At 40.0% G+C, this 72,089-nt stretch overlaps 3 protein-coding genes across 4 annotated transcripts in view; 2 read left to right on the forward strand and 1 right to left on the reverse strand.

The window, feature by feature from the left end:
* Positions 1–7,265: 7,265 nt before the first annotated feature.
* On the forward strand, positions 7,266–27,276 carry slc17a7b (solute carrier family 17 member 7b). The gene is made up of 13 exons (XM_014976094.2): positions 7,266–7,618; positions 16,587–16,839; positions 17,755–17,873; positions 17,948–18,062; positions 19,382–19,469; positions 19,955–20,041; positions 20,349–20,485; positions 21,000–21,149; positions 21,670–21,802; positions 22,553–22,663; positions 23,208–23,335; positions 23,983–24,052; positions 24,497–27,276. The coding sequence occupies exons 1-13, from the start codon at positions 7,557–7,559 to the stop codon at positions 24,757–24,759; spliced, it is 1,716 nt and encodes a 571-aa protein (XP_014831580.1). The 5' UTR covers positions 7,266–7,556; the 3' UTR covers positions 24,760–27,276.
* A 2,336-nt stretch (positions 27,277–29,612) lies between these two features.
* LOC106909671 (uncharacterized) lies at positions 29,613–38,411 on the reverse strand. Of its 2 annotated transcripts, none has more exons than XM_014976095.2 (9): positions 38,248–38,411; positions 38,029–38,151; positions 35,600–35,641; positions 35,282–35,503; positions 34,905–35,183; positions 33,505–33,780; positions 32,719–32,922; positions 31,699–31,812; positions 29,613–31,429 (listed from the first exon to the last, which is right to left on the reverse strand). In XM_014976095.2, exons 2-9 carry the CDS (start codon positions 38,060–38,062, stop codon positions 30,897–30,899), a joined length of 1,704 nt encoding a protein of 567 aa, XP_014831581.2. In that variant the 5' UTR covers positions 38,063–38,151; positions 38,248–38,411; the 3' UTR covers positions 29,613–30,896. The 2 variants fall into 2 exon arrangements, with proteins under 2 accessions (XP_014831581.2, XP_087872733.1); XM_088016607.1 differs by having other exon boundaries at positions 38,265–38,410.
* Positions 38,412–66,167: 27,756 nt separating this feature from the next.
* The window catches only part of LOC106904835 (SH3 and multiple ankyrin repeat domains protein 1-like), a 35,044-nt gene continuing 29,122 nt past the window's right edge, over positions 66,168–72,089 (forward strand). The window contains exons 1-2 of the mRNA XM_088001035.1: positions 66,168–66,694; positions 71,029–71,232. Of these exons, the coding sequence (XP_087857161.1) occupies positions 66,239–66,694; positions 71,029–71,232 (660 nt within the window). The 5' untranslated portion in view covers positions 66,168–66,238. The remainder of the gene's footprint in view (positions 66,695–71,028; positions 71,233–72,089) is intronic.

Below are 72,089 nucleotides of genomic sequence, written 5' to 3' on the forward strand. Positions count from 1 at the left end.
TTGACCTAATCGAGGTGAAACTGTGTCCACAGACAGAAAACATGTTGGTGTGTTGAGGATTCCAAGCCAAGCTCATTTGAATCCAGCAGGTGGGCGTGGCGGCGTGGCGAAGTGACCCTAAACGCCGTGTCCTTACGTTTGGCTGTGGATTCCACAATTTTGAGGCCAGCTGCACCAAACTTGACATGAGTGATCCTGGTAGGGTCCCCTACGATCCTATGTTGTCATAGTCTGACGTCATCTAAGCCCCGCCCCCTCAGAACAGGAAGTGCTTTTTTTTCCATGGAAAGCTGCCTTTCTGGCTCACTGCACCTAATCAACATGATTCTGTGTTGGATGACAGATAACATGTTAGTCTCACTTGCTTTAAAGCGCCAAGAGTCTTCTGTAGAGGGCGTGGCCGTGGGACCGCGGCGAAGCAGAGGTAACGCCGCCGCCATACGTTTGGCTCTAGATTCCACATCGTTCAGCCCAGCTGCACCAAACTCACTAGGATGCATCCTTATCCATCCCCGAACAGGAATCCATAACAGTCGTTGATGGGCGTGGCCTAATTTCTCTACAGCGCCCCCTAGAAATTTTTAAATGATCAGCCCCAAGCCATGCTTTAACCTAGAATTATGAAACTTGGTACACATGTGTATCATGTCAGGACCTACAAAAAAGTCTCTTGGAGCCATGGTGCAAACCCAACAGGAAGTCGGCCATTTTGGATCAAAATCAGCCATTTCCTCTTTTTCATAGACATCGCATCTGATCTATCTCCTCCTGCAGCTTTTGAGATAGAGACTTCAAACTCAGTCAGCAGAGACTTGAGACATTAAAGATGAAAAGTTATCGTAGGAATTTTTCTATGTCAAAGCATGTGGGCGTGGCTAAGTCCCAAACTTTGACTATTCGCCATGAAACATCAAGATGCAATAACTTCCACATAGAAGGTCACAGCTGCATCAGACTTCCTATATCTGACTACAGACCACCCCTCATCACATTGAGATGGTCAGTTGATGACATCACCTTAACCCCGCCCACTTCCGACAGGAAGTCACCTGTTTTTTCTATTGTATGTCTTACTTTTACTCTCTAAGTCATATGGGTTTCATCCGGTGTAGGCTGACATGACATGAAATGATGATGAACTCTGCCGTGATGAACTCTACTGACCCGTGGGGGCGTGGCTAAGTCCCAAACTTTGAATATACATCATGAAACATGAATGTGAAATTACTTCCTAATGCCAGGTCACAGATGCATCAGACTTTCTATGTCTCATTATAGACCAGCCCTCATCACAGTTAGGTGGTCGATTGATGACATCACCTTAGCCCCGCCCACTTCCGACAGGAAGTCACCTGTTTTTTATACTGTATGTCTTACTTTTACACTCTAAAACATGTTGGTGTGTCATGGATTCCAACCCTGTGCACACTGACATAACATGAGATGATGATGAACTCTGTCAATGCCTACAGACCCGTGGGGGAGTGGCAAAATGGCTGTCCCTCGCCATATGCATACGATCGTCTCTTATTCACAAACGCATCATCCTATTTGCACCAGACTTTTTATCAGTGAAACTTCTGAACCTCTGAGGAGCCCAATACAGTTTAATTGCAATTTGACTCCACTGCGCCCCCTAGGTTAATCAAACAGCTGTATCTCCTTGCCACATGGCCCAATCTGCTCCAGATTTTGGGTGCATGGCCAGTGAACGCTGCCGAAGACATCGAAGCGGATCGCATGGAGGACGGCGCGCGAGCGTCGGCGGTGGCCGGCGGGAGGCGGTGCTGGAACATCCGCGGTGGCTATAGGCTTGAGCGGCGCTTGGCTGCGAGGGCCGCTTGAGGCTCCGCGGAGCTTTAATTATTATTATAGTTCTTGTGCCAAATGAATTGGCTTTTTGGGGGCTTTATCATATTCAAAAACTCACCAAACTTGGCGGGGGCATAGAGCCCGGTGCGAAATTTTGTATTTTATGGTCGTTGCAAAAATCGCAAAAGAAACGGCTCAAGGGCGCCACCTAGCAACTTTCAAAGGACCCTTTCCTATTCACTTACTTTATCGTAGAGACTTGAAACTTGGTACACTTGTACAGCTCCCCAAAACACTCTGAATTTACAATTAATGTCATAGTGCAAGTATCACAGATTGTCGGCCATTTTGGATTAAAGTTCCGATTTTGACCCGATTTTGGGCGTTTGCAGGGTTCGCATTTGATCGAACTTGTCCTAGGGATTTCGATCGATCGGCTTCAAACTCGGTCAGATCGTTCATAAGGCATGGCCGATCCAAAGTTATCGTAGGTTTGCGTTTTCGGGCTTGCTGAAGGGGTCTTTCCGGGGGTCAAAGGTCACCGATTCGCCATGAAACATCAAACTGTTATAACTCTTTGAAAAAAACTGATAGAGGCACCAAACTTTCAGTGATTGATCATCATGGGATGCTCTACAATACCCAACGGTCAAATGATGACGTCACTTAGGCCACGCCCCCTGAGAACAGGAAGTGTCATTTTTTACGCTGAACGGTCGCTATCTGACCCCTTTGACCTAATCAAGGTGAAACTGGGTCCACAGACAGAAAACATGTTGGTGTGTTGAGGATTCCAAGCCCAGCTCATTTGAATCCAGCAGGTGGGCGTGGCGGCGTGGCGAAGTGACCCTAAACGCCGTGTCCTTACGTTTGGCTGTGGATTCCACAATTTTGAGGCCAGCTGCACCAAACTTGACATGAGTGATCCTGGTAGGGTCCCCTACGATCCTATGTCGTCATAGTCTGACGTCATCTAAGCCCCGCCCTCTCAGAACAGGAAGTGCTTTTTTTTCCATGGAAAGCTGCCTTTCTGGCTCACTGCACCTAATCAACATGATTCTGTGTTGGATGACAGATAACATGTTAGTCTCACTTGCTTTAAAGCGCCAAGAGTCTTCTGTAGAGGGCGTGGCCGTGGGACCGCGGCGAAGCAGAGGTAACGCCGCCGCCATACGTTTGGCTCTAGATTCCACATCGTTCAGCCCAGCTGCACCAAACTCACTAGGATGCATCCTTATCCATCCCCGAACAGGAATCCATAACAGTCGTTGATGGGCGTGGCCTAATTTCTCTACAGCGCCCCCTAGAAATTTTTAAATGATCAGCCCCAAGCCATGCTTTAACCTAGAATTATGAAACTTGGTACACATGTGTATCATGTCAGGACCTACAAAAAAGTCTCTTGGAGCCATGGTGCAAACCCAACAGGAAGTCGGCCATTTTGGATCAAAATCAGCCATTTCCTCTTTTTCATAGACATCGCATCTGATCTATCTCCTCCTGCAGCTTTTGAGATAGAGACTTCAAACTCAGTCAGCAGAGACTTGAGACATTAAAGATGAAAAGTTATCGTAGGAATTTTTCTATGTCAAAGCATGTGGGCGTGGCTAAGTCCCAAACTTTGACTATTCGCCATGAAACATCAAGATGCAATAACTTCCACATAGAAGGTCACAGCTGCATCAGACTTCCTATATCTGACTACAGACCACCCCTCATCACATTGAGATGGTCAGTTGATGACATCACCTTAACCCCGCCCACTTCCGACAGGAAGTCACCTGTTTTTTCTATTGTATGTCTTACTTTTACTCTCTAAGTCATATGGGTTTCATCTGGTGTAGGCTGACATGACATGATATGATGATGAACTCTCCCATGATGAACTCGACTGACCCGTGGGGGCGTGGCTAAGTCCCAAACTTTGACTATACAGCATGAAACATGAATGTGAAATAACTTCCAAATGCCAGGTCAGAGCTGCATCAGACTTTCTATGTCTCATTATAGATAAGCCCTCATCACAGTTATGTGGTCGATTGATGACATCACCCTTGCCCCGCCCACTTCCGACAGGAAGTGACCTGTTTTTTCTACTGTATGTCTTACTTTTTCTCTCTAATTCTTATGGGTTTCATCCTGTGCAGACTGACATGAAATGAAATGATGATGAACTCTGCCGTGATGAACTCTACTGACCCGTGGGGGCGTGGCTAAGTCCCAAACTTTGAATATACATCATGAAACATGAATGTGAAATTACTTCCTAATGCCAGGTCACAGATGCATCAGACTTTCTATGTCTCATTATAGACCAGCCCTCATCACAGTTAGGTGGTCGATTGATGACATCACCTTAGCCCCGCCCACTTCCGACAGGAAGTCACCTGTTTTTTATACTGTATGTCTTACTTTTACACTCTAAAACATGTTGGTGTGTCATGGATTCCAACCCTGTGCAGACTGACATAACATGACATGATGATGAACTCTGTCAATGCCTACTGACCCGTGGGGGAGTGGCAAAATGGCTGTCCCTCGCCATATGCATACGATCGTCTCTTATTCACAAACGCATCATACTATTTGCACCAGACTTTTTATGAGTGAAACTTGTGAACCTCTGAGGAGCCCAATACAGTTTAATTGCAATTTGACTCCACTGCGCCCCCTAGGTTAATCAAACAGCTGTATCTCCTTGCCACATGGCCCAATCTGCTCCAGATTTTGGGTGCATGGCCAGTGAACGCTGCCGAAGACATCGAAGCGGATCGCATGGAGGACGGCGCGCGAGCGTCGGCGGTGGCCGGCGGGAGGCGGTGCTGGAACATCCGCGGTGGCTATAGGCTTGAGCGGCGCTTGGCTGCGAGGGCCGCTTGAGGCTCCGCGGAGCTTTAATTATGTTTGTGTCACAATAATAATTTATTATTTTTAGTCTCAATTTTTGTTTTAGTTTCAAGTTTTTTGGGTTGTAATTTTTTTTACTTTTGAACAAACTTTATGGCTCTGTTTTAGCTCCATACGGCTGTGCTTTCTATTTCATTCTCTGTCCATCCCTAGCTGTATGAACCACGACCCCAGTGACCTCTGACCCCTCTCCACCAGCTCCAATGTGAGAAGTTTTGTCAGTTTATGTAAAATCAGCAGTTTCCTGCTCAGTAGGAAATAAAAGCCTCAAACGAACCGTTGCTGTGGTTTATCGTTTTCCGTCAGTCGGGAATTCAGTCTCTCATGACTTCGTTCCAGGAAATAAAATGGATAAATCAGAAATATGAAAGCCCCAGGTAAGCTGAGCCTGAAGTTTAATGTTGTTTTTGTTGAAGACGGTTTTCATTCTGGAGCCATTAAAGGTAATTTTCTCTCAGATTAAACCACCTGTGGCCACGAAGCTGCAGGTTCAGACCAACGGTGCCTTAAAGGGAAACTGATTTCTATAATCCTGGATTTTTTAGCTGTTTGAACAAATATTTTAAATAAATCTCTTTTTTATCTGATTGCTAAAAGTCAGAAATTATTTTGATACTTTCGTTTAAATAGTTGATGAGTCAACTTGATCCAAACTGGGAAGAAACCAGTTAACCAAACCGTTTTTGGACTGGAGGAGCTGGAACTATTTACAGTTTATTTTTAAAGTGGCAGAATCATCAAAAATCTACTTTTTTTAATCTTCCCATAATGTTTTCATGTTTTTCCCTCATCAGAAACAATCCTGCAGTATTGCTTTGATTCCTTCATGTTTGACAAATCCTTTCATCTCCATGGCAACCATTCAGCTGTCCAAAGAGCCTATTTGAACCTAGCCCCGCCTCCAAGGCGCAGCTCCTCCCCCATTCAGCTCCTTCAAACTAGCCAGCAGAAATTAGCAAACAGCTCATTGTAGGAGCTGCTGCTCAGAGCAACGATGGAAAAAACGTTAAAGGGTTAATAGAGGAGCCATATTGGGACGACTTCCTGGAGGCGGAGCATCAGGAAGAGCAGAAGTTCTTAAAGAGACAGACGCCCAATTAATAAATCAGGTCATATTTGATATTTTCAGCATTTTTATAACAACTGAAGGTAACATATTTACTGGCTGTGCTACAAAATGACACCATGTGTCTGGAAAACGCATGACACTGGCCCTTTAAGAAGATAATCATTGAAAGATAACATTTAACACTCCTATGTTTGAGATGAACAATTTTTTACTTTTCAAACTAAGAAAAGGTTTTGTCTAGAAAATTCTGAGGTTTTTCTAGCAATTATTTGACTTCAAATTCGGATATTTCCGTTTTGTTCTACAATTTTTTCTATTAAATTAAACTGAAATTTATGAGGTTTTTTTGCAGTTTTTTCCCTTTTGGAGCTCAGAAATTTTTTTCTGAAAAATTTCTGAGACTAATCCTAAAATGTTTGAGATTTTTGCTGGAAAGAATAAAGAATAAAAAAAGCATTTGGTACAAAGTTTACTGATCAAATAATGAATCATTTAATGTTGACAAATTACATCATCAGACGGACCAAAATATAAAGTTATAAAGTGGAGATTTTAATATTTTAAGGACCAAAATTAGAATAATTTATAAAAATAGCAAAATAACAAAATCAACGAAAAGAAAATGTTTCCAAATCAGTTTCAATAAAAAACTGATGAAACTTTAACAGAATCTGCAGCTGCGTGTCACGATCCGTGTTTCTGTGTTTATTTTGGAGATTTCCTGTGTCCAGTCCTGTTTTCCTGTGAGTCTCTGTCCTGTCCTCCCCGTTGATTGTTTCCCAGGTGTGTCTCATCCCCTTGATTACCCCGTGTGTATTTAAACCCACCTGTTGTCCTCGGCGGATCTTTGTCAGATGTTCTTCGTGCTGTTCCCTGTTGCTCTGTTTACCTGGATTATCACCATTAAACTCTTCATCTTCACCTTCAACCTGGGTCTGCCTGCGTCCCTATCCTCACCACAACAAACCACATCATGACAGAGTGTCTGTCTGGTGAGTTTTGGTTAAAACATGTTTGATTTTCATTCAGTGTAATTAAATCCAGATTTACTCAAGTAAGAGAAGAAATACTTCAGAATAAAATTACTCACGTAAAAGTGAAAAGTACAACGTAAAATACTCCTAAAAGTAATTTTTTTTCAAAAAGGTTAATCAAGTAAATATAGTTACTACCCAACTCTGCCAATTTGTGATTTATATAAATAATAAAGTTGTAGTAAACACTTCACGTCATGCGTTTTAATGCAGTTTAAAGTTGATTCTTGGACGAATAAAAACCGCAAACCTTCCGGAGAGCATCCCGCAGTTCCCGCCCGGTGAGTCCTGCGTGCCCCGGTCCGGGTCCACTCCCTCCATTCACGGCCGCTGCGCGCCCAGAATAGCCCGGCTCGGCTGAAAAAAGCCGGAGCGCCGGGAGGAAGTGACATGCTCTCCTCCACTACTCACTGCTGGAGATTAGCGCGCAGGCAGGCAGCTGTAATCTGCTTCAGCACCGCGGCCACAGACGCCGCCTGGCCATGAATCCTCCCCAAAGTTCCCTGGAAGGGAACCGCCGCGGACCCAAACCTCATTAAAACAAGTTCGTGTGGATACGGAAGCAAAAGTTCGGCTGGAAATGTATTTATGATTATTAGAAACCAGAAAATCCCGGGACAGCTGCCTCAGATTTGGGAACTTGAAGGAATCTGATGATCAGGTGAATAGAAGCGGATTTTTTTAAGGAAGCGGAGGAGAAGGCTGTGCGCTCGGAACCGGACCGGACCGTGAGGATGGAGATCCGGCCGGACAGGTTCAAAGCTGTGGCAGCGAAGACTCTGGGGAAGATTTACGGGTAGGTCGATCCTCTGAATGCCTAAAACTGATACATAAGGCGAAAACCGAAGTTATCGCGATCAGCCGCAGGGCCGGTCCGATGTGGCGGCGGCCCTGGGCGGAGTATTACCTGGGGGCGCCCAGTTCTCCTCTACAGGATTTTACATTTCTGTTAAACAAGTAGCTGGGTTAAAGAGGTAATTTAGAGCATTTTATTATTTTCATAAAGGTAACTATGAATATTAATCAACATTAATTCATCGTGTAAATATGACGAATTTAGCCAGAGTGACTAACTTTCTACTTTATGTTGATTTTTAAAATATTTTTTATATTTAATTTCCATATTTGTTCTGAAAACTTTCATTCAGAGATTTATTTATCCTTTCCTGTTCTGGTATTGATACATTTTAGCTGCTTTTTGATGCATTTGTGTTTTGTAACCTTTAAAACAAAAAAAGGCAGGAGATCCAACTTGATTTGTTGCAAATAATCAAATTAAGGTTATCCTAGTAAATATCTTACGTTTATTAAGTTGTCATGTTAAAGAAACGTAAATTAAGTTTGACATGTAAATTATTATTTTTTTTTTTTTAGTTGGAGCGCCATTCTTTTTTTTTTCAGTGTAATGTTTCATGATTTTCCCAACTCAGATTTGTAATTATTACCTTTAATTTGTCACCTTTGGTCAAACTTGTGCTCGTCTGACTGAATCCAATCTCTCAAACTGTGCTTTGCCTCTGGTCTGACCGATAAGAGCAGTGAAGGAGATCAGGATGTCCTCAGGCCTGGATTATCTGACACATCTGCATTTATGCTGCGACTCCAGAACTTTCTGGTCCATTCTGAGCGTTGAAACCCAAACTGAAGCTCCAATCTGCAGGTTGGAGTAAAATTAGCCGCCGCCTCTTCCTGGGATCCAGGAACAGAATCTGGTTTCATCGCAGGCAGAAATGTCCTTTCGGGGAAAGATGAAACGTCGGATCGATTTTTTTGGATCAATTTCTGCTGCTTTATGCCGTAGCGGCATAAAGCAATGACTGCAGGTTTATCACACAAATTAATCATATTTCAGTTAAAACTCAGAATGTTTAGGTCTGGATTAATACATAAACTTCAGGGATTGTGCTGCAGATTAGCAGATTTAATGACAGATTATGACTAAAGGCAGCAGAAATCTGACACGGAGTCATAAAAGGCTAAAGGGACTCCTCTGTAAAAACCTCAACACTTGCACTGTAAAAAATCTTGCTTCCTGTGAAAATTAGACGTTTCAACGGCACTAAAAATATGTAAGATAAGTTTCAGTGATTGAAGTCGCAGCTGAATTACATCATCTGTTAAATCTACAGAAATAAGTTTTAATTTTGTGTAAAAGCTACAGCACAAAGTGACATGAATGTTTAGTATTTTAAAAAGTTTTTCTGGTATTTGAATGAAACATTAACAGAATTGTTTTGTTATGACTATTACAATATTTTCCTGTTTTATTTTTACCACCATTTGTAGCTTTCAGAAATAAATTGGATTATATTCAAATTGTTGCTGTGAAAACAAACATCTTGTTTAAAATATTTATCTATTTTGGGGGCACAAGTGTTTATTTTTTTAATTGTAAATTTATACACCAACTAGTGCATACAAAACAAACATTACAGACTAACAGAGGTATCTTATTTTTTTAAAAATTCCAGTTACTGACTGATTTTCATTTCTGTTTTGTTTTTCTGTAATCTTTGTTTTGATTGATCTAGGGCCACTGATATTTGTGTATTGGGAAAGAAGGAGAAATAAAGATTAAAAAAAATATATACCAGACTTCAGAATAACTAAAGAACGTTTTATAATTTTATTAATGGCTTTTCTCATTTCCTCCCAAAAACATTCACATTATGATAGTTTTCTGCTGTGATTCTACATCGTTTTAATGTAAACTCCGCGGTCATTTTTTACAGTGTAGGGGTAAAGGGGAGAAGTCCGGAGCATTTTCAGGAATCTGAGAGCATGGAGGTTATCGATGGACTCGCCTTTCTCCCTCCTGGGATTTGATGCAGCGTCTCAACTCTTAAATCCTCTCCAGAAATAGCCTCTCCTCTCCAAGCTGTCGGCCTGCGTAAATCCCCGCAGGATGTACACCTGGGCCGATCTCTCTCTCCCGACGGCCCCTCCCTCCGCGGGACGCCCAACTACCGGGATTAGTCCTCTCCATTAAACGGCAGCAGGCTGTAAACCGTCACTTCCGCCCGGCGCACGTGCGCCCAGGTGCGCCGCGTAACGCGCGTGGGAGGCTGCTGGTCAGGCGGTCCGGTTGGGACTTCCTGGTTTGGACCAAATCCCGCCAGGCGTCACTCTCTGTGTCAATGATTCAAAACTGATCATCCAACTCAGAGTACAGTAACTAGTCACATTTACTCAGTTACATTTATACATGAGTAACGTTTTGGGGAAAAAAAACTTTTAGGAGTAATTTTACTACGTTGTACTTTTTTACTTTTACTCAAGTAATTTTATTATGAAGTAATAAAATTCCAATAATGATTTAACAGTAAAGTAATAACTATACTATGAATAATCATTACTTTTACTCAAGTAAAATTTCTAGGTACCTACTGTGAAAAACTTCACTGAATGAATATTTGTCTTGTTTTAACCAAAGAATCACCAAGCGCGCGCGCACACACACACACACACACACACACACACACACCTGCAGCTTCTGTTAAAGTTTCATGAGTTTTATTTTGAAAGAAACTGATTTGTAAAAAAGTTTCTTTTGCCTGATTTTCTTATTTTGCCATTTGTATCGATTGTTTTCATTTTTGTCGTTAAAATACTCAACCTTCCACATAACTTTATATTTCGGTCTGTTTAATGACGCAATTTTAAAATATTAAATTAATTTTGATCAGTTAAGCCTACTAAGTGTTTGAGTTTTTACCAAATACTTTACTCTTGAGTAATTTATTGGACGGATAAGTTTTACATTTATTTGAGTAAAACATGTTGAAGAAGCGATGCTACTTTGGTACCTCCGGATGTTTGAACCAACCTGCACCGGAAGTGGTTCTTCTGTCTTTAGCGTCATCGCCTCTGACCCTGATTCTCGGTTCTGGTTCGGGTCTGAACGGCAGAACTGCGCAGCTCGGGCTCCGTTCTTCAGGTGTGACATCCAGCAGAAGGTCAGGTGGCTTTCAGGGATTACAGCGGATTTTCCTGAAAGGTCAGCGATGAACAGTCACCGCAGATTAGCTTCATGCTAACAAATATGGCGCCTAGGAGAAAATATCCAAACACATTGAAGGTCTGTTCTCTCAAACTGCGAATATTTTATTGGCGATTTATGTTGTGCTGTGTGATAATTGTGAAAGGGAAGGAAATGGTTTCAAAGTGATTTTATTAACAAAATTTTCTGTTTTATAATCTTTGGAAAATATGGATTTCTTTTTCGCGCCGAAGTGATCCGCCATTTTGTTTTCCAGCGTGTATTTATTTAATTTGGTTTATTTATTTTTCAATCAACATGAATACGTCACATAAACATGTCGGGTTTTGCCAGAGGCTAATTTTCATCTGTAGTTTCCTACCAGGTTGATGGAAGAGATGAAGAAAAAAAAAATGAACATGAATGACAACATAAGTCATCTATGATTAGACAGTTTTTATTGAATAGGTAAAATTTGTGTAATTTACAGTTAAACTTGATCATAAAAAATCCAAATAAAAACAAATCTAAATGATACAAAAATGCAAAAACTTCATTTAAAAATTATAAGTTAAAAATATGAATAGAATTGTGATTATCTAGTAACCACTGCTTAACCATTGTCCTAAAACAGTTAAAATGTTTTTTTAAAACAGTTTTTATTTTTAATGGTTTTTTTAAATTCAGGTAGAGTCCCAGATGGGTTGATTAAAATAAAAGCATTTTTTAAAAACAAATATTTTCTGTCATTTGTAATAACAAAAGAAAGCGAGAAAAACCCAAATCAACTAAAATTGGAAATCAGATTTAATCTGATGTTTCATTTTTAAATATGATCCAAAATGTAACAAATTAATAAAATGAGGCATAAAATTATGTAGTTCAGCCAGAAATTTGCACATTTACTAAGTGTCATAAAAGTTCTGCACTTTATGCAAAATAACAGTTTGTTTATGGCATCGTTTATTATTGATTCAGACTAATGCTTCAAATGAAAAGTGCTGACCCAGGCAAGCTGAGAGCAGATAGAAGTTAAATTTATTTAAGAATATTACCTGGTTTTATTTTCTTCTACATTACAATGTTTCACAGTAACTGATGGTCTGTTTGATAGAGGCAGAAAAATGTGAAGTAATATGACAATAAGGTGAATATTTGTGGTGGAAACAGACCAGGAAGTGATTGTTGGAGAGAGAGATGCTCTGTGGATTGTTGGTGGTAAAGCCGGGTGAAGATGAGGAGGAGGCAGGAAGGAGGAAGAGGGACCCGCCCGGACAAAAATAGACCGAGTGAGCCAGAGATGGCCTATTAATAATTTAACATGGAGAATCATCAATACTTCATCACCGCTGAGGATTGTTGCAACCTTTAAGCACACTCAAAGTAACTCTGCATTATGATTGCAAGGCTTTTATTTCTCCCTGTTTTATGAGTTGATTGAAAAGATCTGACATTTCGTTTTTACAGCGTCTTCAGACAGAAAAACTAAAACCAGCATCATGACAGACGCCTTCAGCCATTAGAGCGTAAAACAAAATGCAGGCCTCAAAAATATTTAGCTAGGAATAAACAAAGAAATTATTCAATGTATTTGACTCCAAAATAAATCAGGTGAATGACTTTGATTAAATGGAACAGAAAATGACTCGTATATAGTTGATAAAAATAATTAATTTTTGAACACAAAAAGATAGAACCAAGAGAAATAACAGAGATACAGAGGCACCCCAGAAAATCTTCAACTTTCAAGGGACAAAACTAAAAAACAAAAGGTGATATTTTATTAATTCATTTATTCATGCATTGGGCTTTATTTATTATTTTTTGTCTTTATTGAAGATGATGCCTTTCTATGACAAGAACATGTTTCTCTTGGGAGAGAGACATTTTTCACGTAGGGGCCGTGGCCCCCTCTGCTCCCCCTTTTGGGGCCGTCACTGTTGTCAGTGGAACATAAAAATCTTTAAAATGAAAACTAGAGATCAGGGGAAAATCTAAAACTAAATGAAAACAGGAACCTGAAGGCTCCAGCTGGAGGCGACAAGTGGAGGATCTGACAAAGAGCGGGCTAACAGAGAGCGATTAAAGCTGGGGAGGGTGACTACAGGTCCTCAAGTGAGGAAACGGGAGAACAAAATGGCCGAAAATACGGATTCCTGTCTATTAATGACGTTTCTACAGTCGTCTAGTAACTAGAACCACAAACATCGACCCAGTTTTACTGAGAGGCAAAACGGATAATCCACCCAAAACGTCACGTAAAACCTTTTTATGTTTGTATCTACAATAATATAAAATGTTACTTTAGTTTGTTATTGAGCTGATAAACTTTAAAAAAGGCAGAAAAACTTAGTTTTAAAATATTTTTGCAGCCCCTCTGCACTTTCAACGTATCGATTTTGTCCCTGATGTTTGGACATCATTTCCTGAAAGAGTCCAATAAAAACTAATTAGATTGTCACTATTACTGCACGTTTAATGTGGAACAACCAATTACCAGTTTTACGGCGTGGTTACTTTTTCACACAATGCCAGGCCACTTTATAAATAAAATGATGATTTTTAAACAGATTTTTCCTTTCTGATGTATCTGGTGTTAAAATTAGTTGATCTGAAACATTAAAAAAGCAAAAAAATTGCAAGTAAAATCGTTTTCATGCCACAGTTTGTCGTTCATATTGGAAGTGATATGAAGAGGTTTCTGCTCAGTGTTTCACATGTCATGGTTCATTTATGGCTCCTTGGATACATATTTGATGTTTTTCAGACGGGAGGCAGAAAAAGGTCAGAGCTTCTCAGGAAACGTGAAGAAGAGGAGAAACACGTTGGTGTTAAACTCTGCAGTTACCAACACCTTCTCTGGCGTTAGGAGCCGGTTCTGTCAGGAGATAAATGTGTGCAAAGCAAAAACCAAAATATATCAACACCTCCAGGAGAAGTAAGAAACAAACGCTGGTGTTTCCCTGGTGAGGCTCAGAATATCCACTCAGCCTGACAGAAAACATCTGCCGTCCAGACGGTTCCTAAGCAGCCAGCAGATGAATGCTGCATGCTGGGAAAACATCAGATTCTCTGGAAGACAGTGGTGGGCGCGGCTAACAAAACGCTAGCTACGCTACCCCTGAAGCACTAGTCATGAACATTAGCAATGCTAACGTTAAATTGCTACACCAACACAGTGTTTAGCGGAAGCTAATGCTAAAGTGCTAACTTCAACTCAGGTTATATCAGACTGCGGCCCGAAGCTCCAGTTTTCATCTTGGAATTATAATTTAATCTACGACATGTTGGAGTCATTATAGATTAAAATAAGAAACATTTCTGCCAAAACAAAATTACTGCCAAATGTATTTCTGAGATTAATCTCAAAATTAGTGGGATTTTTTCTAGCATGTTTTTTCTTCACTTTTCAAACTCGTACATTTTCGAGGGTTTTTGTAGGAAATTTCTGAGATGAATCCCAAAATTAACATTTCCTTTTATGTTTATTCCAATTTTTTCTTTCTTCCTCTGTTAGATACTTTATTTATGTTTATATCTTGTTCTGAACTGTGCAGGTCTTATTTTGTTCCCGTTTGTTATAAAGTTATTTTAAGAGAGAAAAAGAGGAGAGGAAAAGGAAGTGCTGCATAAGTGGCCTAAAGTCACTTCAAAATAAAAGCCTTAATGTTAAATGTTTAACTCCAAGTAAAATTTAACTTCCTTGAGTTACTTTGGTTAAATTCTAATAATATGGTAAATAGTCTTTTTTTCAGTTTCTTATAAAATCAGAAGTTTTAGTAAAATTTGGGCTGGTGTTTGTTTTACTGTTTGATAAAATCGAAGATGGAGAATGCTTAGCTAACTGTTGCCATAGTTACATTCAACTTTATTCAACTGAAAGTTTAGAAAACAGCCGAGTAAATTATCAGTTTAGAAAATAATTTGGGCAGAGTCGGGTAGCAGCTAATTATATTTACTGTTACATTTATTTAAGTAGCTTTTTATAAAGAAAACAAAAAAGTCCTTTTCGGAGTATTTTTACTACGCTGAACTTTTTACTTTTACTCGAGTAATTTCATTATGAAGTATTTGTTTTTCTTGAGTGAAACTTCTGGGTTTTCTTCCCACTGAATGAAAACCAAACATGTTTTAACCACCAGACTCGCCTGCAGCTTCTGTCCAAGTTTCTGAAGTTTTTATTGAAGCTGATTTGGAAAAATAATTTTTTGCCTCATTTTATTTTTGTTACTTATATGAGTTAATGTTTTTCTGGTTGTTAAAATTTCCTCTTAACTTTATATTTCGGTCCGTCTGATGTAGGGCTGAAACGATTCCTCGAATGATTCGAGTACCTCGATTACTAAAATTCCTCGAGGAAAATTTTCCTGCCTCGAAGCTTCGTTAATTTATGTTTTATTAGTTAGCGCACCGTGTTCCGGCCGGGACTTCATTTGCGTTGCGCGGAGCTCTCACTTCCGCCTCTGAGTTGTTGACAAAAGCTAAGTCTCAGCGGCATAAAGTCCAATCTTCAAGATTGGCCCGTGGGGATTTTATTGATTGATGATAATGCCCGACTTTTTATCGTGTTTGGGGAACCAATAAGCATCCTTAACATGACTGGGGGAATGCCTGGAGTACGGCAGCATTTCTCCTCCGGGGCTGCTGGTTGAAAGCGAACGGCGGGAAGAGCGCTGAGGTGAGCGGATAGCCTGAACAGGGCGGGCGGCTGAGTAGCTGATGCTTACCGTGTAAATGTAGCTTTACCGACGAACCGCACAATAAATTTCATATCCCGGTCTGAAGAAACGGGTGGCGGAGCGCATCGTACATGGCTGGTAGATGAGTTTCTGAGTGTGACCAGTGAAGGTGTCGTAAATATCCCGTATTGCTTCCCCCCGTGTTCGTCCCCCGGTCTAACGGTTCGTCAGTCCGCTGGTCTATTTCCTCCCCTCCACCCCATCTTACGTTCGTTCATTCGCCCTCTCCTCCCACTCCAGGCGGCATTTCCCGTATTTTCAAACCCAAAGCGTGACAGGTTAGGTGGCAAGGTGAGTTTAATTAATCTATTAAACTCACTGAAGATGAATACATAAACTAAAAGCTGGATTGTAGACATTTTTTATAAGCATATTTGTGAGCCTGCCTCTTTGTTATTAAATTCAATATAATTTCAGATTTTTCTATAACTTTTCTTCTGGTTAACTTAGAAAGTGAGCTATTATTGTTACAGGTTAGTTTTCTAAACTACAAAAAAGCAACTGTTAGGGATGCTCAAATATGAAAAATTGGACTGATATTGATATCTGATAGTAACACCGGTATTATGCCAGATTTACCAATATTTCATTTTATAATTTTTTTTATCCGATTACTCGATTAATCGTAAGAATAATCGATAGATTACTCGATTACTAAAATATTCGTTTACAACAGCCCTAGTCTGATGTCATTTTTAAATGATTGATAATTTGATCAGTTACTCAGACTTTTTACCAAATACTTTCTTTCTCCTGAGCCATTTCTGCTTTTTACTCTTAGCTGAGTAAAAATAAATAGTTCTTCTTTTACTCGAGTGTACTTTCTGGAAATCTGCTCACCTCTGAATTTAGGGAAGCTAAGTATGCTAAGCATTTTCAAGGTTAGCAAAACCGCTAACAATTAGCTCTGCTGTTAGCGCGTTAGCAGAACATTAAAATCTGGACTCTGTTGTTCTAACAGAGGCGATTCTATAAATTTCCTGCAGCTGAAATGTGGAGTTCTGCGTTTTGTTGCCGTATGAAGGAAACGTCTCTCGTTGCTGCAGGGCGCTAGAGAAGAAGCAGGAAAATGGCGAAACCATCGAGCTGTCGGCGGAGGGCCGGCCGGAGCTGGTGCAGGAGAAGGAGATGCCGGTGGTGGACTGCACCTGCTTCGGCCTGCCCCGCCGCTACATCATCGCCATCCTGTCCGGGATCGGCTTCTGCATCTCGTTCGGCATCAGGTGCAACCTGGGCGTGGCCATCGTTAGCATGGTCAACAGCCACACCGTCTTCAGGGACAACAAGGAGGTCATCGTGGTGAGTCAGAGCTGCACCTCCTCTGGGCTTCCCATCAGAACCACTGCTGTGTTGTGGCCCAATCACATTTCTGCAATGGAGCCGTTTGATTAGTTTTTTCTCACAAAGGAAAAAAACAACTAAAATTAATTCTTATTTCTAAACCAGGTTTCATCTTATTTTTGTAGTAAGTAGAAGGACAAATATCAGCTTTAATTCAGCAAGAGGAACTTCCTGTTGCCAAGTTTGCATTAAAAAACTAAAACCAGAAAACTGTATACTACACTGCAAAAACACAAAATATTACCAAGTATTTTTGATCTAGTTTCTGGTGCAAATATCTCAATATTTTTAAAATAAAACTAACTTACAATTACCTTTTCAGAAATATAAATAAACTTATCTTAAATCAGTAGTCCCTTAATGTTGATGAAAAGGTTCCAGTTCCTTTGACAGATTATTTCACCAGTGGGGAAAAATGTTTTGAAATAATCTGGCAATGGAATAAGTTTTTAAATCAATATGAAGGAATATTGTCACATTCATTTTTGTCCTTAAAATCCCCAAATTTTAAGGACAAAATTTGGGTATTTTGTCCTTTTGTTGTTTATCTTCACTGGGTTCAGTTTGGAAACCCCTGAGGAACAGCGAAGACAAACAATGGTCACAAAATTTAAGAAATCCAACAAAAGAGATGCAGTACTGCTGAACGGACAGCAGGTGTCACTGTTGCGCCACTTTAGATATTTTACTTGATTTCTGTTGCTGATTTCACCTGAGCTCAGCTTCATCACACCGTTATTCATGGCATGAAGCTTTAAGATGGAATATTAGTTCATGTGAGCGTGATGCGTTTGTGTCCCCTCAGTAAATGTGAGCGTGATGCGTTTGTGTCCCCTCAGTAAATGTGAGCGTGATGTGTTTGTGTCCCCTCAGAAAGCTCAGTTCAGCTGGGATCCAGAGACGGTGGGGATGATCCACGGCTCCTTCTTCTGGGGTTACATCGTCACCCAGATCCCCGGAGGTTTCATCTGTCAGAAGTTTGCAGCGAACAGGTCAGCTAATCCTCCTGATGCTCACATTTCCGGGTGTTTTCCCCCTGACCTTTGACCTCTGTGTGCCTCTGCAGGGTGTTTGGCTTCGCCATCGTCGCCACTTCCTGCCTGAACATGCTGATCCCCACGGCGGCGCGGATGCACTTCGGCTGCGTCATCATAGTGAGGATCTGTCAGGGCCTGGTGGAGGTACGGGGAAACATCCTGCTCCAGAAAGTGTCCAAACCGTTTAAACGCAGAACTCTGTCACTTCACAACCTGAAGCTTTGACGATGTTTACTGGAGCCGAGGAGTGAAAAATAAAAACAAAATGTGACTTCAGAGTTTTTTAGATATAAAAATGTGATTTGTTAATTTATCCCCCTTTACTCTGAAACCCTGAAATAACATCTAGAACAGGAGGCAGGAAATACATGGTAACTTTATTTGAAGGGGTGTGAATAAGACTGACATCACACTGTCATGAACATGAACGAGTCTTTATGAATGTTTCTGACTGTTGTCATGACGTGTCATTCAGTAAATAATGACACTTTTAATGCAAAGTTGCTCTGAAAGTTGCATTAAAAGTCCATTAAAATGCAAACTTTGCATTAAATTATCATAATTTACAAAATCATGCAGTTTGCATTTTAATGGACTTTCAATGCAACTTTTAGAGCAACTTTGCATTAAAAGTGTCATTATTTACTGAATGACACTTCATGACAACAAACATTCATAAAGACTTTTTATGTTCATGACAGTGTGATGTCATGAACATCACACTTTATTTGAAGCACACCCCTTCAAATAAAGTGCTACCAAATACATTTTTATAACTATGTACCATATAAAGTTAACTGAAGATTACTTCTAATAAAATAAACCATCTATTACAAAAGAAAACAATGACTATAAAGTAAGAACGAGTTGAGCGCTTCCCATAATTATAGAACTGAAGGAAGAAAGTCTGTAGTTAGTAACTTTTAAGAGCCTGTTGTACATATAAGTAGATTTTACATAAGAAAACTCCTTTTATTGCATGCGAGAGGCTGGGGTTGCTAGGTAACAGGAAGGGCTTGGCTGGGGTTGCTAGGTAACGGGAAGGGCTTGGCTGGGGTTGCTAGGTAACGGCACCAAGTGGAACTCGGAAATTTTTCCTCACCATTAAGGAATTATTTACATAAATGAAACTCATATCTTGCTGAAAAGTTAATTTTCAGTTAGTTTTGTGATATTTCAAGGGAACGGAGATGTGTGTGTGTGTGTGTGTGTTCGTGCGTGTGTGTGTGTGTGTTTTTGCAGTCGTGTGTGTGTGTGTGTGTTTTTGCAGTCGTGTGTGTGTGTGTGTGTGTGTGTGTGTGTTTTTGCAGTCGTGTGTGTGTGTGTGTGTGTGTGTGTGTGTGTGTCTGCCTGTTGATGTGAAACGTTTGAAGTCCATCAAACTCTGGTTGTCATGTGACAAAGTGTGAAAGTGGAGAAGAGGCGTGAGGACTGTGGTGTTTAACCAGCCGTCTCTCTGTCAGGGCGTCTCCTACCCAGCCTGCCACGGCATCTGGGCCAAATGGGCCCCGCCGCTGGAACGGAGCCGCCTGGCCACGACGGCCTTCTGTGGTGCGTTCAGGGGCCGCCGTACATCACACTGCTGCTTCTTGCTGTTCAGCAGAATCATCACGATACATTTTGACAATAATCTAACCTGAAATCCAACACAGCTGTTGATTAAAACTGCTGCTGCTTTGACATAAATGCTGCTGGATTGAAAACCGTCCCAGAAGTTTCACGATAAACGATAATATTGTTTTCAGACCATTTTCCAGTAACATGATGTTAGAAAACTTCAAAGATCAATAAACTTTACATTCTAATGAAGATTTAACACTGGAACTGGAAACATTTTAAATATCCAAGATAAATAAACAAAGCAACAGAAACAACAAAATGAACTATGAAGTCACTGTAAACAAAATGATCTTTTAAAATCAGAGCTATTTGAGGCCAAAGCAGCAGATAAACAATAAATCCTGCAAATGGAAATGATTGACTTGTTTCATCCATCATGTGATTAACATTCTTAATGCATGTCTGCGGTTCTGCAGGCTCTTATGCGGGCGCAGTGATCGCCATGCCGCTAGCTGGAATCCTGGTCCAGTACTCAGGATGGTCCTCTGTCTTCTACGTCTACGGTAAACGACCTTTGACCTCTGACCTTCACAGAGAGAACCCTGTCTGCAGGATAAACACTGCAACAAAACTAAATCTTACAAAGTATTTTTGGTCTAGTTTCAATCTTGGTGCAAAGTAAGAAAAGTTCAAAGATGGAGCAGCTTGTTTCATGTAAATATTTAATTACAGTAGATTCTTTAGTTCCTCTGCCAGATTGTTTCTCTTCTATTAGCAGCTCATTAATGTTTTAGAAGCTGTGATGTTTTGCATGTTTCCTGAACACAAACTGACCTGTTTGTCTCGACCTTTGACCTCTGCCCCCTGCAGGGACCTTCGGGGTCATGTGGTACTGCTTCTGGATCCTGGTTTCGTACGAGAGTCCGGCGGCTCACCCGACCATCACGGAGGAGGAGCGGACGTACATCGAGGAGAGCATCGGCGAGTCGGCCCAGCACACGGTGACGGTCAGTCACATCGTATTACTGCCAGTTTTCTCCCATCATTATTACTTTTTCCTCATTTTATTATCATTTTTTACATTATTATGACTTTTTCTTATTATTACAACTTTATTCTTGTAACATTGTGACTTTATTGTATCATTTCAACATTACTCTGGTAATTTTCTGACTTTATTCTCAGTATTACGTCGTTTCTCATAATGTTCTGACTTTCTTCTTGCAGGTTATTTTTTTCTTAGCCTGGCTTTAGTTCTCCGTCATAGAAAACAAATACACAACATGACATCAGTTCCTTCCAGCCATAAGCTTCATCATGAAGGTTTTAAAACGGAGTCAGATGTTTGTGTTGAGTCAGAAAACGGCAGCAGCTCCTCTGACAGATCTGTGAACCGCCCGTTTCTCTGTCAGCCCAAAGTTTCAGACTGACCACAGTTCCAGTTTCTGCTGGTCGTTTTTCTCCTGCTGACTGTGAGAACTGTTGTCAGACGTTGAACCGCTGAGCGTTTTGGTGTTGCAGAAGTTCAACACTCCGTGGAAATCGTTCTTCACCTCCATGCCGGTCTACGCCATCATAGTGGCCAATTTCTGCCGCAGCTGGACCTTCTACCTGCTGCTCATCAGCCAGCCCGCCTACTTTGAGGAAGTGTTTGGCTTCGAAATCAGCAAGGTAATTCAGCCGGAGGTTCATGAACCACAGCGTTTATTTTAGGAGGCAGAAAAACACAAAGCAGAGCAGGAAGTAGAAAAAAAAAACTTTTTTTGGAGCTTGATGTCACAGAGGTTCACAAACTGTGTGTGAACATCAGTTATCAAGTGATTTCACAGATTTAGGCCTGGACTTTGACTAGGCCAACCAGCAGCCACAGTTTTGGCCAAAAAATCCAAGAGAATTGAGCAACATTTAAAAATGTCAAGCGAATGAAAAGGATGCTAGCTTTTTCAGTTTTGGTTTTTAATGCAATAAATTCCTAATATTTCCACAAAAGAATATTTTTTACATGAAAGAACTGATGCAGCAGAGAAGCCAACAGGAAGAAGCAGCTGCAAGGTTTCCTGACAGTTTGAGGAACAAGAAGCAAAGCCTGAAAATCCAGATAAACAAACAAGTGTCGAGTTGAAAAGGTTTTTTAAAGTTTGTGACGCCGTCTTTGAGTGGACTGACCTGCGCTTGTTGTCGATGCCTCCAGGTGGGAATACTTTCTGCTCTGCCTCACCTGGTGATGACCATCATCGTTCCCATCGGAGGCCAAATCGCCGACTACCTGCGCTCCAATCAGATCATGACCACCACAAACGTCAGGAAGATCATGAACTGTGGAGGTCAGAAGGAGAAGAAGCACAAAATCTGAACAAATATTTCTTTAGTTTTTAGTGCAAATATCTTAGTTTTGTTTCATTTCAAGTGAAAAACTTATAAGTAACTGTTAGCAAGACACAGCAGCTTATTTTGAATGAAAAGTTTCTTATTGATAAGTTTTAGTGGCAGATAATTTCACTTATGACAAGGAAAACGTCTTGTTACAAGTTAAATAATCTGCCAGTGGAACTTGAACATTTTCATCAATATTTAGAAATTATTAACTTAAGCTGCTGAATCTTGCTGAGCAGTTAGATGAGCTGCTGAGATATTTGCACTAGACCGAAAACACTTGGGCTGCTTGTCTTTGCAGAGCAGAAAGTCTGACCTGCATTAAGATCAGAGCAAATAAAAAAGTCATTTTCTGGATGTAAGTTTATAGATTTTATTCTGCCGACTCAGCAGACTGGCTGCGTTTTATCGTTTGGTGGATCTTTTTAAGGCACACACCCTCCAGTCAGCCTCATTACCGAGTTCAAGTTGTGTGAGCTGTGGTGTGAAAACACCAGGCCACATGAGGCAAACGATGACTAAGTGTTAGAGGCTCTGCCTCGCTCAGCTATTTCTGCTCAGAGATGTTCATACTGGAGAAATGAGGAAGCCGAAACGGGCGCATCATGAGAGAACGGAGCAAAGCAAACAGTTTCCATATCAGTGAGCATTCAGGGCTGAAATGTCTGTCTGTTGTGACCTCTGACCTCTGGTCTGCACAGGGTTCGGGATGGAGGCCACCCTCCTGCTGGTGGTCGGCTTCTCGCACACGAAGGGCGTCGCCATCACCTTCCTGGTTCTGGCGGTGGGATTCTCTGGGTTCGCCATTTCAGGTGGAGCTCAGTTCAGAGAAACGACCCAAAAACGACACGAGAGAAACGAGTTTCAGAGTCGGCACGAGTGGCTGACCATTCACTCATTTAATATGCAAAAGTACATCATCAGGATGTAAAATTAAGAGGAAATTTTGGAATTTTAACAACCAAAATGACAATATAAGTAACAAAAATAACAAAATCAAGCAACAGAAAATGTTTCAGATCAAATAAACAAAATCTTCAGAAAAAAACTGATGAAACTTTAATAAAAGCTTCAGGTTTGAGTCTGTGGCGAGTTTTGGTTAAAACATGTTTGTTTTTCATTCTGTGGGAAGAAAATCCAGAAATTTTACTCAAGTAACAGAAGAAATACTTTATAATAAAATGATTCAATTAAGAGAAAAAGTACAGCGTAGTAAAAATACTCCGAAAATGAATTTAAAAAAAAAGTTACTCAAGTAAATGTAAGTTTTTACAACCCGACTCTGGTTTTAACATTTTAGCGTAAATTTAATAAAATTTTAGCGTAATTTTGACGGCGTTTTATCGTCCTGTGAAGGTTTTAACGTCAACCACCTGGACATCGCGCCGCGATACGCCAGCATCCTCATGGGCATCTCCAACGGCGTGGGCACGCTGTCCGGCATGGTCTGCCCGCTGATCGTAGGCGCCATGACCAAGAACAAGGTGAAGCTCATCCGTCTCTTTCCTCTTATTGATTGTTTGATTGACATGTAACTGTGTTTATGATCCTAACACCTTTTAGCAGCGTGTACATGGGGCTGGTTAACAGCGGTAAGCCCCGCCTCCTGGCTCTGATTGGTTGTTTTTGGTGCATTTCTTCAGTCAGGGGAGAAGAGGACATCGATCTTTTCACACATTCTGTCTCGGTTTTAACAAACGTAAAAAAACATTTTATAAAAGTTACAAACTGCAGTGACTTCCACCCTGACGACCTCTGACCCACCGCAAGCCTGAAGTTGTGCAACGATTCTGGACAAAAAGCAAAGCATTTGTATATTTTATTATCGTGCTGCTGGAAAAGGAACCATTGAAATAAATTCTTGAAATCCTAAAAGGGAGAGAAATCCAGAACTACGGTGACTTTATAAAAACTGAAGCTGCTTTTCTCTCTGCCTTTCCTGAAATGACATTTTTCTGTTGAGTTTGTGAATTAAAATGTTGCCGCAGCAGCAGCAGCAGTTTGTTCTTGTTTTAACTCCATAAGTTAAACGAGGCCTGAAGTCTACAACAGTTTATGTCAATCAGTCTTACTTCTGCCCAGTGTGGGTTTTAAGCCCTTTCTAATTGTTTTGTTTGTTTTCTGTGTTCAGACGCGGGAGGAGTGGCAGGGTGTGTTTCTGATCGCCTCACTCGTTCATTATGGAGGGGTTATATTTTATGGTGAGTCAAACTCGTCTTCCTTCTCTGAAGTCTTCGTGCAAATTATGTCAGAATGATTTCTGGGAAACATTTCCTGTTTGTTAGCATTATATATATATATATATATATATATATATATATATTAGCTTGTTCAAATATAACCAAACCTCAGATTATGTTTATTCTCTTTACTTAAATCATTTCTGAATTTTCTTCAATGCTTTACACATTAGTCTCAGTATTTTTACATGTAATTTCTTTAAATTTTAAATTATTACTTTGAAGAAAGTTGCATATATTTGATGTAACTGATTACATTCATGATTTTTAATGCCTTATCGCGTGAACAGGCTTATTCATTCATGATTTTATTTATATTTCCATTTAATAGAAACCCTCCTATTGCTGTGTTTTTTCGGCATTAGCAGGATGCAGATAAATATTTGTGCCTTTTTTTCTGTGCAGGTATTTTTGCCTCTGGGGAGAAGCAGCCGTGGGCCGAGCCGGAGGAGCTGAGCGTGGAGAAGTGCGGCATCCTGGACGAGGACGAGCTCGCCAACGAGACGGAGGAACTGTACCGCTCCAGCGGAGGAGCCGGCTACGGCGCCACCACCCAGAGCTCCGACCCCAACGGAGGCGGCGGCGGCTGGGTCTCCGACTGGGACAGGACCGAGGAGTACGTCCAGCCGGCCGGGACCAACAGCTACGCTTACCCAGGGTTCACATAGAAGCAGCCAGAGAAACACAAACAGCTCAGCAGCAACGTGGAAACCTGAAGGAACTAAAACAGCAACCGGGCCTTTCAGGAAGCCCGACCTTTGAACTTTAAAGACATTTAAAGTGAGGATGGTAGTTAAATGTGTGTCTGTGTGACTGCAGTTAGGAATCAGAAGCCTTTTTGCAAACTTTGACTGGAATCAGGCTTGTTGTTAAGATGAGGCGTCCATCTTTAAGTCTGTTTTCCATCATGACTCGGTTTTTATTGGTTTGTTGCTCATTTAAATTTGAGTTATTGTAGCTTGGATGTTTATCCACTGAAACATCACAGACACACAGATCAGTGTTGAAACAGACGGACCTAAAGGCGTGGGCTGATTTTCCTGGATAACTGAATATAAATAATGGTTAAAAACATGAGTGGAGAGGCAAGACTTTTGTTACACCTTGGAAAATGTAGCAATCCTCACATTGTTGCACAGAAACTCACATCACCATGAACAGCAAGAGAGTTTAATTTATCTAACATGCATTTTTCAGTCTGGAAGGAAGCCAGGATCAGTTCAAAGGGAGAAAATGGAAACTGGTCATAAAACACATCAGATGGGACTCTTTAGGAAATGATGAAGACAACGGCGCCTTCATTTCGGTTTCTCCCTTTTTCTTATTGATATCAACATTTTGTTTTTTTTTTCTCTACATGAAAATTTGTCCCACGGCTCCATTTCATACCTGAAGTATTTCAAAACAAAACAACCGAAACCGACAGTTGTGCTAAGCTAGCTTTGGCTAATTAGCAGGTGAAAGGCTAACTTTAGCTTAAGTGACTGATGTCATTTTCCAAATTAAAACTAAAGTCATTATTACGCAGCGTAGGTTCACCAACATGATTTTGCCATTTTGGGCATCAAATTAAAATGTTTTATTGATTCAGACCAACAGTGCATCCATTTTGACCCACAGTGGGAAACTTTCAGCATACTGCAACAACCAAGTCCTAAATATTATAATATTCAGCAATAGTCTACTGTAAGGAAATGTGATTTTTATAACCAAATATGATGATTTATTTATTTTATTTGGTCCTTTATAACCATCAACAGGAAGTCATAAATTTATTTTTGTCTGATCATCATAATCTCATTTATTTTGGTTATTTAGAACCAAAATGAATTAAATTAGAGTAAAATCTAAAATATTCAGGTAATAGTGTCCATCTGAAACCTGCTATATTATCTACACAAAAATTAAAGTAATTATACCAAAGAAAAATAAGCTAATCGTTTAGCATAGGACAGTTTGTTAAAGCTAACGACGCCTAAAATGACTTTAGCTGACAGTTAAGTTTGGATTATAAAGTTAATAACACTGTATGAAATATAGTTTGTTTTATTTACTTTAAGACCAGTTCTTCAGTCAGTGTCTGAATGTTTAGCATAGCTAGCATTAGCTTGTGCTAACTACTTAGCAGCTAACAAGCTAACGTTAGCATAAGTGAAAAAAGTTGTTCTGTGATGTGATTATTACTGTGAAATTATCATTATTACACTGCAAAGTATTTTCTTTCATCCAGAATACGAGGTTCGTCGAGGTCTGATCTGGTTGTTGGTCTGTAGTTCAAAATGGCCGTCTTGTAGTTTATTCTGTAACTCAGTAAATGGGTTATTGCTCTGACCTGGTGTTTGGATTAAAGACGTAGCCCAGCAGGTTTCTGTGTGAACATTTCTCTTGGGTGAAAATTTGACTAAATCTAAAGTTTTTTTCAACCAGCAGAAATTTAGCAGAAAGTTTTTGCAAAATATAGTGTTAATCTTTTATCCTTTAAGAAAAGCATTGTGCCAATACAACAAAATAATGATGTATTCTGTAGTATTGGTTTATGAGGAAGTGAACAGTTGCAGATCTGTTCTGTGTGTAGAGATAAAGATGAAAATTATTTTGTAAAATGAACAGAAAATACGAAAGTTTTTGACCGTTTTGCCTATTGAAGGAAAGTTATTACGCAAAATATCATCTTCATAAATTAGTGTCTGAGTGTAGGTCCTTCATAATTCTGTTTTCATTCAAATCCATCATTTTAATTTCTGTTAAATTTGTTTTATATGTGATTTATTTGTTGTTTATGTTAATTTATTGTTCACCAGCTTTGTCTGGCGTTAGCATAGATCTAAATATGAACCAGGAAAAGCACAAACAGCATCAGCACATTAAGTCTTATGTCACTCTGACGGACTCTTAAATAAACGAGCCGATAAATCAATTAACTGGTGTATTGTACAAATGCACATAGTTTTATTTTTAGTGGCATGTTCTCATATATTCATATACTTAGATCCCAGAATAAATCTAAAAATAAAGAAATGTCATTGGTTTAGGCCACCGGATGGTAGCGAGTGGTGTAAAGGCAAAAACAAGTTAGTTTTTGACTTTTCATTGATTTGTCTCAACTGATTTATTTGTGAAACTGAACTGTTTAAAAAAATCCTGTACATGTGGAAATGTTGCATAATAAAACATAGGGGTGTTGATTTTTGTGCAGTTATCGGATATTTTTGTTTTTTTGCTGAAGCTGTTTTTCTTTAAATAGATGTCCATCGCCACGGTTACTGATCTAAAGCAAGAAGAGGAAATCAAGTAAAATGGGGAAGAGAAACTAAGAAATGGCAAAGAAGGAAAATGGCTATTGATCGTATGAAGACCATTTGTTTTTTAACTGACTTCAGCATCAATGAGAAACTGGTTTCACTTCACCAATCCTGAGGTTTTAAGTATGTGTGGCTGCACACTGCTGGTCAGCTGGGCTAAAGCCCACTTCATTTTTGTTACTAATATTGTTGGGAAATCCAACACATGGAGCTGGGGAGCTAGGAGAGCTGTTAGCTGCTACCTGGAGGGTAGCTACATGAACAGATGGCCTGACTAACATGCTAACGTCAGCTAGTTATACTCTGTGTCACTCTAATGATCAGAATAGCAAGAAAACACTTGAAATATTAAATATATTTGCTAAGATGTATCAAAAATCAAAACAACACTGTTGAAATATGTAGTTATGTCAGAAACAGGATTAATTGGTGCTTTTCTGTTTTAAAAATAATCCTGCGTATTAACAGTAAGACACAAAACATTAGATTTTCAACAGTTATGTCACTACACAGTGAGGTATATTTTCCAAAAATAAAACAACCCAAGCTTTTAAAAGGACGGCGTCACAGTTTTACTTTGATATTTCAGTTTTTTCTTATTACCTGAAAATGTGGATTTTGAAAAGAAGTCTGCTCTTAATGTAGCTTTAATTAAAATGCAGTTGGTGAATAAAATGGTGTGAACTTAAATGAAACTATATTGAACTGAAAATATGATGAAGCGATTATTGAACTGGGCCTGAAACAGGAAGAAAACAGCTGCGCTTTCATATCTTGCTTTTTGCATGCACGTTTAATCTTGGGTGTGTTTCACAAAATGCAAATACAAAATGCAACCAAATGGCTTTTTATGCATTACTTTCATTTTATGCTGCTTCTAACTGATCTTAATCTGTCGCTCTCAATGCTGATCTGAAGATTTTAAACAGGAAATAAAGATGAACATGGAAACTATAGAAATGAGAGAGGTTATTATCATTAGTCTGCATCTTGGCTCTTATTCTAGGAGTTCTAGCTCTAAGTTATTTATACTCTGGGCAAATTCAGATTTGAAGTCACTTTAATTTAACCACTAACTTTATTTCCAAAGGAAAATTAGGTTAAAAAATAATAAAACTCTGTGAAAGGAATTAATATGTTTGGATTTTTGACAGCAACTATTTATACTTTGCTCAATAATTAAACCACTGATTTTTTGTGTAATCTTAATCAAATCAAACTTCAAATTGCAGAGAACCATAGTTGCATATTTCCTCCCAAACTCATCCTGAAAAAGTTTTAAATTCAGTTAAAAATAATAATAATAATTTGTCTTGAAATACCTTAATAGCAAGTTTTAAATTTTATGGTCAGAAAACCATTTAATCTCAAATATTCCATTGATTTATTTTTTATTAAATTGAAGGGAACTGGTACGCAATTTACAGGACAAGAAATTACAGCTGGTCAAAATTTCCACTTCTGAATCTTATTGTTTTTTGCTAAGGTACCGACATTTTTCCCCCTTGTATTATTATTATTTTATTTATTTTGTTTAGCGTCCTAATTTAATGCCACACTAAATGTAATGTTGCTCGTCAACTGCCATAAAAACGAAGAAGAGTATTCTATTTTTTTCTCGCGAGACTTTTCTGTCCGCAATAGTTTTTTTTTTTTTGAGTCGCGCGCAAACACGTCTCTTGGCTCTTGGCGGTTGATGCTACCGCGAGCTAGCTGCTACGATACCGCTAGCTAGCTGCTACGATACCGCTAGCTAGCATCTCTCATCTTGGGTAAGTGCTGATTTATCGCCGTTTGGGTGGAAGAGCAACACAAACTCTGAAGCTGGAGCTTTAGTGGATTTTAAATAAAAGCACCAATTTGACCGAGGTAAGAATTTTATTTCAACAAATATGTTACTAAGGAGGCAAATACTGACAAGAAGGAAGAGAAAATGAACATGGATTACGGTACTAAGAAAATGGAGACCCACATGAGAACAAATAGGAAAAAGAAAACAATGATTTTGAAAGTGTAGAGTTAATTTAAAAATGTAATAATTTCCTAAAGCCCAAAGGGTGAAGGCCTCATTTGTACTGAAATATTTGTGTTTTTGTTTGTAATAAATGCTCAAAATGACCAAAGTTTCAGCTGGTTGGACATTAAAACAATACATCAAATGGCTTATTACTATCGTCATTTATTATCACTCTGTAGTAAAACACAACTGGACCAAAAAGTGATTTATTCAACTTTTATTTGAGCAGATTTGAACAAAAAATAAAATACTGTATAAATGTTTACAGCTGCGTACAAAAATGTGATTTTTGCAACAAAAAAGGAATCTGTAAGATTAATACTGAAGCATGTAATATTGCATTTTATGATAGAAAAATCTGCATGGGTTACTGCTAAATGTTAATTTTCTTATTCTGAAGCTGTGCATATGTCCTGAAAATGTAATGCAAACGTTGTCAGAACTTAAAGTATGAGTTACATCAGCTTAATCTGTCTAAGCAAGATGAGAAAATAATGTTTATTACTGCAATTCAAAGTACATGAAATATGAAAGCTAGCAATAAAACATGTATGAAAATGACTGAAAAAGAAGAAAAGTGAAAACTCTGCTTCCAGACATGTTTTGTTTGTTGGTTGTTTATCTCCCAAAATGAATGTTGTACTTCTATCTATCTGTTGATATTTTAATAATTTGAATTATTTAAATAATAAACAAATAACAGAGGTGAACCAAAAACATTTTCTCTCCATAATTACACAATTTATATAAACTGAAATGTATTGAATGTATATTATTATTAGTAGTATTTTTACATACATACGGGCACTGACTGCTTTGAAGAGGTGAGAAGTATCTCACATTTATTGTAGTAACGTTTATAACAGTTTTAGCAGTAGTTTTACCTTACCGTACTTCTACTTAAGTAATATTATTTTTTAAGTAACAGTAATGGGTTAATAGTTCTGACACTCTATCCAGTAAATAAGCATCTCTCTAATTACTGACTGAATTAAAATGAAAGATACATCAGAAACACATAAATCTACAGTTTTTGTTTGGACAAGTTAATTGTTATAGTATTTTCTATATGCTGTGTCATTGGTAGGTCAAATTAATGTGAAGTAAACAGTATGTATTGTCAGTAGAAGTACTTTGTTCTAACATAATATATACTTTACCTTCTATAAGTATCGTTTTGATGAACTTTATATTGTGAACAAAATTATTTTTTTCCTGATCTTTAGAATTCCAGGATTTGCAGGCAACTTTTTTTTTTCTTGTCTGATGATCAATTTGAACAAATTAAATCAGATGTCTTGATCAAACCGTTACTCGGTATTGAGTCGCCTTTATACCAAACACTTTTAACGTTTTGGATGTACTTTTCACTTCTACCTGAGTGAAAATGTATCAAATTTTAGATTTTCTGACTTGAGGATCATTTCTGGGCGGGTCTGTCCACCATTGGGAGGAAGGAGACCCGTCATCCTTCTAAGCCTCTCTCTCATTTCTTCTCTTTTATCTCTTCCACTTTCTCCAGCTCTGCTTGCTTGGTTTTCAGGGTTTCATATTCATCCTTTTGGATTCCTGCTGTCTTCAGAGCTTCGTAACCTCCGTCTCCTCCGCTTACTGCGCCCGTCCCGCCCTCCGGTTGCTTGGTTTTCAGGGTTTCATATTCATCCTTTTGGATTCCTGCTGTCTTCAGAGCTTCGTAACCTCCGTCTCCTCCGCTTACTGCGCCCGTCCCGCCCTCCGGTTGCTTGGTTTTCAGGGTTTCATATTCATCCTTTTGGATTCCTGCTGTCTTCAGAGCTTCGTAACCCCCGTCTCCTCCCGACGCTACGTTTTCTCCCAGAGTGTGGTAAACTTCGTCTTTGCCTTCCCGTTTCGTCAGTGCTTCGTATTCGCCGCCTGTCTTCTGTCTGCCCTCTGCTCCAGGTTGAAGTGTGTCGTATTCACCCTCTTTCACTTGCCTCACGTTTATGGCCTCATAATTGGTATCCCCTTGCCTCATCGGGACTTGCTCGTAAATGTCCACTACAATAATAAAAGAGAGAAATGTGACGATGTGTTAGCAGAATTGTAAATGGCTTGTACTTCTACAGTGCTTTATCAAGTCAGAACCGAGGCTGCCATGCACAAGCACCCTCTGACCACCTCCAGCAGCAGGTTAAGCGCTTTGCCCAAGAATATGACCACAGAGGCGACTGGAGCAGGAATCAAACCAGCAACCCACTGATTACGGTCTGATCTCCTACCACCATCACCACCATCGTCAAAAAGTGCAAAACAAGACTGGCACTAACCTCTCTCATTTCTCTTCTTATTCCACTTATAAAATGCCACGGCAAAAATGAACAATCCCAACAGAACGATGAAAAACAAGATCCCAATCACCGGTCCAGAAATACTGTGATTATCTGAAAAAGAAACATGGAACATCAGGATATGAAATAATAGCAACAGGTAGGGTGTAGCAAGGTTTCATGAAGTTGGGATTGTCATGTTCAAACCCCTAAGCCTCCTGAGGTTGGACTGTCAACTTGGAAACAGGGCTACCGAGTTTAATTTGCAAGTGAAGTAATACTGCATTCAGACCAAAAGCGATTTGAGTGTCAGAAGTGACTGGTTTACATACAATATCTACGTGGATGTTTGTATGGCATGATGAGAAGTCTGGCAGCACGTCTCATGTTTGAAATGTTTAACATTTGATGTGCAACGATGCTGGAACTGAACTTTTACCAGTCAGAGAGACTCCTGTATGCTATTCCCTGGCCTGTGAGAATGCCATAGCGGTGGGATGTAACTGGTGTCCTGCCAGGAGATGTAGGCACCATCACAGATCAGCAGGTTGTCAAACTGGGCTTTATGAGCACACAGCTAGTTGGTGAAACTCACCTGAATTCAAACATGGCGCAGAGGCGTACTTGCTTTCATTAACTAAAGCCAAGACACACTCTCAATTTTTCACCCACCATTGTACAAAGAGACTGGAAGAGGAAAAAAGCCAAGAGACTCTTCCCAATGCGCATCAAGAGCAATTCTGACACTTGATGTCAAGCGTCTGACATGCGAAATGTGTTCGGTCTGAACGCAGCATTAGAAGTTGTTTTCAGCGTCCATCTACGTTGTTGCTAGCTCCCCAGTCACTAGAAGACACTAATTTACACCATCATCTAGTTTGGATGATTGACCACTGATGATTAACTCGCTCAGTTCACTGAGCAGTTTACTTTTTAAAGTAAACTGCAAGCTTACAGGAAGCTTGCAAGAAGCTTGCAGGAAGCTTGCAGGAGGAAGCTGGTTTATAAGTAGATACTCACATCTCACAGCATTGCTGGGTAAAGTCCTCATGTTATCCATAACAGCTCTGCAGTGGTAAGTACCGTCGCCGTCTGGATGTTTGTTTTGACCGAGCATTGTCCAGGAGGCACCATTTTGCTTGTAGTACATGTATGACCCCTGTCTATCACATGATGGACAGGAGCACCCCATGGTGTCAGACAGCACCGCTCTGACGGGACAAACTGGAGCAGGCAGAACGAGTCCATTACAGCCGGGCCAAAAGTTATTCAAACCTCACAGCAGACGAGATTTACTGGCAAATATATAAATCCGTCAGCTAACTGCAATACTTAAGTGAAACAAGAACAGCTTAGTTAAAATGAATTTGACAAGCATTTTATCCAAATTTGATGTTTTGGTGTCCGTAGTTAGGAAGATACTGATGAGCTCCAGACCTGAACTCCAACATCTGCACCACTACTGACCCGAAAGCACAAAAAAGTCAGCCTCTGGTTAGTCACAACAAAAAAAAACCCAAAGATTTTGGGGTGGTTTTTTTCTGTCAATTGGTTTTACAGTTGATTGGAGCTGATAACATGTTCACCAGCTCAGAACCAGACAAAGGAAGCCGATAAAAAGAAAGCCCAGCTAACGGCAACGGCCTTCAGTGGAGCATTGACTGCAGCTTCTGGAGAGAAGGACAGCTGCTAGTCTGATTCCAGTAAAACTACTTAGCAGTCAACAGCAAACTGTAAATAGATGACATCGGTCGTACGTAGAACAATAACAATGGCATTCAGAAAGGGACGGCTGAGTTTACATACCATGGACAGGTACATCCTGAACATCAGAATCGTATACATGTGGGTCCACTGTCTGGTCCTTGTATCTGTAGGTGGCTTTACACTTATATCTTTCCACCCCAGGTTCATCAACTGTAAGGATATTATACGTATCTCCCTGAACGCTCATGATCTTGGTGTTCTCTTTGTAGAAGACAGATTTAGTAACTTCCTTCGTTCCCCACACAAGACATTTCAGGGTCATTTTCTCTCCTGCTATTGCAGGGAACGGATACATTTCCAGAATCACGTCATTGTCTGAAAGACAGTTGGAACAGGATTAAACGAAAGAAGACTAAAAATACTCCAGCATTTAAAGTTTATTATGTTTGGAAATTATTATTTTGCACTGGTAAAGTTTAATATTCATAAACTACAAGACCACGGTGAACCCCCAGTATTTGGATTGGCTAATGCCGCAAATAGCTAAAAATATGTGAATACTGGAAAACATAGTTATAGCTGCCTATTTTATAGTTCAAAGGTCAAATATACCTTAATGCATTGATGTTCAGTGGAAACTGTTTTAGCACTATCACAGCAGTTAATATCTATGGCTTTCCTTAGACAGCCACAGATATCCAAGGAAAACGTAGAAACCCCCCCAAGAACCAACTTGCCTACATTCTTGGGGGGTTTTACCAATCAGCACATAAAACAGCTGAAACACTGGGTGCCTTTAAATCTCAACTTAAAACCACCTGTTTAGAGCTGCTTATGGCTAAATTAGAGTTAGAGTGGGGTTTTGATGTCTTCGATGTCTTCAATGTTTTTATCTTCACTTTTTATCTATTTATTAATTTCTTTTTATTTCTCTTTCTCACTGTTTACATTTTAATGATGTAAAGTCCCCCGGAAAACGTCCCAGTTAAACGACGTTTAACTGAAGTCCTAAAATGTTTTTATGTTTTAATGTTTTTATCTTTTTTTTTTTTTTTTTCAAAATCTCTTTCTCTTTCTCACTGTTTATTCAATGTCACATGCTGTTTTTATTTTAATTATGTAAAGCACTTTGAAATGCCTTGCTGCTGAAATGTGCTATACAAATAAAATTTGATTGATTGATTGATTGATGTCCAGTAGCTTTGCACCGCAGCATTTCAGCTTCCCAAGCAGCATTTTATTTCACAATACATTAGATATGAAAACTCTGCGACTAGGCAAATCTTCTGCAGATAATTTGGGAGTTACCTTCCACAGAAAACCCTTAAATAGTGAACCATCAGTAGGCGGCGGTCCACTGTAGTTTTTACGGTTTTATATAGAGGTTGGTAGGCAAGGCTTTCTAAACTGACCAGACTAAACCAGGCCTTTTCTAAGCCATATATTAACTTGTTGGTGATGTGTCTCTAATAAGGGCATGAAGTTAATATTAACCCTACCAGTGGTCCTGAGAACGACTTGGTTACTTCTGCTTGTATTGTTCTTTTCACACCAGTAGATGGTCTCGGGGACTTTCAGTTCTGTAGTTTCAAAGGTAAATGATGTTGGATTTTCGTTGTTCAATTTCAGTTTAATTCTTCTGGTCTTCATTCCCCGGTTGACCCTGCACCACCATCCCTCCAGTCCGTCATCGTTTGTAAGCTCCAGCAGGACTTTGGCGTTCTTGCGCATCACTGGCTGGCCTGTTGTGATGCTAAGTGATGCAATGGGAACGTATTCTGTGTTGGACACAAACACATTCATCATAACAATCAGTTAACTATTTATTTCTCATCTTTGGGAGTTTGAGCTCCATATTTTCCATCTGTATTTTTACCAAAAACTTCTAAGTTGAAGTCATCGCTTGTTTGGCCGTTGCTTATACAATTATAGATTCCCGAGTCCTTGGAGGAAGCAGCTGCTATCTTCAGGGTGTTACTTTGGTTTTTCTTGTTGCCATTAAACTTCCAGATTGCTGTGCTCCCATCCTGACTATCATTACAGTGCAAGTACAGCAAATCTCCAGCGAAGATCGGTGACAGGTTGGGAGTCATGTACACTAAGGATGCAGAGGATTTAAAAATCAGAGCATTATTGTCTGAGGAAATGACCTTGAGGAAGTAACATGGAGGATCTGTCAGAAAACCTGGATTACCTGTTGGTTTCTGCTCAGTTCGCACCAGGAGAGCGATCACTGCTGCATTATTGAGCAAAATAAAGTTAATTTGTTTTCAGTAATCAAACACATTTCTGATCAGTTTAGAAGTATTTCCTAAACTTGTGCTGAAATTAACTTGAAAATGTTAGAATTTAAATATTCTGTTTGATAGAAAGATTCAGTAAAAAAACCTTTTGATAATTTTTTTCATCTGCATGTCGTCTTATAACGGAAAATGACTTCAATTATAAAACAAACTACATATTTGGTTACATTACCTTTAACAAATAATACACCTAAATGCAATTATATAAATCTTAAAAAAAAAAATACTTTAACAATTGGTTTTAATTGGCCCAACAAACTAGCATTTGTTTGAAATTTTTCACATTCAGGTAATCATGTATTTAAAGTCAGAAAAATAAAATCTTGTATTTAGATCTGCATTATTTATTTAAAACATAGAACTTAGAATCACAAAATGACTTAAATTTAGCTGTTCTACATCATCTCCCATACACTTTTGTGTTTGTTTTTATTTTATTTATTTTGATGTAGCTTTAGTCAGAAGGCTAAATAAAGCTACCTGCACAAAACAACAAACTGAAATTAATTTATTTGAAATGCAGTTGATTTAATGTTTTTGTGATAAACTAAAGCTTCTAAATGAAAAGATATTCTGATGTTCCATAAATACATATGTGAGGTTTTTGGTCAATTAATAGATTATTGATAAGGATGTGCAGATTGTTTGGCACCAGGTTCTTTAAGTGCTTGGCGTTCAGCAGATGGTTTCATGTGAAACCGTCTTTATCTGCTGATCTTACCTACCATCGCAAAGGTCTGAAAGTCGGCCGCTGTCCTCTTCTGATCTTCACATTGAGAGAGGACTGAAAAACAGCCACTCCCCAGGTCACGTCTGCACAAAGCTGCTGTATTTGGGCACTTTCATTTTGCACCACAAGGAAACCTAAAACTCAACGCTTCATGCTTTAAGTTGGCATGTTAGTTTGTCCTTAACTGACACCAAACCTGTTGGTAAAAGCAAATACTCCAAAGCACTTTGCTTTTGATAAGAGGCTCAGAACAGGTTTGTAGTTTGTATTTTTGAATTGTAAAAAGTTGAAGGAACTGAATTTTTTCTTCTATAAAGCCCCACGTCAAATACAAGAGTTTTATGAACATTTGGGTTACGCATTATATAGAGAATCTCAAGCTATATTTTCAGTAATTACTGATCTTCTTATCGGCATTGATAACATCGCGGTGGTTCGGCCGTTTGTAGCGGGTTGACTGTCCTTTGGACATGACACGGGTCGAGCTGAGGAGTTTGATTGTGACCCAGTTGGCATCTCACAGGCGGCTACAGACAGTCTGAGTGATGGTCAGACGTCTCATCAGCTGTGTGTCGCTGGTCTGAGCCGATCCTCAGATACGTTGGATGTGGTGATCTGGAGTCGGTCAAACGAGGATGAGGAGGATCTGCAGTAGAGCCAGTCTGTTGGAAACCAACTCAAATGGCCGATGGTCCGATAACAGACACTGAGCCGTGCAGCTGCTGCTCTGCTGGACGTCCTGCATCCAACATGCCAACGGCTCCACATAACATGAGGCTTTATGACTGGTGACAAAATGTGACATGTTGGGGCCATTTATTGCCCAGCTGTTCATTTTGTCTGATCACCCAGTGGACATGCCCCACAATGCACCGAGTAAAACAACAACTCACTGAGTATTAATGCTGACTGACAGCAGTTTGGATTAAAAATTCATCTCAAATCAAGAAAAATATTACTTTTGTTCTATAAAATGTCAGCAAATGTTCATTTACAGTTAACTCCACATGGCAACAACATCTGACGTGGCCGTTTATATTTTTGTTCAGTGTAGTTTACTTAGTTCAGTTGTTTGGACAAAAATGCTGTAAATGTTTTATTTATATTTGATAGAACTGCCTCAAGTTCAGATAAAACAAGTTTCTATTATTTTACAGGCATTGTTCATTGTTTTTCAATAAAATAAAATCAGAACATTAGAAGGGTATTCTCACCTTGCAACAATTAGATGTTAATTATTTTTTTAAATTGGCAAGTCAGGTTTTTTAAAGATTGGTTGACCAGAAAATGCAAGTTTCACCCTGTGATTTATCTAATTCATCTCCTGCATGTCAACCATTCTTGGTTTTGCTGCACCAGGAAAACACTGAAAAAGCGAGAAACATTGCTGCTTGTATATCTGTTGGTTTGGAAATGTTTTCAGGGAAACGATGAGTCGACAATAAAACAGAACTGACTTGAACTGAAACTGAAGGCAGAAACTTAAAAGCTTTTGTTACTCATCAAGTAAAAACAACACCAGCCAAACCAGTAAAAAGTGAATGTTTAGAGATCAGCTGGTTTCGATCTGATAACGGCTTCCTGCCTTACCTGCCAGGAGCAGCAGTTTCCGTCCACCTGTCATCGTTCCAAACAAATCAGACAAGAAGTCAGCTCATCCGCTGGGCGCTGACAAATGGCCTCAGTCAAAACTGTAGAGTCAAATATTCACTCCTGTTGAGGAAGTTCAGTGTGTTATGATGCTGGAGGGTTGGAGCAAACACTAAAATGCTGCTACAAGGAAACAGAGCACGCTTTCTGAGTAAAGACCTTGTGAGGGTTCTTACATAAACCAGGCAGAGAGACGCTGAGTGGAATCCAAAAATAATCTTAATTTATTACAAAAAAGTTCAAAAATAATTAAACAATGAAGAACTGGGCCCAAAAACTGAGGTCAACATAACAAACTACAACTCAGGTGTTAACACAAAGAACTCAGGCACAAAACTGACCTAACAAACATGAGGGGAAGTTAATAGTGGCTGATCAAACCACTGCTGACACAGGGGGTGATTAAACACACAAAGGCTTAAACAAATACTAATCAATACAATACCAAATCTTTAAATTAAACAAACATTAGAATGAAACTACCAAATAAAAGAAACATTAAAGAAATGGTCAAATTAAATTGAAGAAAACCAAATTTCCTCGTCCCCTGGCAAACAGATGGAATAACCCGCTGAGGAGGTTTCAGCCAAATATGGACGTCGATCAGCTGGAGCTCTTCTGACCCTCCAGCAGCTCCGAAGGAAACTGGTAACTCAAAACAAATAATTTAATTTGTTGCATTTAACAAAAATATAAAGAACTGACAAATAAAGTTAACTAAATGTGTGCACTGCAAACAGTTAGCTAAAAAGTCAGACTAATGAAAATAATTTTAAAAATAAAAATCTAAACTATTCACTAATTAATGAGAAGGATAAACAAAACGATTACATTCAGGTCTGTGTGACAGTAGAGTCAGCTGTCACACAGACCTTCCTTATTGATCACAATAATGATGATTATTTCTACCGAAATGAGATGTTTCAGATGTTAAAACCTCAGATAGTTTAAATCAGAATTGTCTGAGAACTTATTACTGCTAAGAAAATAGCAGAAACTCAATTCCAGGTTCACAATGAAACCTGCAGAGAGACGGCGAAGCCATCGCTCGACACGAACACAAGCAACAGAAACATTCACTTCCTCCTGCCTTCTAGATGACAGATTAGCAAACTCTGTTATGACTGTAGACTGTAACAAAAAAAAGAAATCTCTAATTTACTGTAAAATACCAGCTGGTGCTGTTGCTAGAACCTTACCCAAGAAATATGGTAACATTTTACTGTATTCACATGGTAAATTTCTGCAGTTGCTACAATTTTACCTTATAAATATGATAAATTTTTGGCAATCACAGCTGCTGGTATTTTAGGGTAAATTAGAGACGATTTTTTTACGTGCCTGTGGTGAATTTACCAACTTCTTCACAGAGACATTTAAAAAGATTAGATGATCAATCTGCACATCAAACCCAGTGTCAATGCATAACAAATGCAGAGAAAATGGCTGAATTTCAACAACTGATGCATAAAACCTGAGAAGATATTATAAATCAGTTGAGCTTCTTCAGAACGTCCTGCCTGTCATTTCATCTGATCTGATCCGAATAGAAACCTCATCGCTCTCATCAGGTGTTTCCCCCCAGGCTTTGAACACAGCAGTGATCAAACCACTGATTAAACAGGATCAATCTGGACCAATCACTGCTGCAGAACTACAGGCCGACCTCTGACCTCCCATTGATGGAACGGAAATACAATTTTAGGAGTTGTTTTGCAAGGGAAACCGTCTGGCTCCCGTCGGGGTCATGCGTAGGAGCGAGGATTGGTGAAAACCCAAGACTGGGGGGGAAATATTCTGTCTGCGCAGATAAGAAGACAATAAACCTCGATTCATCTGAACACGGAGCAGATTTTGATTCCAGGAGGTCGACCCCTAATTCTCTGAACTTCCAAATTCACATCCAGTGTAAAACGGAGCCAGAACTCCTATGCAAATGAAGTCCAGTAACGCCATTGGTCGAAGCTTCCCAATGCACACCAGTAGAGCTGAGACAATAAAATCTGACATCAGAAAGAGAAATTGAGAAATGTTGGATTTCTGTAATGATGCAGTTGTGATGTCTTTGGTTTCTGTAGATGTGCAAATTAAAATCTCTTCCCGTTTTTGGCCTTGAGCAGAAAGGAATCGGAGTGCTGTCTATCATTTATGTTCCTTAAGTTTAACCAGCTTTAAATTCCTCTAACATTCATCTGTCAAACTGTTGAAAAAGCTGTGTCTGTTTTAAGTAAATTTCTGAACAACAATGTTTTTCAGTCTGGTTTCCATGGTTACAGCATTGCTGAGGCTGGCCTAGTCAAAGTGTTTGGTGAAATCCATTTAAACACAGACTGGACGAACCACAGCGCTGGTTCTGTTGGACCTCAGTATCGATCATGACATATCACTGAATCGACTGGAGAGTTGGGTCGGACTCTCCGGTCCAGAACTCAACTGGTTCGAATCTCACATAAAGAACAGGGATTTCTTTGTTTCCAAAGGAAACATCACACTGGAGAAATCACATCACATCTCCTGCTAGCTCAGATTATAACGAGTAATAAAATTATCTTCCATATCTACGCCGATGACACACAGCTCTACATCACAATGTCACCAGGTGACTCAGAACCCATCCAAGTACTGACCAGAACCAGAAACCAGGCCTGATATCTGGGCAGAGTGATGGACTCAGACCTGAACCTTCAGACACATAAAGACGGTTACAAAGTCGGCCTTCTGCCACCTGAAGAACATTTCAGATGATAGAAACAACAAGATCTGGAGTAACTCAATGACTTTGTAATTAGTCACCTCCACCAGCTCCACTTCATTTCTGTTTTGTAAGATGCAGCTTCTTCTCGTACCTTTTGGTCCTCTACACCAAACGCTGGAAGGACAAGCAGATCTAATACAGATCTGACCTCTTCAGACCAACTACTTAATGACAGGGACCTCCAAAGGCATTTAAATGGGACAAAAATGCAATAAAACATTTCAATAATTTACTACCCTGACCTTTTAAGGTTAAACCACATTAAACCCCAACATGTGTAACTGCGGAGCAAACTGTCCTGTTTCTGAGTCCTGAGTCCCGTCAGTGGTCTGTAATTACCAGTCAGGATTCTCCCTGTTTGGTTTTTTCTGGATGTTTTTCCTCCATTTTCTCATCTGACCAATCACATCTGGGCTCATGTTGTAAACAGTGAAGGAACAAAGCATGTTGTAGAACTCGCTTTATGATTTCTGGGACAAAACGGGAGAAAACAACTCAACAAATCAATTTCATGTTCAGTTTTGCTTTGTTTCCTCATGCTGACCATTGATTAGTGATTATTTACAGGTTTGGCAGGAAGGTTCAGAATCCGATGGATCCTGTCGGAAAGAAGATGTCTACAGATTAGAGTTAAGTCATAATCTGCATTTGCAAACCAAAACTTCCTGTGTTTTTTCTAATCTTTGAAAGTCTGAATCAAATGATCACAAAATGAAAATATAATCAGAACTCATCACTGATTGATGAGCTAAAAGCAGGTAAACCAAGTGATACAGTGAATCAGAATCTCCTGCTCTGACCTCTTTCACCAGCAATAATGACAAACATGGAAAATTAAAACATAAAAGGAAGTTTATTTTTAATGTAAAATTTAATCAACTTCATCATTTATGCATGGCAGCTTGCAATAAAGGAAACCACTGACGGTTTGCTGAGTCTAAGAGATAAAGTGGCTCATCAGACCTGCTGCTTCACAAGCCGCAGTTTAAACTGATGAATTATTTATTTGTGATTTCTATTTAATAGCTCGCTTGTACTTTTTTGGAAGCAGAATGATCTTTATCATATTCTTTATTTAATAAGGTCGTGACCCTACTGTGATTTTATAATATCTAAAAATTCAACATCATTGACAAGAGGGCAGAGAGAAACGGAAGATCGTTGTTTCAGAAACTGACCGAGAAACATCCCACAGCTGAGAGGCGACCCGCAGCTGGACCAACAGAACTGGACCGAACCGTCCCAACCCAGAGCACCGTACTACACGTTTTGATTTGGTGGGTTCCTGGTTCTACTCCCGCCTCTGCCGTGCCCCACCATGCCCCTGTGGCACTGGTGCATGGTGGTGCACGGCAGCCTCGCCTCTGTTGGTGTGTCCCAGGGGAGCTGTGGCTACTGTTCAGTAGCTTGTCACCACCAGCGTGTGAATGTGTTTGTGAATGGGTGAATTATGTAGAGTGAAGCGTTTGGGGTCCTTTGGACGTCATGAGGCACTATACAACTACCGGCCATTTATCATAACATACCACAAACATACCGCTTCATACCATGCCATGTCATACACAACCATACCACGCTATACAAATCATACCATATCCCACCATGCCACATTATGCCACAACCATATCAAACTACACAATGCTATCCACGGCCTGTTGCACCATGTCACCACATCAGGCCTTTCTATGCAAAGTGCTGACTCTTGTCAGGGAGGGTTTTGATTTCCGGCAGGCGCCTGAACGGAAAACGAGAGCACTTGACCACCGCACCGTCATGTAGGCAGGTTTTAGGTTGGGGTTCATAGGGTGCGTTCACACTGCAGCCTGAAGTGACCCAATTCAGATTTTTTTGCCGGGGCCGTTCACACTGCCAGTAAATGCGACCTGTATGCGTTCTGCAGTGTAAACGGGCAAACGACCTGAAAGTGTCCCGCATGCGCAGTAGAGGGCGCCATAGCGTCAGCATTCTCAGTGTTCTGCCAACCACCATAAAAAGAAGAAGTGCTCAGTGTTTGCGGAAGTAAACATGGAGGCTAACGGTGGAGCTTAGCTTACATATTTGAAGTTGTTGTCCGGCCGGCGCAGCATATTAACAACTTCATCCTCATATAATCCATCATGGTTGTTTTTCTTCCCACTTGCGCTTATCAGGACGAGAATAGTGAGATTTGTTGAGAAACTGACGTTCAGTTCGGATGAATGCGGCCTGGACGTTATGGTCGCATTTGAATCGGATACGTATCGGATATGGGTCACATTCGAAAAAGAATCCGACCTGTGCTGTTCACACTGCCATGAATAGATCGGATACAGGTCGCATTACGGCAAAAAAATCGGAATTGGGTCACTTCAGGCTGCAGTGTGAACGCACCCGTAGTCACACCTAAATTATGGGTCTGGTTTTATGTGAGTTAGTGAGAAGGAATCAACTGGAGCCAGTGGATTTAAAAAGTGTGACCTCAGTCCTACGTGATCGGCCCTCATCACCAGGCAGTCACAGATAATAATTATGTAGAAGAGCGTTGCTACATGTTAATATGCAAACCTTTTAGGATTTTCTTTCTTTCCGATTGTCTTTTTGCTTCTGAGTAAAATGTGATCATATCAATTACAGCCTTACAGAGAAATGACCAAGTAATTTACATTCTGTTACTGTCAGTTCAGTCAAATCCAGCAGAGCCCAAAGTTACCGAGATAATTATAATGTATTCATGGCAGAATTAAAGCAAATGATTGATGATGATGTTGTGGATTTTGTTTTGTCTTGTCATAATTTCTGTCTCTCCACCAGTTTTGAACGTCTCCAGTCCTAACCTCATGTTTGTTCTTCGTCGTTCCCATGGTTGATTGTGTGTTTAACATGAGGTTAAAGTGTAAGTTCGCATTATGTAATTCAAGCCATGATTTTGTAAATTATGATAAATTAATGCAAAGTTTGCATTTTAATGGACTTTTAATGCAACTTTCAGAGCAACTTTGCATTAAAAGTGTCATTATTTACCGAATGACACGTCATGACAACAGTCATAAACATTCATAAAGACTCGTTCATGTTCATGACAGTGTGATGTCAGTCTTATTCACACCCCTTCAAATAGAGTGTTACCTTCTTTTCTTGCTTGGTTTTGTTGACTCAACCCTCAGCTTATTCTCACTACTATATAAAGCAACCTGAACAGGGTTGTAATAAATGGAGTGTTTTCCGTTTTGATGTGACTAAACCTCATTTATGCACAAAGCAGCAAAATGAAAAATATTAAGCTTGTAGCTTCACACAAAGGTAAAAATAATAAAAACAGAACAATAAAACTAAGATATTCAATTTAGTTTATTCTATGGCACCATTTCACAAGAAATATCTTCAGTTCAATCACATAATCCCAGATGATCATAGTTATCAAACATTTAAGCTCAGTTTATTTTAAAGTAGTTTGAAAGGTTTTCTGCCTGAGGAGAGCCAGCAGATGGCATTGAGTCACTGGTTCCTGATATGAACGAGAAAAAACTCACTAACATGAAACCGAGAGTTAAAGCATAGACCTAAACTTCAGGCAGAGTTACAGCATAAGAACTGTACAGTTATTAAAAATAGCATACTAATTTAAGAAATGTGAAAACTGAGCAGGTGTGTTTGTGCATAAAAAGCTGAACGTCTAGCAGCTGCTGGGAGGAAGGATCTGTGATACCTCTCCTTTGTGCACCCAGGATGCATCAGCAGCTGGGTGCTGCTGCATCCATGCTGCAGCTTCATGCATGGAAACAACCAGAGGCCTTCTGTGTCCTGCTAGCTGCCCCGGATGAGAGGTCACCCTGGGACAGAGCCGGCGCTTTAAGTTCCTTCAAGTTGATTCTGATGTTTGTGCTCCTGCCATTTAAGGAGACTCTGTGGTTTCAGTGTCAGATGAAGGTTTTATTTTTGAACTGGGGCATGAATCCATCCAGTCAGCAGCTTCTGCTTTTTCATGGCATAAACAGAACTGTTCAAACTCAGAAACCCAGGCAGACGACTGCAAAAGAACAAGTTGAGGTTTTAGTTTCTCCATTTTGTTTCTATGAATCTGAATAAAAAGAAAAGAGGCAACGAAACAGTTTAACGCTGAGAAATGAGACCTTTGGGGTTTTTGTTGCACTCATTTCAAACTAAAGTCAAAACTAAGTCTTTGCAAACAGACGATGTTCAGAACTCTGCAAATCACCAGTTGGATAAAAATAAATACATTTAGTGAGTTTATGACTGTGACTTTTACTCCATTTGATCAGAGTTTGGAGTTGAGATGGGTGAATGAAGAAGTGAAAGGTTTTCACGTCAGTTTCAGTGTAAGTCTGTCCTGGTGCAGCTTCCAGTAGAGATGAGCCAAACGGGGTATCAACCTGATACCAGGTCTCTACTGGGCCAAGAGCCCCAACACATTATTTAAGTTTATTTCATCAAACTTCTGGCTCTTAATCATTTTGTTGAAGTACAAAAATCTATCACTTGAGAGCAAATCAAAACTTTTTTTTGTAGAGTTGAGAAACTGCAACGGAAAATGACAGTAAATTTCAAGAGGGAATCTGACCTAAAGGACTGGTTTGCCATGCTTTCCTCTGACCGTACGACTGCACAAACTGGAACTATGAAAATGAATTTGCTTCATGGAAACATGGCAGTTTTGAAAAAACTCACGTTTTTTTGATAAAAAACCGGAAATAATCAACCAGTGGAGCTAGAACTTTTTTCATCAATATTAAGAAATTATTGACTCATTTATCTTTCTGAAACTTTATTTGTAAGTTAATTCTGTCTTCTTTCAAGTGTGCTAAAATATTAGCACTGGAATCTAGTCAATACATGTTTGTGTTTTTGCAGTGTACTGACTTGGTCTCGGGCTGCACGGTGGTGCAGCAGGTAGAGCTGCTGCCTTGCAGCAGAAGGTTCTGGTTCGATTCCGGGTCTTTCTGGATGGAGTCTGCATGTTCTCCCTGTGCATGGTGGGTTCTCTCCAGGTAGTCCAGCTTCCCCCACAGTCCAAAAACATGCCTGTCAGGTTATTGGTTATTGTGTGTGTGTGTGTGTGTGTGTGTGTGCGTTTGTTTGTAATACCTTGTGGGGACGATTTTCCTGACATATACTACGTTGTGGGGACCAATCGCTCCTCGTGGGGACCGGAGCCTGGTCCCCACGAGGGGAAACCCTGTTTTTGGGTCAGGGGTCAGTTAGGGCTAAGGTATGAATTGAGTTTTGGTTAGGGTTAGAGTTAGGTACGTGATGGATAGGGTTAGGGTTAGGGTAAGGTTTAGGCTGTAGAAATTAGTAGAAATGAATGGAAGTCAATGGAAAGTCCCCACAAAGATAGCAAAACAAACGTAGGTGTGTGTGTGTGTGTGTGTCCTGTCTGTTGCCCTGCTGCCACCCCCAGCGGTTCTTGCAGATCTCAGTATTTCCAGAAGTAAAAACGTCAAGAAGAGTTTCAGAACCACTGATTCAAAGTTTGTTTGATATAAATAATCTCACCAGAACATAAAGTAAGTAAATAAAACTTTATTTCTATTTCACAGAAGTATAGATCACAAAGGCATGACGATTAAAGAAAACCTGATTTAAACTAAATAAAGACCCTGCAGATTCTTTCTGCCTTGCGCTCATGACCCACTTTCCTCTCTTTGTTCAGCACCATGTGTGTTAACGAGGCGAGGCGGGAGGCGGCTTTATTTCCCCTGGTGGAGGGACAGTGGGCAGCGAACCCAGAGAGGAACAGAGTGATGCAACCTTTAAAGAGCCGCAGCTAAAGAGCTGCTGTCAGGGGTTCATGGCGCCCTTAAGAGGCTGATGTGCTGGATTCCTCTGCGTCTCTCGGCGGGCAGCAGAGTGCTCTGCTGCGCACATTAATGTGTTTAATTCAGCCTTTCACCTCCTCTCTTCTCTCTGAATGGGCCTTAAAAGCAAGGATGAGAGCATAAACGCTGCTCACCGCTGCAGTTCTTACGTAAACCGCGTTGTAAGGTCACATGGATTCATTACTTCGCTGAACGTTTAAGTACATAAACGGTTTGTTGATTATCTCACTGTTTAACTTTTAGCTTTGAGGTCTAAATGCTGATTTATGAAGGGTTTGTGCAGAGGGCTGCTGGTGAATGTGTTTTACCCAGAGGGTCACAGATGGTGCTGCAGCGAGACGTTGAGCTTGCCACAAACAAACAGGCTTTACCGGGATTCACGGCGACTGCCAAGGATTTGAGCCGCAGAACAAACTCTACCAGCCCAGAAATCTCTTCTCAGTTCTTCATTTCTGATTATTTTTTAAGGGGCAGTTTGATGTGATTTCCAGGCATTTTACAGCACAATCAAGTAATTATGCTGCCTTCAGTTCTTATAAAAATGCAACATATATAGAATATGACTTAAAAGAAATTTAACTTCCTGATTTGGCACTTTGAAATTGGGCCTCTGTCTCTTTAAGAAGCTCCTGCTTTTTCTGAAGCTCCGCCTCCAGGAAGTCATCCCAACATGGCTCCTCTATTAACCCTTTAACATTTTTACCAGCTGTTATAATTAGCTCAGCAGCTGTTTGCTAATTGCTGCTGGCTAGTCTGAAGGAACTGAGAAGGGGAGGAGCTGCGACTGGAAGGCGGGGCTAGGTCCACCCGGGCGTTTTATCAGCTGAATGGTTGCCATGGAGATTAGAGGATTTCTCAAACATCCATGAAAGAATCAAAGCAATGCTGCAGGTTTATTTTTGATGAGGGAAAAACATGAAAACATGATGGGAAGATAAAAAAATGTATATGTTAATTTAAAAATTCACAGTTTTGTTTTATAAAGAAGAAATAAATACAAATTCAGCAGAGGGAGGAGCCTGCATGTTCACTGATTTTTCTTTCACTGATTATAAAAGTCAGAATAATATAGTTTTAATATTTTCTGCCACAACTAGTCCTTTATTTATACAGTGGCATACTAGGGCCATTGTAGCTGCAGAAAAAAAATAAGTAAATTTTTGCCAAAAAAAAAGCCCTCAGGAATTTTGTAGAAAAAACAAGGAAATGTCTGAGCTCCAAAGGTTGAACACCTGCAGATCTATGGGATGGATTTTGTATTCATCTCAGACGTTTTCTAGAAAAAACTTGGAGATTTCAGTGTTTTAAAATGTTTTAATTTTTTGACTTGTGCAAATCAGGACATTTCCAAAAGTCAAAATTTTGGGGAATTTTCAAACTTGGATTATTTTCTAAAGCATTTCTGGACTTTTCAAAAATGTTCTGACAGTAATGTCAAAATTTGAGTTTTTTGGCAGAGATGTTCTTTTCTATTTATGGCCCTAATATGCTGTTGTACATTTATGATCTTGATGTGTCTCAAAATAAAAATGAGTTTCTCATTTCCCACTTACAGTACAAAAACCAATCCAGCTGTAATTCTGGGCCAAGCAGCTCATCCAGGTCTCGACTTGGGTTGAAACACCTCAAACCGTCTTAATCTGTCTAGAATAAATGTTTCAGTGAGATTTGCAGCATATTTTAACATGTTGAAAGGCAAATATTTGCAATACATTTTAATTTTTAACCACTTTTAGATTTAATTTCTAAGAAGTCCTGAAAAATATGTCGTCTTTCATCCATTCTACAATTCTGCATGATTTTTGTGTTGGTTTATGAGGCGCCAAGCTTACTGATATTTAACCAATCAAGTTAAATAAGCTTACTGATATTTAACCAATCAAGTTAAATAAGCTTACTGATATTTAATCAATCAAGTTAAATAATCAGATAATGTTCATTCAGCCCTCAGAGGGAAGGAAAAGCTGCAGCAGTTTTAAACACAAAGCTTTACTTCTAAACTGTTGGGCCCCAATATTCACGTCTTCAGTCTCATTTCTCTTGATCTATAAACTTGTGTTATTTATGGGCCTTTTAATGGAATTAATTATTTCATAGTATTGAACTATATTCCCATGACACTGAACAATAGGCTTCCTATTTACATTTTGCAGTGAAAAGCTGTAGTTTATTTCTAGGAGTCCTGCAGACTCACTGCAGACGCAGCCAGTCTGCTGCTGACACATCTACATCCTTCAAAACAAGAAATCTGAAAATGAAACATAGTTAGAGCATATGCTGAAAAGTTTAAGGTCCAATGTATAAAAAACATCTGTGACCAAATCTAACCAAACTAACCAGCTTTAATACTCTAATATAGCCTTCAGACGTATTTAAACCAACACATGTTGGTTAGTAATTACAACTAAACTAACAAAAACTCATTTATAATCTTTAAAATTATTACATGTGAAAATAAAATACTGTTTTCTGACAAAGTGTGTTTTCTTCATTTAAAAGTTAAAAAGAAAAAAAGTTTTCTGTTTTCTTCCTTTTTAATAGATTCTAAATAAATTTATAGCAGAGAAAATGTTTGGAAAACTCTTTGAAAAGAGCAAAATTCCCATCACTGGTGAGTATTGATAAATTTACAGGGTAAATTCACCTTAAGTTGGTTTGGCAACCGCCAATAAAACCCAGAAGAAGAGGAAGGATCCCCTTTAGCCAGGCTTTTTCCAGTCACTCTAATAATGTTCATTAAAAACACGCACAATAGAAATCACTAAAATATATGTCATGTGTTACGGCCCAAGGCCTTTACCTGTGGGTCTCTAACATCCATGTTTTGGACTCCTTAATTGGTGCTGATTGGAAGTGGAGGCAGCTGGCCAGTGTCTCCAGATGACGTCAGATCCACCTTAAGATGCACCACTTTCTTTGACTAAGCAGCTCAGTCTTCCTGTCTCCCTGCCACTCTCTCCCCTTTCTCCCCCAACCAGTTATGATTTTTGTTAAATAAATTCCCTTTTAAGTTGTCTCTGGCGTTGCTTCCCTTTTATTTGTTGTGGTTTAAGAGCCGGACCATAACACATGACGGATTCCAACGTGGAATAAATATTGTTTGTAGCATCTTTTATACATAATTTGAAGCTTAATTTTCCATAAGCAAACACCACTTTTAATTAGCTTAATATAGAGTTGGAGGCGCTACATGTAACATTGATCTTAGTCTCACTCCTGCATGTGTGTTTTATGAAATAAACATGTTTCCACCACATCGTACTGCTGTTGGTGATGGGAGGGGCGGCCATTTTGAAACAGGAAGTCAGCCTTCCAATAACTGGTGGTAGATGGAGTTGTTTCCAGTTTCCCAGTGGAAAGTCCGACTGGATGGTTTTCCTGTGGATTTATCTGACTGGAAAGTCGGAATTTTTCAAGTTCTCGGTAAACAGATTCACGATGTCAAACACCGGAAACGGAAACCCAGCGGCCATTCGCCTCCAGGCTGCGTCACTGTCTCCAACTGTAAGAACGTCTGACTTCTCTCCATCAGTTAAAAATATTCATAATTTCCGATTTTAGAGAACTTAGTTTAGTAAAACTTTCTTGTATGATGCCTGGATCTTCTTCATACCTTATTCAGCTCTACAGGAGGTCAGAGCAGCTGTTTATTTTTCTTTAATCGCAGTTCTGAGTTTCTGCTGTGGAGAAATAAATTCTTTAATCAATGCGGTTAATGGGTGGTAATGTTAGTGACTTGTTTGTTCACCGGTTAAACCACCGTTGGCCTTTTTTCTGCCGAGTTATCGGAACCAGCTAGTGCTAACTATGTTTAGCATTCACACTTTGACCAAAGATCTGGACAGGAGTCAAAATGGAGAAGCGGTATTTACCGAGAAATTATGTATGCGGTTTAGTAATTTTATTTTGAAGTATCTTTACTCTTGAGTAAAATTTCTGGATTCTCCATCCATTGTGAGGAACTTTAACCAAAAACTCACCAGAGACACACCTGCAATTTTTGTTAAAGTTTAATAGTTTTATTTTGAAAATAATTTATTTTGCAATATTTTATTTTTTAATTATTTATGTAAATTATTTTTATTTTGACCTTTAAAATACCAACATTTCCACATAACTTTATACTTTGATTTGTTTGAATTTTAAAATATTAAATATTTAATGCTTTTATCCATTAATTAGTTCTTGAATCGCCTTTTTAAAAAATAGTTTTACTTTTACTTGAGAAAAAAGATGCTATAAGTATGTATAAGTTGTGCCTCCATCTTCTGGTGAAACATTTAACCAATATTTACATGTTTTTAGATGAACCTGTGAATATGGACTCATAATCGCTCCATTGGCAAAACACTGGAGGCAGAAGTAGAAAATAAATGCATGGATCTTTCAGCTTGGCCTAAATATTTCTCATTTTGTAAACCAGGTCACAGGTTATTCTTTCCAACTCACTGTTGGTTAGAAATGACCAATTCTTACCCAGTTTTTGGGTTAATAACCTGGTTTTATGCTGACCCATTACCCAGCACTGCCTGACTCAGGTTAGCAAAATGAACCTGCAATTTACAAAATGCAACAATAAAAACAAACTTATTTTTATTTTAATACCTCAAAGCTTCTTAAAGACCAGAGAGTCATTGAATCCGAACAGGAAGTGAATAAATGAGCAGGAAACATTTGACAGGATGAATTTAACTGATTGATGGAGGGACTCAAATGATGAGGGAGGGATGTTGAAATCCAGGAGAGAAGAGAGGGATGAATCCTGCTGGAAAGAGGGAGAGAGAGAGAGGAGGTGTGCAACAGAGAGAGAGAGCGAGCAGCTTCGGTGGAGCAGAGAGGAGTTGAAAGAGTGTGTGTGAAGGAAACGCTGCACAGCTCAGGATGCTCCCTAGAAGATGAGAAAATGTGATCTAAACCACTTTTTCCTTCTCGTCTCTCAGATCCCGCTCCGGTTTTTCCTTCTTTTTGTGTTTCATCAAGACGAAGGTTGAGGACCGGGAAGGAACGCCGCCACCCGACCAAAAGGTACTTACTTTTTTTCTGCTCATTTACGACCTTTAATCAGCTGGAGTTCACAGCGAATGCAAAACATTCAGGATGAAAACAGGAGAAAGTTATTCTGGAAGCAGAGATGAGAGTACAGGAGCTGCTCATGTCGTCCCATGGGGTCGGCTTCACATGTTTAATGGAGGTGTGGAGGAAGAGCAAAGTGGGGCATGGTGGGGGTGATCACACAGAAAACTGCATTATTACCGGGTTTCACTCCAGAACCTCCCCACTAAACACCAGTCGGTTCTACTGGACCCACTGGGTGGTGTCGCTGGATAAATCCCACACAAATGAGACTTTATTCTTCTGGATTTGACTTTACAGCTGTAATTAAATCCCTGGTGACGAGTCAGGAGTTTGCATCATGTTCGTTATGAATCATAACTGAGTTTTCATTCAACACTCAGTAGGTTATGACTCGACAAAAGGAAGGAATGTGGAAACACGTTACACGCTCACTAAGGTTCTCCTCTGTCGCTTGTTTTCAGTGAAAAAGCACAAAAGTTTCTATAATTTTACATAAAATCTGTAATAATAAAAACATTAGCTGAAGCTGTGATTCATAGAGGTGGCCACACCAGGTGGCAAAGTCAACAAAATAAATAAAAATTATACATAAACATTTCAAAATTATGAAGTAGAATTTTATTCATAGACTCACTTGTTCTTATTTATTCACGGGGTTTTTCATTCATGTCTTGATGGAAGAAGGTGACTCTGTGTGCCTTTGTTTGACTTGGACTGGATTCACTGGGGCTCCAGGGGCGTAGACAAAGTTTTTCTGGGGTGGCCATGGCCCATTCCCACGCCCCCCTCTTGGGGGCGCCACAGTTAAAATGTGAAGTAGAAAACTCTCCACTAATTCCAAAATCACGAAAACATCATCACATTGTGATATTAAGTTAAAAAAAATCATATGTTTGGGCAGTAAATCTGACACACAGCTACATCCGCTAACAGTGATGGACTAAAAGCTGCTTCTCTCAGCCCAAAATTAAATAAAACTATAGATATATTTGTTGTTGAGCTAATATGTCTATTTATTCAATAATTTAGCAACAAAAAAGAGGTTTTGGAATTTAAAATATGGCTTACTTTGTCAATTTTTGATTAAAATGTGATTAATTACAGCTCCTGCAATTAACTTGATTAAAAGTTAAAATCAAGCACCGCCACTATTATATGTAAAAGGAAAAAATAGAAGTCAATAGTGACCGACTGTCTAAAATCAATATTTATTCTATTTTCAAGTGAATTCAAAGAAACTTACCTCTGACACCTTGACCTGTTAGCCAAAAAGTCTTATGGATGTCTGGGAGCTTAAATGTATTTACTTGTTGCTGCCTCTTGGCCAAAAACTGGTTTTCAATCTGAACAGAATTTTATTCTGGTAGAAAAATAAAAAGAGTATAGCTGAGAGGAAAAGGTGTTGGAGCTGGGAGGTGAGACGAACCAAACGGGAACTCATCAACATCTCCTTCCTGCTTGCAACTTGCAGCATGTCAGCTGCTGGAGAAGGTGGAAACCTCTCACACGTCTGCAGAGACGAACCGCGTGTTCACACCGACCCGGCTGGCCCCAGGCCCGGCAGAACCGACCTGGTTCTGCAACGTTTCATCCTGTGACGCATAATTGACTGAACTTCTCAGGAGCCAAAGCAAAACGAGCAATACTTTAATAGCACAGCCTCTGCTGGAGAATTGGACCATGGGGAATTAATTTGGGAAAAGCAGCAAACAAAGTGGGCAATTTGGAGCCGAGTGAGCAGAGAGAGATTAATGACTTCCTCACAACACAGAACAATTGATCACAACGGAGCAAACAGAACCACAAGAAGACAGGAGGTTCAATGAGACGTTTGCCAACGTTCAGTTCAGTCCGTTTTAACCCAACTCCAGGCCGCATTAACCTGACTCCAGTCCGTTATAACCCGACTCCGGTCCGATTTAACCCAACTCCAGTCCGCTTTAACCCGACTACGGTCCGTTTTAACCCAACTCCAGGCCGCATTAACCTGACTCCAGTCCGTTATAACCCGACTCCGGTCCGATTTAACCCAACTCCAGTCCGCTTTAACCCGACTACGGTCCGTTTTAACCCAACTCCAGTCCGCTTTAACCCGACTCCGGTCCGTTTTAACCCAACTCCAGTCCGCTTTAACCCGACTCCGGTCCGATTTAACCCAACTCCAGGCCGCATTAACCCGACTCCAGTCCGTTTTAACCCAACTCCAGTCCGCTTTAACCCGACTACGGTCCGTTTTAACCCAACTCCAGTCCGCTTTAACCCGACTCCGGTCCGTTTTAACCCAACTCCAGTCCGCTTTAACCCGACTACGGTCCGTTTTAACCCAACTCCAGGCCGCATTAACCCGACTCCAGTCCGTTATAACCCAACTCCAGGCCGCATTAACCCGACTCCAGTCCGTTATAAGCCGACTCCAGTCCGTTATAACCCAACTCCAGGCCGCATTAACCCGACTCCGGTCCGTTATAACCCGACTCCAGTCCGTTATAACCCAACTCCAGGCCGCATTAACCCGACTCCAGTCCGTTATAACCCGACTCCGGTCCGATTTAACCCAACTCCAGTCCGCTTTAACTCGACTACGGTCCGTTTTAACCCAACTCCAGGCCGCATTAACCCGACTCCAGTCCGTTATAACCCGACTACGGTCCGTTTTAACCCAACTCCAGGCCGCATTAACACGACTCCAGTCCGTTATAACCCGACTCTGGTCCGATTTAACCCAACTTCAGTCCGCTTTAACCCGACTACGGTCCACTTTAACCCGACTAAAGTCCGCTTTAACCCGACTCCAGTCCACTTTAACCCAACTCCAGTCCACTTTAACCCGACTCCAGTCCGTTATAACCCGACTCTGGTCCGATTTAACCCAACTTCAGTCCGCTTTAACCCGACTACGGTCCACTTTAACCCGACTAAAGTCCGCTTTAACCCGACTCCAGTCCACTTTAACCCAACTCCAGTCCACTTTAACCCGACTCCAGTCCGTTATAACCCGACTCCGGTCCGATTTAACCCAACTCCAGTCCGCTTTAACCCGACTACGGTCCGTTTTAACCCAACTCCAGTCCGCTTTAACCCGACTACGGTCCGTTTTAACCCAACTCCAGTCCGCTTTAACCCGACTCCGGTCCGCTTTAACCCGACTCCGGTCCGCTTTAACCCAACTCCGGTCCGCTTTAACCCGACTCCGGTCCGCTTTAACCCGACTCCGGTCCGCTTTAACCCGACTCCGGTCCGCATTAACCCAACTCCGGTCCGCTTTAACCAAACCCGACTCCGGTCCACTATAACCCGACCCCAGTCCACTTTAACCCGACTCCGGTCCGCATTAACCCAACTCCGGTCCGCTTTAACCTAACCCGACTCCGGTCCGCTTTAACCTAACCCGACTCCAGTCCACTATAACCCGACTCCGGTCGGGTTATGCTAATTGAATTCTAATCTGAACTCTGGTCTGTCTACACATATCAACTTTATTTTGGTAAATTTACAACATTACAAAAATGAAACAAATTAATGGACCATTTTACAAACTAATAATTCACCAAAAAAGCAACTGGGTACTTCCTAATACTATTCCTTAGCCAGCCAGCAAGCTTCAATATTTAATACTGGAGATCTCCAAAAGCAGGAAGTGGACTGCAGCGCAGGACATTCTAGATAAATACAACCAAAGCTAACGTGCTAGCCTAACGCTAGCAGCAGAAATGGCTCCTGCTCTTTAGCCAATGACTAAAGAGAGCATTATGAGGTGTAAAATCTTCCCGATCAGACGTAGAGGAACACATCGCTCCACAGGAATCTGTGGTTTGTGATTTCCACCACAGCAGCCTTGGTGTTTCCCTGCAGTCTGTCGTCTGGCTGCCTGTTTCTGCATCGCAGCAGGAAGACCAGCAGTCGATAACCAGCAGCAGATGTGAGGCCGACGTGTCCTCCACCAATTCTCCTGGGTTTGAAGACATCATGGCATCCAGCTGTTTCCCTGACGGCCCTCCGCTGCAGGAGTCCGGCTCCAGTCAGATCGCTGCAGCTAGAAAACATGCAAGAACCTCAGAAATGTTCCTAAATCAGACCCAGAGGAGCTGGGAGGCGGAGTGCAGCCGCAAAACTGATTGTCACGCACAAAATATATCATATCAGGCTGTAATTTATGGAAAACACTGCAGAAAATGTTCAGAAAGGAAAAAGTATTACTTGATCTGATTAAACAATCTGCAGAGTAAATATTTTTTTATTGTAACGGTTTTGTTATGATGTTGGAGCTGCTTCTCCTGACTCCGCATCCTCTATATTAGTACATGTGGAAAGGTGTGAAGCTTTTTTCTGTTGGACCGTTTTAAAGTGAAAGTTGAATGTTTTTGGGTGAAACTCGTTGACATGGAGGGTGGATGATCTGTAACGAGTCCTGCTGACGCGCTGCTGCCTTGTCTAACAGCTTCCATTAGCCACTTGTTGGCGTCTGTCCCTCCACGTTACCGTTAAGTCTCTGGACGGGGAAGGTAAGTGAAGCTGTCACTGGTGGACACGCTGGAGGTGTGTGTGTGTGTGTGTGTGTGTGTGTGTGTGTGTGTGTGTGTGTGTGTGTGTGTGTGTGTGTGTGTCTGGCTGGTCTGTCAGCTGCTTTGTTAGTACATTCGGTTCGACGTTTTGTGGGATAGAATCAGGATCTGAACCTCCATGTTCTTCATTTGTTGTTATAAAGGTGACTGTGACCTTTGAACTCTGCTTAAAGGAAACTTTAATGCACTTCCTGTCACATCATTTTGTGTTCAGTAAAAGTAAAACTGATAAAAACTTGGAAAAATATAATTTAATATTCATAGCCTTTGAATAGGCCTAGACAGTAAATCGTAGCAGTTTATCTCATGATTGACTTGTGATCAATATCAATAGATAATACATTTTATAGAATATTCACTGAACTCCAATCCAGAACCGCACGGCATTCTGGGAGATTTAGACAGAGGAAAGGCTTTAGCTGCTAAGCCTCTCAGGCTAGCTAAGGGTGGTGGAATCAACTAACTCACTCTTTCTTTGGTTGCCTAGCAACAGCCTGCTGGATAACAGGCAGTTTCAAGTTGCCCTTCAGTTGCCTAGCAACAACCTGTTGAGTGGGCCGCAGCAGTTTCAAGTTTCCCCACTTTGTCTCAAAACTGCTAAAAAATAAAAAACAACGTTGTGAAATGGAAACTGGGTAAAACAGGAAACATGATGTCACCAGTTTAGCAATATTTCAGATATTTAAAACAAAAAAACCTAATCAATAATTATCTATATCGACTTATACGAAACTCTTATTGTGAAAGGTTTTTCTGCCATATTGTCTTTTGAACTTTGTAATATTTGTCACATTACAACCACATAGCAATGTTTTAGTGGGACATTATGTGTTTTAGCATCATTATGAAGCAAAAGAACATGGATGCATGATTTTCACATTTTCTTTGAAAACAATAAATCTGAAAAGTGCGTCATGCAGTTCACCAACTTGTAGAATCATTTTTTTTCAACAATTATATAGCTGCAAATCTGTGTATAGTTTAAAGTAAATAAATAATTTAATACTGGCAGATTATTTATTGATTATTTCACTTATAACCAGGGAAAATGTTTTAAACAAACTAGTGGAACTAGAACTATTTAATATTATTCACTTGAAAGAAGCTCCTGTACTCTGCTGAAGTCGCCTGTTAGTAACTGAACACTAGACAGTAAATACTTGGTCAGATTTAGTGTTTTGCAGTGCATTGATGCATTTTCTCCCTCTGAATCTGTATTTGGATACATTCGTAGGAAACTGGTAAATATGATGCAAGGCTGCTTCATTTTCCTTCTATAGATCCAAAGTAAATGATAAAAGTGAGTGTGATGAGCGCTGATTGGGTGTTTTCTGCTCTGGAGCTGCAGGATCCATGTTTACATGCAGCGCGGCGTTAAATGGAGCGGGGGACGTTGGATCATAAATCTGTGTTGCTCTCAGGTCTCTGGGCCCTTCCAGCCCAGTTTAGCCTATGCGAGGCCCTCAGTGCACATCCAGCCTGACCCAGTTAAATCCAGAGTAAAGAGGAGCCATAGCCCACTTTGATCAGATGCAAACCAAGCTCAGGGAAACTCTGATGCAGCTGCTCACGATGATTTCATCTCAATGCTTCTGACAAACATGAAAAAACCTGAAAGCTGCATGAGCAGTCAGAGTTTCTGGAGGTGGCAGCATAATGACCTGGGCTCTCCGTGGCGCGAAGCTTCGTAGATGAATCAACGGGAACTGAGATGAAAGCAGCGGATATTAATGGGTGGAAATGATTTTATTTACCCATTTAGCCTGTGATTAGCATGGTTAGCATGTTTGTGTTTGATGAGACGTTCAGAGGAAACTGAGTCAGACAGAGAAATCCACTGGTTCCTTCATGGATTCACCAGTAAGCTGAATAAAACTCAAACATTTCTCCTGATTTGACCAAGTATTGGTTTGGTTACCGATCAGAAACATGCAACAGATCAATAGGGCCAGGCTAAGAAAAAAGTTTATTACATTTTGACTTTATTTTTGTAATATTTATTGTCTCACGATTCTCAGATTATGAGATATGAGATAATTCTCATAATGATTTTATTTTCGTGATATAAATAGCAGTTTTCTGGTAATTCTACCACTTTATTCTTGTTGTTTTGACTTTATTCTCTGAGGTTTTTCTTGAGTTTTTACAACTTTATTTTTGTGATATAACTTTATTCCCATATCACAACTTTATTCTGGTGTTTTCCAACTTTATTCTAATACTATTACAAATTTATTGTGGTGCAACGTTTTTGTTTGTTCAATTTCACTATATTCTTGTAATCTAAATAAAATTCGTAGCGTAGGCGTAATACTGGCTCGTAGGAATGTGAATCATTGAGATTTCAACGTTAAAACATGAGAAAATTCACAAACAGAATTTTGAACGATGAAAACTTTCAGGATTTAGTCGTTACACTACAAAATTCATAACCTTTAAATTTTAAAGTCACATTTTGTCACATCTCAACCTCAGACTGAAGCGAAAGGCCGATTGCGTGTAACACTGCGTCAGAGCGCCCCCCCCAGGCCGATGGTTAGCGTAGCATCGTTCATATGGCGGCACCTTGGTCCGCCCCGGGTCGGAGTGTTTTCGCGCTGCAGGCGCTCCAAACGCAGCCGTCGGCTGCAGACCCAGTCAAACGCAGCGAGATGGAGGACAGATCTTGGCCGCTCCACTTTTGCAGGATGTAAAAGTGGGACAATCTGTTCCTTGGATGATCTCCAATTCTACTTTCCGGGGACCGATACACTGAAAATATATCTATACACAAGCTCTGTCCTACATTAGAGGAGAGTGAGGGAGAGACTGACGGAGAGAAGTGATAAGTTAGAGGTCTTCATGGCGCATTGTGCCGGGCTGAAGGCGCAGACAGGCAGCAAAATGTTTCAGCAGATCTTTCAATGAAAGGAAAGCAGACAGCCTGCATTACTTTACATTAAATTACTTTACCTCAGTTTGACCTCTATGTGGGGAAGATAAAGAACGGCGACGTGCAGAAACAGGAAGTGGAGTCATTGTTCATCTTTTCATAAACCAATGATGCCCAAACTTTTTGCTATTAGAGCCAAAATGTCGAGATAAGATTACTTAAGGGCCACATTTTGTTCTTTACTAAAACTGAACTATCCTGAGACATTTTTATTTTTTTATCTATTCAATAATATACTAATTAGACAATATTTTCATGAAGCAAAGTAGTTTCATTTTTGTAGAAAAGGAGTTTCTACAAAAACGTAGAAATTCCTTCAAACTTTTGAAGAAATTTCTGCAAGTTGTTTATCTAATTCAACCAATAGTAACTGAATTAGATCAGGATGTCCAACATTTGTTTCCTCTCCTAAATATTATTCACTAATTATCTCCATTCCTTCTTCCAGTCGGCCATGTTTGTTTACGCTTGTTTCCCGTCTCACATCTGAATTTCGGTGATTCTTTAGCTGCCCCTGTGTGTTTTGGTTGGATGGGACTCAGCCAACGCCTGCTTCATGTGGCCCGCTCAGCGTTTATGAGGCGCCATAATGAGCAGCAGTGTCCGATGCAGTGGAGATAATTCAGGCACATAGAAAGGTGAAGAAGTTTACATTTGGCTGAGAAACTGATGATGTTCAGGGACCAACAGCCGGGATGGAGATGCTGTTGCTGCAGAGAAAAGCAGCTAAATTAGGACAAATGAAGTCCTGCTTCTATGATTTCTGAGGGAAGTATTTCAGGAGGTTAATTACCCCAGTTATTATAGTTTCCACACAACTTATTCCTTCCTTTTCTGATGTTACACTTTCATTTGGCCTTCACTCTCACCTTCCTTTCCGCTGCTGTAATCCCCTTTCTGCTTGAATCTGACTACTCTGCTTTATGCAAACTAAACTCATGTTTCTCTCCTGTGAATCCTCCCATCACTTTTACATCCCAATTAGTTTTCTCCTGGCTGCTCTCTGCCGCTCTCTGGCCTGACTTGCGAATGCTCGACTCTGTTCAATATTTAATGAGCCTTTGTTCATAAATCAGCCGCCTGTATTCCCTCACGGTGAGCGTGAATGATGGCATTAAAACCTGAGTGTTAACAAGCCGTTCTTAGTCAGCTTTTCATTACTGAAGCTTTTGCCAGAAATTTGATTCCTTTTTTGCTGCATATATATCATTAAAACATTTTTGCTGGTAATATAACATCGATATTATTCTAATATTATGACTTTTTTCTTGTAATAAAAAAAATCTTAGCATGGCCCTAATCATTAAGAATACAACCCAATTTCAACATTATATATTATATTATTTACGTTGTTTGTCTTGTTTCATTTTGTTCTTGTGTGTTTCTTGCTTTAAATTATTTCAAACCAGAGAAACTGCAAGAGGAAACAGAACTGCTGTCTTCACCCCCTTCAAAATAAGAGCATGAATGTAAACATCTTAATGACTTGAAGAATTTGTAACATTCAATAATAAAAACTTCAACACAGATGTCAAACTTCATTCACCTGAAAGTTTACAAAACAAGCGATCTGTAGTTTATCTGTAAAAAGTTCACCTATGGGAAGCCAAGTGTGCTAAATATTTTTAAAGTTAGCAAAAGCGCTAATGCGGTGAGCTGATATTAGCTCTGCTGTTAGCAGATTAGCAGAAGTGAGCCCACCACCGGGTTCCAATATCTGGAAATTCACTGATACAACTTTGATGTTGGTTTTTGGAAATTTGTTCTGAAAATCTTTATTTGTTCAGTTCTTATTTTGCTGTGATAAAATAAAACCATCAAAACATAAATAAATATGAATAATTTATAGGGCTGTGAAAACTGTTTCCCCAAAGTTCTCCTTTTTCACTGATAAAAGGCAAAAAAAACAAAACAAAAAACAGTGTCCTAGTCCAAGTCTGGAGTCTATTCCAGTTGAGATGACCTTAAATAATCCTCCAGTTTGGCCGAGTGAAACCAAACAATGACAGTTTGTTTTTGGGGGCCGTTACGTTTTGCTGCGGAGCGTTGTTTGTTTCACCAACAACTAAAATGCATTTCTAAGATTTTTACAGTGAACGAACCCGTAATACTTTACAGAACCCAAACAGAACCTGATTAAACTGGGACGGTGCAGCGAAGAACTGAAACACAACAGCAGTGAATGTTTGATCGTTTGATCATGTTTTTCTGGGTAAAACAGATTAACAGAGAAAGAATATATATTTTATATCTTAAATGTGAAATGTTCATTTTTTTTGCAGAATTTTGGCCAAATTCTTTTTTCATCTTTACCAGATTCTGTAACAACCGATATCCTGAGTCAGCAGGAGGAACCATATGACCTGTGACGTAGCTGCACCCAGTGTTGGCTTCTTCTGTGAAGTTGCTAAATGATGAGTCTTATTGTTACTGAGGATTAGCTAAAACTGTGGCCACTGACGAAGAGCAAGGGTCAAATATATATTTTTTAAATCCTGTTTGAGGAGTTTGCTTAGACCCAATAACCTACCAAGCATACAGTATCTCTGGACCGGGCCGTTGGCGCTGGTCCAGAGCTACAGCGTCTTTAAAAGAAGCCATTTCAGCAAATGGCTTCTTTTAAAGAGTTTGTATGCTCCAGTTGACAATTATTCAATTATTAAATTAGTTAATATTTCATAATTGATTCATTATGGTGAATCATTTCAGCCCAGCTGATGATGAATTAGTTTTATTTTATTAACTTACAGTTTTAAATGAACATGTTGGCATAAAAGTTTATTTTTCAATGAGCAGCTGAGCGTCAACCAACCATCCATAGATGCATCAATGTTGTGTTTAATGAATATGAATGCAGTGCCTTAATAGAATATTATATTATTTTCTTAAAAGTAAAAATTGATCATCTCTCTTTGGTTTCCTTTAAGAGATAATTCCTCAGATTTATTTGACGGATGGAAATGCATCATTCTGTTTGTTTTGTTTATTCTGACTTTGGGTTTTAAAACAATCTCTGATCCTCTCAGATTATTAATGCCATCTCTTTTAATAATCTTATTTGCAAATCAAAATGTCTCATAAATGTTTTATCTTCAGTGTGTGCTTACAGTTGCCACCAAGTTTACTTTTTTCCATTTCATCTCCCATCAGATTTGTTGTTTCTGTTGAATTTAACAGGACAATTATCAAATTAAAGGTGGGAAAAGTTTTTAAATAATTAATCAAGGTCTAACTTTTAAATATTTCAGTCTGGGGTTTACAGCGTTGAGCTGCTGGCTGTCATTTCCTCTCAGCTCAGCGTTGTTGGACAAGCCAAAAACCTAACGAAGGTTAATGAAGCAAAGTCACAGAATCATCTTCAGCAGGTCTTCCTCCACCGCCACTCATTGCCAGCGGCGGCGATCAGCGTCTCAATGACTTAGATCGCTGTCCTGATTCCAGTTGTGTCTCTGCGGGATCCATCTGTCCATCTGTCCGTCTGTCCATCCGTCCATCTGCGCTTTCTGATACTCCTGGATTCAGAGCGTCAGCCTGCCAGTCACATACTGGGAGATCCCCGGCGTCTCTCTTCACCAGCCAGCCAGCCGTTGGCGCCGGTCCAGACCTGCAGCCGGACTGAAGAGAAACCAGGACACGACACAAGCAGGCGCCAGGATGTGAAATGGGATGTGCAGCGAACCTAAAGCTGCTTCACATCCTGCCTGTTGCAGCTTGTAATCAGTTTCTCCCCAACATTTTCCATCTGGACTGAGTTAACAGGAAGACATCCGAGTCCTTCATCCACAGCCGTCTGTTATGTCAGGACGGATATTTCCCCTGGATGTCCTAAGGACAGAAGATCGTCTCCTGACTGTGGAGAGTTCAGGTCACATACAGGACTTCATCAGCTGGAATGGAATAAAATACTTCCAAAAATAGCAATTTAGGCAAAAACAGGTTTACACAGAATAAACTGAAAAATAATGAGTGCAGCATATCTTCTGATCAACCGATCACGTTTATTTGTAGAGTATATTTCAGCAACAAGGCAGCTCAAAGGTTTTTACGTCATATAAACACAACAAGTCAGAAAAGCATCATCTAGTCACCAACTGAGAAACCAACATTAAACATCACATTCTGTCCAGTCCCACCATCAAAATCATCAACATCCATCAACATGTTGGTCAGTGTTCCAGTGATGTGCAGCTCTACCAGCTGGTTTCAGTCTGGATTTAAAGGAACTCAGTGTTTCGGCTGTTTTTCAGTTTTCTGGTTTGTTTTTAGATTTGTGGTGCATAGAAGCTCCAGCTTTATCAAACATTGTTTAAATGTCATAATTTATATCATCCAAGTATCTTCAGAGTCTTTGTGGATGGTGATGCTGTGGACTGCAAGGATCTCCAGCAGCAGTCAGTCTGGCAATGACTTTAAGCCTCTGACTGAAGACTGTTGCTGTAGGACAGGCGTGTCCAAAGTCAGTCCTAGTGGCCCGGCATCCTGCATGTTTTAGTTCTCTCCCTAGTGGCAGTAACAACCTCTTCAGCAAGTCAATGTTCTGCTTAGGCCTCTAACGAGCCATCATTTGATGCAGGTGTGCTAAACCAGGGAGAGACTAAAACATGCAGGATGCCGGCCCTCCAGGACTGACTAGCATTTCCAGCTGTATTCAGACAGGTTGCTATGGAAACGGCCGAAAACCAAAACACAGCAGTTTCTCACTTCAGGCTCACATAGAGGGATTATGTGTTAATCAAAACGGCCAATGGGAGCTCAAAGAGCCAGAGTGCCTTTAAGGTGTTACCGGTTGCCATGGTTACCCATCGTTAAGTTGGTGTTTTAATGTTAGCTAGCATGTTGTCAGCATATTACAACTATTTATTACTAAGCGATAAACTTAAATTATGCTATCAAATTGGAATTTGTGGATGGGATAAATCTTACATGGACAAATGATTAGAAAGCATGGCCGAAACCGCAGTGGCTGGGCTGGACTTGGAATACTGAAGCCATTTTGTTCACAGCAAGATCAATTCTCAATGACATGAGTTGAGTAAATAAAACAAACGGATCCATACCTTCAGTTTACAATTTGTTTTGAAAACTGTAAACTTTCATTAAAACAGAATTCATAGTTGGCGTGCAAAGGGCAAATGAAATGCAATAATTTCTACCCATCTTGGTCTCAATTAGCAGTCATTTTGACTGCAGGGAATTTTGCACTATTCTAGTTCAACAGCAGGGGGCGCAATGGGAAGAAAAGCATTCCCATAGTATGCTGCCGCCACCATCACGTTTCATAATTGGGATGTTAGGTGTGTTCAAAGTCACTTCAATGGATTGCATTTAGCGGTATGAGAGTAAAGGTGGCTTAATCCAGTTCATAACACACTTTTTACATTTTTTTACTAAAGAATATTGAAAACTTTCCGTTCACACAACTATACTTTGTCCAGAACATTAAATCATTATAAAATACACTGAGGTTTGAAGTTGTAATGTGACAAATGCTCAAGTTTTGTAAGGCTGTGTAAACGGTGTTATTTATACTGAGTGGGAGCAAAAATACTTTATTTTACCTTACATAATGTTTTTACTTCAGTTAGAGACATCTTGATCATTATTGTGAAGCTTCCCAGAGTTTGACTCTCCTCCCCCCCCTTTAGAAACTTTTATGTAGATTTTCCGATGTGGGTTGAAACAAGCAGGAAGCGGAGCGAAGAAACCTTCGCTTAGACTAAGGGTTCCCAAAGTGGGGGTTTGAGCCCCTTCAGGGGTCCCGAGAGACTAAGTGGAGGGTCTCTAAATTATTTTCAGATTTGTAGTGATGAGGGGTGTCAACGGCCAAAACAGAAAAAAATTAAATACATCATGAAAGAAAATACATGTACTATTAAATAATGAACAGTAATGTACGTTGTAATTATTTACCACGGCTTATTTTTAAAGGGGCAGTATTCTATAAAATTGACTTTTTTCTTAATCTTTCCTTGGTGGTGGTATGTTTTTCCCTCATCAAAAACAAACCTGGAGTTTTGCCTTGATTATGTCATTCATGTTTGAGAAAGCGTTTAATCTCCATGGCAACTATTCAGCCCCGCCTTCAAGGTGGAGCTCCTCCCCCACTCAGCTCCTTCAGACTAGCCAGCAGCAATTAGCAAACGCCTGAACTCATAATAGGAGCTGCTGCTCAGAGCAACGCTGGTAAAATCATTGTTATAGGGTTGATAGAGTAGCCATGTTGGGATAATTTCCTGGAGGCGGAGCTTCAGAAAAACCAGTAGCTTTTAAAGAGACAGAAGTACCATAGTTACTCAATTTTGCTATAAAGTAGAATTATGTTCCTGGAAAACAAATAATACTGCCCCTTTAAATGAATGGAGGAAAATAATTATGTGTATTTTTAGGGGGTTGCCGGTAGGGGTCACCAGGTTGCCGGTAGGGGGTCATTAGACTTTTGGCCAAAGGAAAAATGGAAGTCAGGATTTTGTTTCCTTCCAGGGACAGAATGACCTCGGCTGAAACCGTTCCATAGAATATAATGAATATCGTCATATGTTTATTTTCCATTTGGCTTCTCCATTACCACCAAGCAGGAATGATCTTGACCTCGTGTGATGCCAGATTGCACATCCACCTCACTCTCTTCTGCAAAGAACCTGTGATGCAAATTCACAGAGTTTATATTTAGCCTGTCTTCCATCAGCCTGCTGCTCCCCGGTGCATTCCTACTGGCTAAATGGGAAATGTGGACCAGCTCTGTGCTACTTCACATGTGGACTTATTAACATTGCCACTGGCTAGTTTTGCTACTATTGCTCTTGTCTTTTTCATGTTTGATTTACACCATTGCTAATTTTGTTGACTTGATGTTGTTTGTGAATGAGGAGTCGAAGTTGACTCCATTTTCTGCCTGTTTCCCACAGCATGTTCCCACGGACGGAGCCGCTCTCATGGGACAGCCATGTTTTGTCCCCATGACAGCTAGATCACTCAGCCCTCTCTGCAGTGACCACCTGCACAGCAAAGGATGCTGGGAAATAATGAGCATTTTTATTCTAGTCAGGACGACAAAGATGGGGAGGATGAGGAGGAAGAAGAAGAGCAAAGGCGAGGAAGTGACGAAGGCCGTTGGAGCAGGGAGAACGGAGGACTAGAAGGACTTGGGGGGAAGGAAATGATTGGCGGACGCCAGGCCTGGGAAGGGAAGGGCGGCGAGGCAGTGAAACCAGCGGCCATTGTAGTTGGCAGACAGAGAATGGACCGACCGCTGAGACCCGGTAACCTGGACAACCGGGGCATTGCCCACATGTCCAATCAGGCACAAACGCATCACCACGCTGCCAACAAGCTGCAGCAGCAACACTTGATGGCGGCAAAACGTCGAGCGCTGATGGAGCGCAGCATGACCGCCATGGTGCCTCATGAGGATGCCTTCCTGACCATGATGGTGTTCCGCATCGGGATCCCTGACATCAAACAGACAGTAAGTGCATCAGAACCAAAACGGGTCCAAAACAACGAGGGATCCACCAATCCACTTTTTCACTTCTGATACTGATATATCATCCTATCCGATACCAAGAAACAGCTGAACTGATATAAGACATTTCTTTTTTAAACATAGACAATGGCCAATACGTCAATAATATCTACTCCAATAAAGACATAATATCATTAGATAATACAACTGATAGAATATTCTATACATAATTATCAAGATTGGTGGAATCAACTAACTCATTCATTCTTTGGTTACTTAGCAACAACCTGCTGGCTCAATTTCCCCCTGACTTTGGTTACCTAGCAACAACCTGCTGGGTCAGTTTCCCCCTGACTTTGGTTACCTAGCAACAACCTGCTGGGTCAGTTTCCCCCTGACTTTGGTTACCTAGCAACAACCTGCTGGGTCAGTTTCCCCCTGACTTTGGTTACCTAGCAACAACCTGCTGGGTCAATTTCTCCCTGACTTTGGTTAAGGGGAAATTGCGCAATCTGTTGCAGCAGTTTTAGGTTTCACCGCTGTACCTCTTTACTGTGGAGTGAAAACTGTGGGTAAAACAGGAAACTGATGAGATCAACAGGTTGACTACCTTGACTACTTTGGTCAAACATGTAAACAAACTGCAACAATTAGTCATTCTAAATCTAATGTCAAAAAAATAATAAAGCTTGATGTCGATCAGAGCATAAAGCATAGAAATAGACTGAATAGATCTGCCCTTATGGATCAGGCACATTGTTATTGATATGTAGAATGTTTTTTATATTGGGACTGATACAGAAATTAATATTGGATCTGTGTATCTTTAAAACCAAAATCTGAGTTAAAGACGTGTTTAAAGTTTGGTCCTGTCACAAGCAGGCCGCTGACTGGAGGTCTTTCCAATAGAGGAAGTAGTTCAAGCCGAGTCTCTCTGGTATTACTGCCTCAGAGAAAGATTCAGTTTAACTTGACACTTTAACAAATATTAATATAGCTGCTGCACAGTAATATTCATCACACATTAACATCCAGTCATTTAAAAGACAAAAACAAAAAAAATTCAGATCATTTAGTACAGGAGGATAAAAACATGTTAATGTTTAGTTTGACAAAAAATCCCACATTTAGCAGAGCTGCATAAATATTGGCACCAGCAAGTATTTGTTCTTTATGTTCATCAGATTTTTAAAGGATTTTAAAATTGGTAATCCATAACCAAACAGCCATCACTTGATGGGGCACATACATCCGTCCTTCTTATCCGTCCATCGGTTGATTAGGATTACCCAAATAATTCTAATAATTTTCAGAAAACATAGACAGAAAAATATTGTGATATTTTTTTTCTTTTTGTTAAAGAAAAGAAAGTAATTTTTTACACCAGATGTGTAAACATCAGTTTATTGTGTGAAATCTCCTCACATTCCCGAAAAAGCAAATGGAAAGCAGAGCGAACATCAGCAGCAGGGAAGAAGTGACTCCATCATTCAACATGGCAATGTTGGAACCTGCGTGGGTCACTCACAGCCAATTAGCTCCCACATCTGGAGTTAGCATCACTTCACACTTCCTGCAGCTGGCAGCAGGTGAGAACTGGCAAGCCCACACACAAGCTGCAGCAAGGTGATGAAGCTCCACCCACTCTGCTTCCAACTCCCTCCACATGCCCAGCGTTCTACATGTCAGCTAATCTGCCCTCAATATAACAGTAATTGCTAATTATCTAATAGGGTTTTAATGAGTTTGGGGAGACCCGAGGAATGAGAAACATGCCAAGGGTTTCTGTTGTTCTTCAGTCTACATATATTCCTGAAGAAAAGGCAGGAAGGAAAAGATGCACTCCAATTAGATTACAGTGCTGCAGAAGGTGTCACTGTGACATCCAGGCTGCGCCATCAGTACGGACCATCAGAAGTAAACGCACATCGTCCCCACAAACACACTTTACCTCTTTCATATACACCCGGTCCCCTTAAACACACTTTACCTCATTCATACACACCCGGTCCCCGTAAACACACTTTCCCTCTTTCATACACACCTGGTCCCCACAAACACACTGTACTTCATTCATACACACACTGTCCCCACAAACACACAATACCTCATTCATACACACCCGGTCCCCGTAAACACACTTTACCTCATTCATACACACACACTGTCCCCACAAACACACTGTACCTCTTTCATACACACCGGTCCCTGTAAACACACAATACCTCATTCATACACACCGGTCCCTGTAAACACACTTTACCTCATTCATACACACACACTGTCCCCACATACACACACACACACACACTGTACCTCTTTCATACACACCGGTCCCCACAAATACACTGTACCTCATTCATACACACCCAGTCCCCATAAACACACTTTACCTCGTTCATACACACACTGTCCCCACAAACACACTGTACCTCTTTCATACACACCGGTCCCTGTAAACACACAATACCTCATTCATACACACCAGTCCCTGTAAACACACTTTACCTCATTCATACACACACACTGTCCCCACATACACACACACACACACACACACACACACACTGTACCTCTTTCATACACACCGGTCCCCACAAATACACTGTACCTCATTCATACACACCCGGTCCCCATAAACACACTTTACCTTGTTCATACACACCCGGTCCCCACAAACACACTTTACCTCGTTCATACACACACTGTTCCCACAAACACATTGCATCTCTTTCAAACACAAGCACACAGGCTCAGGCACGTCACCGCATACCTCCAAGGGACTTGAGAGGCATCACTACAGCAACGGCTGCCTGCCTCCACTAATGAAATGGTTGCCATGCCAATAAATTTGGTCATACTATGAGAGCGATGCTGAGCTGTGCAGTTTTACCTTCAGAACTGATGAAACAGAACAGCTGCAAGGGTCTGTCCACCAGACGGCATGTTAGGGTCAATTTTAATTTAAAAAAAGAAAAAAAAGAGCGAGAGATCTGATACATTTTCTGGAAAACTTGGAAATGCAAAAAAATAAAAAATAAAAAATCAAATCAAATGTTGAGATTTTGAGAAATTTTCTACAGAAATCTTGAAACTTTCTGAGTTTGAAAAGTCAAATGTTTACTAGGAAAAAACTGACATTTTTTCAAGAAAAGAAAACTGGAACTTAATAAGTTCAGGTAGAACACAGAAAACATCTGAGGCCAGAAAATAACAATGAGATATTTTCTACAGCAGTTTGTTTTCCTTGTAGGAGTTGGTGTTAATTTGACACTTTCTATACAGAACAAACGATAAACATTCATATCTGCTCCTCTGTATTCTAACACTGTAATAAATGTAGTGTGAAAATAAAAAACTTCACTGCAGCAAACAAAAGGATAACAGCAGTTTTATAGAAATATGGTATGGTAGTTAATTATTTAAATCACATTAAATTCTGCAGAGATAATATTTTCTTTCATTCATCACAAGCTGTCATGATGATTCACACATTTACACATCAGTAGTTAACAACAGCATAACAACTATGGACACATTTATGTTTAAATATTAATATTTAGTGTGAAAGAAACTGTTTGACTGAAATATAATCAGATAATATGCTAAATAAAGTAAAGTGAAATTAAATTAAATAATTGTTTGGCAACACCTGGTTAAATAAATGAATAAATTAAAATGTAACAATAAATTAACAAGATATATTGAAGCAAAATAACATACCAAAATAAAATACATTAAAGATAATAAAATTTGATTAAGTTCCATTTAATGAATAAAAGGTTGATAACCACCGCTGAAAGTAGGTCAAGTAGGTCAGTCCGTTACAGTAATACGTTTTTAGGCTGGATTCATCCGAACACAGCAATAATAGATCAGCTGATTTAAACACCTGTTCTACTGATGATCTGGCAGAGTTGGTTTGTGGGTCGGTTTTGTTTCAAACTGAACCAAAACACTGAATTCTGCAGCATATCTACATGTTAAGGTTGTCAAAGTCAAGCTAGCATTACTGACCTACTTCTCTCTCTCTCTCTTCCTCTCTCTTTCTCTTTCTCTTTCTCTCCCTCTCTTTTTTAAATTAAAACTTTTTCCTGACCATATCTGGTTGTCGTAGTGATGACAATAGCAAAGCACTGAGTCCCTTTTCCTTTTTTATGTTGTGTACATTTAAGATTTTATGCCTTATGTTGACAACTTAACAGTTAAAACCAATGCCTGTCATCAGCAACCAGCTTTTTGCAAACGTGATGTCACATTGCACCATGTCTATAAAACTGAACCCCTCCACTGTGTGTGTGTGCGTGCGTGCGTGCGTGTGTGTGTGTGTGTGTCAGCGGTGCCTCCAGTTTGACCAGGACTGCACCGTGTGGAGCGCCAAGCAGCAGATCGTCTGTTCGCTTGGTGAATCCCTGTGGGACGTCTACAACTACGGACTCTTCCAGCCGGCTGGAGAAGGACGAGATGCCAAGTTCCTGGAGGAGGAGCGCCCCCTACGGGACTATGCACGCACCTTTGAGAAAGGGGTTCCCTACCTCGAGGTAAAGACTGAGGTTACGCAGAACCAAAACTCTTAAACGACCAAAAAAAGTATTTGGTAAAAATATATTCTCGTACTGAGGAACTGATCAAATTATCAATCATTTAGTATTTCAAAATTGCACCACACACGGATCAAAACATAAAGTTATTTGGAAATTTTGGTATTTTTAAGAACCAAAATAAAAATAGTATATGAATAACAATTGCAAAATAAAGTCAGGATTTTTTTTTCTAATTTCTTTAAATATTTTTGTAGGTTTTATATTTCTTTCAACATAAAATTTAGGAAAAACTGCAGGTATGTGTCTGATGACTTTTTAATTACTCACAGTGGGTACAAGAAAAATACTCATAAAAGTATTTTTTCCAAAAGTTACTGAAATAAATTTAACTTGAGTAAATGTAACTAGTTGCTATCCAACTCTGCTCTGAAGATGGTAAATGCTTTGAATTTCACTATTAAAGGTGAATCAATGTTCAGTAACTTTTACAGGACATAGATGCATGTAGGTTCACACAAAGATTCAAGTTTTAAAATATATTTAAAAACTAACAGTTAGGACAAAATTTTAACATTTATCAGAAGCGGCGCACTCCAATCCAAGGAATACATAACCTACTAGGCTAAAGAAAAAAAAGAAATGTACATAATTACATTATTACCTCAATACATTATTATTATTATTATTATTATTATTATTATATGTGATTATTAATTACTTAGTTGTGGATGGTTGTCCAGCTCCTTGCATGATGTTCCTTTTCTCAAATGTTTCCCTTTCTTATTGTTAAATCGTGACCTCTGACCTCAGCTGAGGCAGTGAGTGAAAGTTTAGATGAATGAAAATAATTTTTT

This window comes from Poecilia mexicana, unplaced genomic scaffold, assembly GCF_051168715.1.
Source record: "Poecilia mexicana isolate PSO_F unplaced genomic scaffold, ASM5116871v1 scaffold_19, whole genome shotgun sequence".
Taxonomy (NCBI): domain Eukaryota; kingdom Metazoa; phylum Chordata; class Actinopteri; order Cyprinodontiformes; family Poeciliidae; genus Poecilia; species Poecilia mexicana.

Bases quoted from the DNA above. Each gene is read 5' to 3' on its own strand.
- slc17a7b (XM_014976094.2), top strand. From the start codon at position 7,557: ATGGAGATCCGGCCGGACAGGTTCAAAGCTGTGGCAGCGAAGACTCTG. The intron at 16,840-17,754 runs GTGAGTCAGAGC...GTGTCCCCTCAG, and splicing joins ACAACAAGGAGGTCATCGTG to AAAGCTCAGTTCAGCTGGGA. The intron at 23,336-23,982 runs GTGAAGCTCATC...TTCTGTGTTCAG, and splicing joins GCGCCATGACCAAGAACAAG to ACGCGGGAGGAGTGGCAGGG.
- LOC106909671 (XM_014976095.2), bottom strand. From the start codon at position 38,062: ATGACAGGTGGACGGAAACTGCTGCTCCTGGCAG. The intron at 33,781-34,904 runs GTAGGGTTAATA...ACTGTCTTTCAG, and splicing joins AGTCGTTCTCAGGACCACTG to ACAATGACGTGATTCTGGAA. The intron at 31,430-31,698 runs GTTAGTGCCAGT...TTATTATTGTAG, and splicing joins TAAGAAGAGAAATGAGAGAG to TGGACATTTACGAGCAAGTC.